At 34.2% G+C, this 71,746-nt stretch overlaps 6 protein-coding genes and 2 long non-coding RNA genes across 9 annotated transcripts in view; 4 read left to right on the forward strand and 4 right to left on the reverse strand.

The window, feature by feature from the left end:
- Positions 1-1,857: 1,857 nt before the first annotated feature.
- Positions 1,858-2,855, forward strand: LOC132600211 (phytosulfokines-like). The gene is made up of 2 exons (XM_060313300.1): positions 1,858-2,084; positions 2,574-2,855. Exons 1-2 carry the CDS (start codon positions 1,968-1,970, stop codon positions 2,700-2,702), a joined length of 246 nt encoding a protein of 81 aa, XP_060169283.1. The 5' UTR covers positions 1,858-1,967; the 3' UTR covers positions 2,703-2,855.
- Positions 2,856-6,768: 3,913 nt separating this feature from the next.
- Positions 6,769-11,472, forward strand: LOC132598922 (uncharacterized). Of its 2 annotated transcripts, XM_060312072.1 has the most exons (9): positions 6,769-7,110; positions 7,709-7,782; positions 8,571-8,713; positions 8,777-8,823; positions 8,911-9,019; positions 9,118-9,179; positions 9,334-9,448; positions 10,536-10,699; positions 11,201-11,472. In XM_060312072.1, the coding sequence occupies exons 1-8, from the start codon at positions 6,949-6,951 to the stop codon at positions 10,685-10,687; spliced, it is 864 nt and encodes a 287-aa protein (XP_060168055.1). In that variant the 5' UTR covers positions 6,769-6,948; the 3' UTR covers positions 10,688-10,699; positions 11,201-11,472. The 2 variants fall into 2 exon arrangements, with proteins under 2 accessions (XP_060168055.1, XP_060168056.1); XM_060312073.1 differs by lacking the exons at positions 6,769-7,110; positions 7,709-7,782 and adding an exon at positions 7,789-8,016 and having other exon boundaries at positions 8,576-8,713.
- On the reverse strand, positions 10,179-11,299 carry LOC132598924 (uncharacterized). Its single transcript, XR_009566729.1, has 2 exons — positions 11,163-11,299; positions 10,179-10,837 (listed from the first exon to the last, which is right to left on the reverse strand). It is a non-coding gene; the product is annotated as an uncharacterized LOC132598924 (long non-coding RNA).
- A 4,902-nt stretch (positions 11,473-16,374) lies between the features above and the next one.
- LOC132600212 (uncharacterized) lies at positions 16,375-17,484 on the forward strand. The gene has a single exon (XM_060313301.1). It carries the CDS (start codon positions 16,544-16,546, stop codon positions 16,736-16,738), a length of 195 nt encoding a protein of 64 aa, XP_060169284.1. The 5' UTR covers positions 16,375-16,543; the 3' UTR covers positions 16,739-17,484.
- Positions 17,485-17,820: 336 nt separating this feature from the next.
- Positions 17,821-20,667, reverse strand: LOC132598923 (uncharacterized). Its single transcript, XR_009566728.1, has 3 exons — positions 20,423-20,667; positions 19,506-19,558; positions 17,821-18,603 (listed from the first exon to the last, which is right to left on the reverse strand). It is a non-coding gene; the product is annotated as an uncharacterized LOC132598923 (long non-coding RNA).
- A 27,837-nt stretch (positions 20,668-48,504) lies between these two features.
- Positions 48,505-56,799, forward strand: LOC132598925 (magnesium transporter MRS2-3). Its single transcript, XM_060312075.1, has 6 exons — positions 48,505-49,053; positions 51,415-51,651; positions 51,802-51,930; positions 52,580-52,740; positions 53,852-54,098; positions 56,363-56,799. Exons 1-6 carry the CDS (start codon positions 48,619-48,621, stop codon positions 56,648-56,650), a joined length of 1,497 nt encoding a protein of 498 aa, XP_060168058.1. The 5' UTR covers positions 48,505-48,618; the 3' UTR covers positions 56,651-56,799.
- Positions 56,800-60,466: 3,667 nt separating this feature from the next.
- On the reverse strand, positions 60,467-61,875 carry LOC132600213 (protein SOB FIVE-LIKE 5-like). The gene is made up of 4 exons (XM_060313303.1): positions 61,219-61,875; positions 61,048-61,131; positions 60,872-60,948; positions 60,467-60,764 (listed from the first exon to the last, which is right to left on the reverse strand). Exons 1-4 carry the CDS (start codon positions 61,612-61,614, stop codon positions 60,737-60,739), a joined length of 585 nt encoding a protein of 194 aa, XP_060169286.1. The 5' UTR covers positions 61,615-61,875; the 3' UTR covers positions 60,467-60,736.
- A 6,456-nt stretch (positions 61,876-68,331) lies between these two features.
- Positions 68,332-71,746, reverse strand: part of LOC132598926 (nucleobase-ascorbate transporter 4-like) — a 5,313-nt gene continuing 1,898 nt past the window's right edge. Inside the window, exons 6-14 of the mRNA XM_060312076.1 lie at positions 71,079-71,138; positions 70,533-70,717; positions 70,084-70,180; positions 69,769-69,855; positions 69,610-69,668; positions 69,272-69,363; positions 69,045-69,122; positions 68,757-68,917; positions 68,332-68,634 (exon numbers count right to left, since the gene is read on the reverse strand). Of these exons, the coding sequence (XP_060168059.1) occupies positions 68,416-68,634; positions 68,757-68,917; positions 69,045-69,122; positions 69,272-69,363; positions 69,610-69,668; positions 69,769-69,855; positions 70,084-70,180; positions 70,533-70,717; positions 71,079-71,138 (1,038 nt within the window). The 3' untranslated portion in view covers positions 68,332-68,415. The remainder of the gene's footprint in view (positions 68,635-68,756; positions 68,918-69,044; positions 69,123-69,271; positions 69,364-69,609; positions 69,669-69,768; positions 69,856-70,083; positions 70,181-70,532; positions 70,718-71,078; positions 71,139-71,746) is intronic.

The following is a 71,746-nucleotide window of genomic DNA, read 5'->3' on the forward strand; positions in this document are numbered from 1 at the left end:
TAGAATGCTAACATCCAGCATACAGCAATAATGATCGGGACGTATTTCTTGGTGCAACACAGCTAATATAGATCTACATCATCGATTTGAATTCTATATTATTGAATACTTGTAAAAGCAAAATACGTACATTCTTATATTAAATAGTAGATCTAAACACATAATTAAAAAAAATCTAATTAGTATTATAAATTTTAAAGTTGAATTTATAGAATTTAAATTTTGAATTCGATTTTGTGTGATCACAAATACAATCATACTTGATTTGATGAAATTGTTTAATCTTAAAGGAGATCGATCTTCTATAATTTCGCACTCGAGAGATTATTTATTGGTTTCCTCCTTTTCTTTCATTAGCTCTTCGTGGGAGGGATACAATTTAGATCCGGTTTCAGAAACTCCTATTGATGGAGTCGTTTGACATGACCTTAATGTCTGGCGTATCACATCCTGAAATTGTAGAAAGCAAATCTTGACCCACCATGCATCGATATAAAAAAATGTAGATATTTTTCATTAGAAGGGGAGGGAACGTACGTAAGCTACCACCCAACTTTAATTTTGTAAAATGTGTGACTCCTTGGGCAGGTGGTGGATAGGCGCATGGCAGAATTAATCATCACAGAGTGATGATGATATAATATATGTGCATCGTGGAGCGTGTTTAATTTAGACTTAAATTACTACTCCATCAACACTCATGCAGTCCTTTCCATATATAGAAAATCAAATCATTTAGATATATGCAATGTTGAATGTGGTCTCGTTGGTTCCCTCTCACCACCCATGACCCATGTTGCCCGTTCCCTACCTCATCTTCTCTGCTGCATCATCTGTCTTCAATTAACCACTTCATGTTTAGTAACTTTTCGCAAGGATAGCAGATAGATAGTATCTCTTCATTCTTCAGTTAATTTTTCTAATTCAAACTCTCTAATTATAAAATATATCTTTTTAATTGAGAGCAATTTTTTAATGAATCTTACGCGGTATGAATTCATATTAATTAAGATTCAATGTGAATTATACACACAAGATGGAAACAAAAAAAATAAAAAATCTTTTTAACATCCTAATTATATAGCTCAACATACAAGATTCTCAATTTTATGATATTTATCCAATATATAGTAATCATCAAAGTAGAGATATCTGAAGTTCATATAAGAGCAAAGTTTAGTGAGATTTTATCAAATGAGTAAAATGGACACTTCATGTTAGTCCATTTTACTTGTCATATTTCTCTTTTACACATTTTTTAATAAAATATTAATTAAAAAGATAATTTGACTAAATTACACTTGTTTATTTTTACGAACTCAATTTAATACTATTCTTTCTTTCATCTCATTAATCTCTCTCTGTATTTATTAAAATATGGGTAAAGATGGGAAAAAAACAAATTATATCTTAATATTTTATATGACAAATATTTTGAACCAAATACTTTTTGATAATCAAGACAATAAAATGGAGTGGAAGGAGTAACACTTATTTTTCAACCATAAATAAATAAATTAAGTCTTCGTTATCTGGAAAGAGAGAGAAGCTTAATTTAACGGAGACCAAAAAATTGACGTAGACCAAATGTCGGGTTGTGGAAGAGGTCAACTCCGTGCTTCATTCTTCGTTGACGATATCTATTTTTTTTTAATAGCAAATTAGCAATGCAATACATTAGTCTCCAAATACATTACCACACGTCCATTACTTTCTCTAGAAGTCTTCATGAAATATCCACAAAACGTTGGCCACCCTTTTTCTTAGCTTTTCGTCATCCTTCCGTAGTTTTCTCTTTTACCAAAAAAGAAAATCATAGATAATTATGGAAATTTATATTTTAGATATTGCTAAACTTATTATACTAAACAGCTCTTTAAATACAGCACACTTGTCCCTGTTTCCTTGTTTCCCAACTCTATAAATCCATTGTTCTCCAAAAATCACTTCCAGACGAAGAAAAAAACATGGCTAAGCTTAGCACATTTTGCATGATAGCATTCCTCCTTCTCACACTAACTTGCGCTGCTTCCCGTCCGATGAGTACGCCTTATCACGACGTTACTCCGATGGAGCATAGTAAGGTATGTGTATTGGATTATTTATTATCTTCTAATCCCCATGTTTCAAATTTTTGTTAGCTTCTACGAAGGAGGTTTAAAAAACATTCTCATCCATTGGGAAATTCTGTTGTACAATTAGGTTATAACAATAATTTATTTTTATATATAAATAAATGATTGAATCTTCCTAAACGTAAGGGAAGCTTTTAATTAGTGTAATGACAGAGCTGGTTCAAAAGAAAAGTTAGACCATAATTTCAAATTTTAGATATTAGCATTATTACAAAAAAAAATTGAATTCCCTAGATTTAAATTTATGATTCCGCCACTAAATTTACATTTAAATTTTCACGGCTTAGAGCCGTGGAAGCATCTACTAATGCATCAGGGTATGCTGTCTATAGAGCAGCCCTTGGTGCGGTCCTTTCCCGAACCCTTGCTCACGTGGTATGCTTTTGTGCACTGGATTTCCCTTTTAACTGATTCCGTTGCTTGTGATTATTAATGCAGTATAAGGCAGCAGGGAAAGTAGAAGTGGACGAAAGATGTGAAGGTCTTGGAGAAGAAGAATGTTTGATGAGAAGAACGTTAGAGGCTCACCTTGATTATATCTATACCCAGAGGCATAAGCAACCCTAGATTTTCGTTTCTCTTTAGTTTTCTTCATTAAATATAGTTTTATTCTTTCTTTTCTTCTTCTTCTTCTTCTTTTCTTCTCTAGTTATATATGGACATGTGATGTATTAGTTAATGACGACTCTTCGACCTGGTCCCTTGTTTCGATCTAGATCAGTTATATATGTTATTGGTATCCCATCAATCTAATTCTTACATTTTTTTGATGATGATATAAAAATAAAAATAAAAAACTGAAATTAGCTACAAACTTCGTCGTTAATCCGACGCAAAAATACTTGTAGTTGACAAAAATTTTGAATAATCCGTAGGTGAATAGAATTAACGATGGATAAGTTGTCTGTCTTAGTTCCTGTTAATTAGCAGTGATATATAATTCACAAGCTAATGTTTATTTAAATTTGAATTCGCATCGGAAAGTTTCATGTTGTTGTAAAGCTAGCGCTCTCTAACAAAAATAACTTTGTATCCACCCTAGCTCGAACCCGAGACCTCTAATTAAGGATGAAAAAGTTTGTGTTTCTATTGTTCTCTTGTTCTCTGACGTTATTAGTTTATTAATATGGAAGTGCATAATACTTTAAAACGATGCTTTCCTTTTTCTTTTTAAGTTCTATTTTTTATCTGGAGTTGAGGATTTGTGAATGTGTAAGTGAAGTGTTTTTATTTCTGTAATATTTAAGTGTTCAATACTTTTAAAAAAAGTTTCGTTACGAAAGCTTTTCTTCTTAATAATAATATGATAGTGTTAATTATGCTGTCAAGTGACGTCTACGATTTCATCATTTCTCAACGAACACCTTTTTAAAAGAAAGGTAAAGCGCGACTAATTTATAATAGGGGTCCAAGCAAAATCATTAGTATATTAAAGTTTAATTTTCCGTTTAATAATTTCTCTCTTTACAAGTTACAATTTGAAATGCATAACATTATGTGCTAATATTACAGTATTGGTTGTTTCTATATTGAATAATTAACATGCCCTGTTTGGAGTCCCGAATATAATTTGTTTTTCCCTTTTTTGGTCGTATGCCTTCTTTGTGTTCGTCTGTATATATGGCAAAGTTGGTCGACACTAACTGTAATAATTACAAATAGGGAGACAACCGAGACTCTTTATAAAACTACTCCTTTTTATTTTAATTTATAGAACAGGCGATTCGTTCTGACAACTTCAGACCAGATACACCTCTTTAAATTTATTGATTGTACAAGAAAAATCGGGCTACTTGATTGGTAAGGAATAGTTTTCGGAGAAAAAAGTTTTTGATATATAAACTCCACTTTTTGGTATTTTTATATTACTGGTTGTTTCATTACTTTTGCATACTCTAGATATTGTATTATACTCCAGTTAGGTACGGTTCAATTACTTCTTGATTACACATGCATATAAATAAATGTTTGGTGGATAATCTAGAAAGACCAACGTACGTTAATCTTAATATATTCTTGAGCGTGCTTTGAGACTGAAAACCTGAATCTACAAGGGTCAAACACCCCCACGATTCAATTTCTCAACGTAATGACGCTTGTAACATATACATTGGTTGGATTAAAGGTAGACCTAATAAAGGATTTTCTTCTCATTCGAACAGAAGGAAATCGAAGAGGCTTCCCCTATACATTACCAACTGTTTGCATTTGACATATGCCTCTTAATTAATAATCTGAGTTTAGCTTATATAATCGCAACAATAACAATTATGTTATTGGTCTCTATCAAAATCTAACTTCATAACCAAAAGTCTAAAGTTTCAAAAGTTAAAGCTCAAATTCTGATCTTCAAATTTAACGTTGAACTCTGTCAGATCCCAACTTTGGACCTGACGGTTTGAATTATCAGAATTCATAACCGCAATTTCCACTCAGATCCGCTTGTCTAAAGTTGATTATGCTGCAGCTAAACTTTAAGAACTGTATAACTTGCGGCTATTTTTTAAAGAAGGTCTAAAAGAGCATATTCTGCATTTCAGTCATATCTTTGGGCCGATTTGACCAATTAATTGGGTTAAGGCCCGATAAATTTAAACCACGCAATTGCCTTGAAAAAAGGAAATGGTAAACTATTAATCTGGAGGCTATTAGCACTCAATTGTAATTATAATATAGTTCAGGAAACAATAGCACTAATATTATCCTACCCTATATTCTGAGCATTAAATAATACAAATGGTATGTTGCAGTTGCTAGTCAGTGGTATCCTTATACTAAAATCTATTGACATGGGTCAGTAATCAATTTCTACGGTACATTTTAAATTCTTAGCAGAAATCGGGTCTTTTATCTCCACATAATCTTTTCAATGAGTTTAGAAGAATAACTTTAATATCAAGCTCATTCCTATGTCGATCCATCAATCAATTATGTCCCAGTCTCAAATTATTTGGGGGTGGACTATATTAGTCCTTAATTAGAAGCAAATTCTAGTGCATGCAATCCATCCAAATTGTATTTAATTTTCTGCTGTTGTAGGCTTGTAGCTTCCTTATAACTTTTGTACCAACTGCTTCGTCAGAAAATGAGAGAATAATTTAAATGCTGATAATTGAGGCAATCTTATAGTCATGACTAGGGTATATATGGACTGGGTTGGTTCAAATTTTTCAAATACTAAACTAAATAAATTTAGCCGGGTTTTAAAATCTATAAATCAAATCAAACCAATAAAAGACGGGTTTTTCAACCTCGGATTTTCTCGATTTTTTCGGGTTATTTTTTCGAGAAAAGTTTTCATACAAAATGTATAACTTTTACTTCAAAAATTTCTTTAGTCCTAGTAAGATACAACTATAAGGTGTTTCTTAAGAAAATAACACAAAATGTGAGGTATGTTATGACATTGTAATAAAATATTCAACAAAGAAGATAATGAAATCACATAAAATAAATATTGCTAATAAATAAGCCACAATGAAAATGATCATGATCTAAAATACTAATTCATGCTAAAATAAGTACGGCTAATAAATATTAATTACATGACAAAGAAAAAGTAAAAAAGTTATGTATTTTCATTGTTCAAATCAGTGCAAAACTAATGAATGGGCATTCAACACTACTATCATTTCTATTGTTAGAATCGAACTTCTTTTGTTAGCATTACCCTAGTATTTACTTGATTTTGGTTTGGACTTTATTTGAGTTTTATGGGCTATAAAACTTATTGGATAATTCAAAAGTCTAAGTCTGAGCTTCAAATAATATATTAAAAGACAAAAACAATGAAAAAATTAAGAAATAAATATAAATTACATTTAAATATTTTTATGTATAAAATATATCTAAAAATTGTATACATGTAATGTCGGGTTGTTTTGGTTCGATTTGATTTTTTTTTTTTTGGTTAAAACCAAGCCAAACCAATTATGGTGGGTTTTTTTTTTTGTCAATACCAAACCAAGTCAAACCAAACCACTAGTCGGATTTTTTTCTCGGTTTGACTCGAATTATCGGTTTGGTGCGGTTTGTCGGTTTTCTTTGTACACCCCTAGTCATGACTAAACTTGTCGGATGTGAAACAAATACAATAATAACAACAACAATAATTATGCCTCAGTCACGAATAAGTGTGAACTCACTCGCATTGTCTGTTTTAAGCCCGAATAAAGAAAGGTTGCGGTAATCTAATGTAAAACTTGACAATTCATGATGAATCCTCAGTGAAGGGAGTGGGTTATTTTCTTAGTAATTGGACAATTTTGATGGATTTGGGGGTTTCCATCCAAACAGAGGTGTATATGTGTGAAGTTTTTTGATGGTAGGGGTTTAATTGGCAGTATTGTGAAACCGATGATAAAGTTAGCCAATAAAAAAAGTAGAGAGTTATATTTGACCTTTTTCCCTGTAAAAAATTGTTGACAAACTTGTTAAAAGTTAAAACTAATTAGAATGTTTTTTTTTTTTCTGAAATTGTTTTTTATTATATCGTGGATAGGGGAAGGAAAAACATGAGAGGAAATTAAAATGTGAAAATTATTCACGTAGTCAATCAACTGAGCTAATAGATTAAAAATAACATTTAATAATTAAACTCAATGATTCCATTAAAAGTATCAAAGACAGCCTCTCTAACCGTCAAAAGGTTGAGGCAAGGTTTGCATAAGCTCTATCCTTTCGAGACCCAACCCGGTCGATTATATTGTTGTTGTTGATTCCATTAAACGTACAGATCATCACCAGACGCTGCAAAGATTTCAGTATTTGAGATAAGTTAGGGCCGTGCTACAGTAAGTAAAGTAGGAGCAAAATGCAAGCCCCAGTTTGGAGTCCTAGGCTAGCGAATCCGTTCAGCCGTTCATGCAAAACAGCAAACACTTTGCGGGCATTCTCATCATCATCAGCACCTTTATCTAACCAGTCTCGCGGTGGCCTTCCTCGTTTCTACTCCGAAATTCTCCCTCCTTCAAAGGCATGTTCTTTCTTTTTCATCACACTCTACTCTCACTTGTATACCCACATTCATACAGCAAATTCCTAATTAGCTAGTTTTTTTTGTTTTTTGTTTTTTCCTTCTAAGTATGGGATCTTGATTTTATTGAGAAAAGAACAGGGTTGAGTTTGTTAAACTACCATTTAAGCAGGGGGTGGAGGGAGAGTATTAGTTACAGCTTTGGTCGAACCCAATAGTATTAGGAAATTCATTAAAATATATGTAACTTTTTAGTTGTAAACCCAATAACTCTGACGACTATGGATTCGATGGCATATTCAAAACCTATAAACTCTAAATTCTGGTCCGGCCCCTTATAAGTGTCTATAAGCTGCAACCTTTCTCCTTTATTCTACTGAAAACCGGTTATCTGAAGCTCACGTTGGTAATTTCACATAAGTTGAATGAAATGAGTCTAGGAGTGGATAATGAGGATACTTATACCCGACCCCAACTAGTTTAGACTTGAGGGCTGTTGTTGTATTATTTGTACTCTGAAAGCTTTATTGTTACTCTATTCAGACTAGATGATTTAAGCGGCTCAGCTATGGTGTATTTATGGTTTTTGGGAATGCAGGATGGCGTTGTTCGTGTTAAAGGTGATGAATTCTGGCACATGACTAGGGTCTTAAGGTTGACAATTCATGATAGGTACTGCCACATGACAAATTCATTATGTGCCCGAGAAGTCGTATGCATAAAGCTAATTTTCATTGTCCACTAGTAGTATCTTTCTGTCATGGTTGGGAACTGCGAGAATGGCTTGTTCAAAAGTATTATCTGCATTGCTGTTCTTTTTGTTTTTAAATAACTGCGGTGTCCGGGCAACCTTGCGCGCACCTCGACTAATTCCACGAGATACCTGCCACCTACCTCCAGCAACAGGTACCAGGTAACTCTGTCCATCAAGGCTAGAACAGATGGAAGAAATCACATAGTGTTTTGTCTGTGTTGGGAATTGAACCTGAGACCTCATGGTGTTCAGCCCACTTCATTAATCACTGGGCCACACCCTTGGGTGCTCATTGGTGCTTTATTTTGAATAAGGAATGTGAATGTGCCTTTAATTCTCCAACGTCCTATTATTTTAGAAGCTTCTTCTACTCCCTTTCAAAATTCTCAATCTGGTTGTCCACTTTTGGTGTTTGTAATGTAGATTTCAGATCTGACAATTCTATGACGGATATGATTTTCAATAAATAGTTGTTTCATTTCCGTCCTAACATAAGCTATAAGAGTTGTAACAACAACAACATACCCAGTGTAGTGGGGATCTGGGAAGGGTAGGATGTACGCAGACCTTACCTCTACCTTTGTGGGTAGAGAGGCTGTTTCCGATAGACATAAGCCAGAAGGGTTGTCCTAGAAAGAAATTTAGTTGGTGCCTTGAACAATGGTACTGAGTTAATTTCACCTATTCATGATGTCAAATTTGCAAGGGTAGAACTATTTGATGGAAAAGGAGGATTAGTTGAAGGCTGTATACAGAACATTGATCAGACAGGATTGGATATTGTGGCTCTCGAGAATCCAAAGTCAGTATCTCCTCCTAACACACAGTGGCATGTCTATGCGGCATTTGGTGAGTATTTATGAGCACTAAGTTCCTGCCTTGCATAATGTGCACTAAGTTCCTGTAATGTAGGTACTCTCAAGGGAGGCCGAGCCGATTGGCTTGTGGAGAAATGTACAGTATGTCTGAATTGCTCATGTGAAATTGTATCTCTCGGGAAGCTTTTGGTAACCTGTTTGTTCACTCTCTTTGTCCGATGGTCTCAGGAGCTAGGAGCCTGTAGTGTGACCCCCATCTTGACGGAACGGTCTCCTTCAATATCAGGAAATCGCGTGGACAGATTACAACGTGTTAGTTTTGCTGCAGCTAAACAATGTAAGCTTTTTGACTTTGATACAGAATGTATTTTGTGGACTAATTCTCTTTGTGGGTGCTTGTGCGATGTTTTAGACATTAACAACATTTTGTTTTAGGCCAACGGCTGCATGAACTGGTTCTAAATCCTCCTATAAAAGTTGGTGGACTTTTACCTCTTGTAAGTTGGTTTTTCAGTTTCCTCCCACAAAGTAAATTTTTTTCAAGCTTTGCGAACAGCATATAGGAGGCTCTAAGACTATTTGCTCGTCTTTCTCTCTGCAGCACTTATTCATTTTTCTTTTCTTGGTTTTGTGGTGCCGCTTATGCTCTAGGTAAAAAATTCAAAGCTTTCATTTATTGCCACGGCAGAAGCTAAACCAGTTTTTAGTGCTCTAAGTTCCATCAAAAGAGAATCATCTGGACTGATGATAATTGGACCAGAAGGAGGTTAGTATCTTTTTGCAGCTTTTCCTGCTCTTCTAGTCTATGCCCAAGGTTTTGTGCCTTTATACTGATGATATTTTTGTTGGTCATAAGTCAACTTTTTGATCATCTGAAGAAGTAAATTGTCTAGGACCCCTGATGACGAGTGTTAGGAGTTCAGAAGAATTAAAATGAATTCATATGCCAGGACACTCTTAAAGAGAAAAATAGTCATTTTTGGGTAAATCACATGTAAAAGTAGGCTCGTTTTAATGTAAAGCTCCAGTTTAGACAGTTTACATGTCAAAGCTCATTTGGCCTTTTAACTTCAAAAAATGGCTCTTTTAATCCAAGAAATAGGAGAAGCCTTTGAAGCTAGCAGACAACTCATAGTGCTGATTCTATATAAATTCTTGAATGAGGGAAAGAAAAAAGTTGTATAAAGGAAGGAAGAAGAGAGACAATAATTTAAAAGAAATAAAAAAATAAAAAAAGAGATTGCCAATGCTACCCCATTACTCATCAAAAAAAGAAAAAAAGAAAAAAAGAGATTGCCAATGCTACCCCATTACTCATCAAAAAAGAAAAAAAGAGGTTGCCAATGCTACCCCATTACTCATCCTGCCTTCTAACCCTTTTGTTTCAGCAGGCCATGCAAACCCTCCTTACCCTGCAACCTCCTGCTCCCTTCTCTATTATCCACTTAGCTAGGCTAGAACAACACTTTCCCGCACTCTCCAACCCTACATCACTCTGACTCTAACCACAAACTCTATTTATCTTTCTCGCACTGCAGGAAGTACTTTGTACAATACAGAGTTTGTTTTAGTATGATTTGGCTTCACATATTGTGGTGCTTATACCTATCGCCTATAGTACACCAGTCCAATCTTGCAAGCTGAAGTGGGTTTAGACCCTCTTATTTTGTCCTCATTATCTAGAAGTAAGAGTGCTCAAGAACGGTTAACAACAATTATAATAAAGAAATTGGAACCAAAAACAAAGAAAAGCTTGTGGACACTAGACAATCTTACATACAGTATTCAGATATAGATAATTTATACTTATGTTTTCTGCTGTGTATGATTATTGTGAACACACTCCATTATAGACTTCACAGAGGGAGAGTTAAACGTGATTCTGGAGGCTGGGGCAACTGCTGTTGGTCTTGGACCACATCGTCTACGAGTTGAAACTGCTACAGTGGCTCTTTTGTCAGCATTAATGTTGTGGTGTGACAATCAGGAGATATTCAAGGTCTAGTAACACTGGCAGGCAAGTATTGTTTGTGCTGCTTTGAAATCTTAGTGATTCGGTCAAATTCAGCTTGATGGTCTTGTTTGAAAGGGTTCAATAAGTTTTTGAGTTAGGATTTCATTCATTCTTTGTGGATCCAATCATCTTTAGCTTACACTGAAAAAGGACAAAGAAAAAAGTTTAATAGATGTAGGCTGTCAAGATTTCTATCAGTGTACGGTTATGGTTCCTTTTTTCACATGACTGTATACCTATGACACCAAAATTTTAGAGAGAAACATGAAAAGGGAAGAGCAGTATGCTAACTATGGTGAATCTTTCTCATCTTTGCTGCATGAAAAAAGACAAAAATGTTGTTACAGGATTTCTGATTTAGTGCTTCGGTTACCGAGAATTAAGTTTTTTCCTCCTCCCCACTTTTGATAAACCTCTGATTATTGCTAAAGAGGCTGAGTTGCATAACAAAGTTACATGCTCTCACCAGTTTAGACACTTATGTGATGAATCGTTTTGCTTTAGGCTGTGTTCATATGCTGAGGGGTCCCAAGAAAGGTGCAAGTTAGCACTATTAAAGGAACTCAGAAGTGAAGGATCAAAAAGAAAGGATAATGATCAATCATTTGCTTAGTTGTTTCTGGCCTCATCCTCACGCCATTTGCTGAAGTCCAGAGTATCATCCTGACTTTTCTTTGTAATCCCAACTCCGGTGGTATTGAATTCCATAAAAAAAATTATTTCAACTCTTGGATAGTTTTGAAAAGTCAAATTGCTACCTGAGTGGTGAGTGATGACATTCACGTCCTCCTTTTTGAAGTTTATTTTGAGTCCGGCGCCAAAATGACACATTTTTGGGGCTTGAAGACAAAAATGGTATGTCTTCTTTTTTTTTTATATCAAAATGGGTTTTTCGTTGGTTATCCAATGAAATGTTAACCCCATTTAACGTTTCCGTCAAATATTTTTAAAAAAAATTGTATTTCGTTACATACCTGGCGAAATACATTTTTTTAAAAAAAAAAAAATCCACTTTTTCCTGTGTTTTTTTTTTTAAGTTTCCTAAAATAAAATTATGAAAATCTAAATTTTTTAGGACACAAAAAAATCAATTTTCCTGATTTAAAAGAAACCCTTTGTTTCAGATATTTCCATTTTTTTTAAAAAGCAGGTTTAAAAAATGAGATTCATTTTGCCTGATTCTAAAAAAAATCATTTTCCAAATTATTTTAAAAAAAAAAAAATTGCAAGTAATAAAATGCCATAATTTACCTATTTTTTTAAAAAAAATTAGTCAAAAGGCATAAATGAGCCAAAAAGTTGAATTGAGGGGTATTTGTAGCAAAATAGATAAATGAAGAGTATTTTTAGACCTTTTCTAATAGTTCAGGGGCATTTTTGTCATTTTCTGTTAAGACTAAAAGCGCACAACTTATAAAAACATAATGCTCCATGTAAGAGAACATATATAGTTTTAGGTCCAAACCTAAATGTAATATACTATTTTGATCCTTTTCTCGAAACCTAAACTGTAACGGGGCGGTTGAGTCCAATAACGCAGAAAAATACTACGTTAATTTTTTTTTTTTTTTTTTTTTTTGTATAAAGCAGTATTTTACTGCAGTAGTTTTGAAAACTTTAGGTTTAAGTGTTATATTTTTGTAACGTTATTTTAGTTAACTTTATATGACGAGAAAATTAGTCAACTTTATTTTCGAAAATTGAAATCACATAAGTCAAATTGACATTCACAACTACATTACTCCGGAATTTTTACGTTGAAATCTATTGCGCATCATCATATTATAAATAAAGAAAACCGAAAATTTCTCACCAATTTGGGGAAAAATTGAAATTGAATGGAAAAAAAGAAGTTTTCTAGAAAATCGGCCCAGCCAAACCGCCTTGTGGCGTTTGGCGCGGCTAGATCTCGGAAAAATATGCAAAATAAAAAAAAATAAAAAATCGCATAAAGCGGACATTCGGGCTCAAAGTTATGACTGTTTAAAGTTTCACCAATTTACAACTACTTTTTCTCCTATATTTTTTAAATACGTTTTTATCTAATTGAATTAGATTTATATTCAAAATAAAGTTATGTCTTGATTAAAAAATAAAACACTTAAATCTAAAGTTTCCAAACAAAACTTACTTCGGGCACCTTTTCAACCCCTAAAACGACGATCCGAACATTTATGTATCCTTGATGTATTGAGCATACATTATTGTACGTAGAAAAAAATATCAGGTTCTATATAAAATATTGACGTTTCGGAGTCTTGACACATGACTAATCGTTGGTCAAAGTATGACAAAAAACACTAAGTGTTGCAAAAAAAAAAAAAAAAAATATATATATATATATATATATATATATATATATATATATATATATATATATATATATATATATATATATATATATATATATATATATATATATTAAAAGATGTGCGATCTTTTTATTGAAAAAAACACTAAGTGTTCCTTAAATGTGTTATTTTTTAATGCGTAACTTTATTTCGAATATGTTGTGATCTTTTTATAAGATTTATTATACACAAAATATATACTTAATATTTACTAAATCATGCACCCGCATTGGTTTGATCCCTGATGGTTGGGATAAAAAAGAATGGCTAAACCGCCAAGTCAAGTTTATGAAAGTGACAATGTGGACATTTTTTGTTATTCATAAAGTTCACTAATGCCATCTAACTTGTTTTCATAAATTGAATTTCGAGACTTGAAATTGACATTCAAAACATCAGTACCACGAGATTACCATCTTGAAATATATTTTTTATCACTAGATTTTTACTAAAAATAAATAAAAATTGTACACCAATTTGGGAAAAAATTCAAATTGAATGGAAAAAAAGAGGTTTTAATATTGATCGAACATCCTAATTCACAACTCGAGAAAAGGATCAAAATAGTATATTACCTTTAAGTTTGGACCTAAAACTATATATGTTCTTTTACATGGAGCATTATGTTTGCATAAGCGGTGGACTTTTAGTCAACTCCTAAATATTTTGTTAAAAATTTAACAGAAAATGACAAAAATGCTCCTGAACTATTAGAAAAGGTCTAAAAATACCCTTCATTCATCTATTTTGCTACAAATACCCCTCAATTCAACTTTTTAGCTCATTTATGCTCTTTGACTAACTGTCAACACTATTTTTTTTAAATGTAAATTATGGCATTTTATTACTTGCAAATTAATTTTTTACTTATGGCAAATTAAAATGTAAATTATGGCATTTTATTACTTGCAAAAAAATAATCTAGAAAATGGTTTTTTTAGAATCAGGAAAAACGAATCTCATTTTTTAAACCCGCTTTTAAAAAAAATACTGGATTTTTTTAATTAATTAAAATATCTGAAACAATGGGTTTCTTTTAATCAGGAAAATTGTTTTTTTTGTGTCCTAAAAAATTTAGATTTTCATAATTTTATTTTAGGAAACTTTAAAAAAAAAAAAAGGAAAAAGTAAATTAAAAAACAGGAAAAAAATGAATTACATTTCGCAACTCAACTAGCGAAATACAAAAAAAAAAAAAAAACGCCAGGTATGTAACGAAATATATATTTTTTTTTTAACATTTGACGGAAACGTTAAATGGGGTTAACATTTCGTTGGATAACCAACGAAAAACCTATTTTGGTATAAAAAAAAGAAGACATACCATTTTTGTTTTCAAGCTCGAAAAACGTGCCATTTTGGCGCCGGACTCTTTTATATACATATTTCGTCTCATGTCATTTTGTTAAATACATATTTTCATATCATATCAATGTAGTAAATTTAGAGGAAGCTTCAGCTACTTTTTTTGCCATATAATTAATATAAATTAATCTTTCTCTAATTTTTGGTCTTGTGTACGTTAGGTTCTATTTAAATCCTGTCTCTGCAGTTCTGCTATAAGAATGACTGTAACTAGGGGAGGTTTATTCTCAGTGTTTAATTTAATGAAAGGAACATAATAGTGGTGAAGTGTAGATACAGTCATTAGTCGGTTACTCATGGAAAGATCTCCATTTTAATACTCCATTATTAAATCTGGAGAACTTTTGGTTGCTAGTTGTTCAATAATAAGTTTAAAAAAACAATACCACGGATGGAATGTGTTTTGCGTGCCTGACATGCGTGTTGACTTTTAATTGCATATACTCTCTCTGTCCCCGATGCATGTGATACACTTTTTTTTCAGTCTGTTTAAAAAAAATGATACATTTTTTTATTTGTCAACAATTTAACTTTAAACTTTATTTTTTACGCTTAATGAGATGATCTATAACCACACAAATATTTTTGACTTATTTTAGACCACAAGATTCAAAAATCTTTCTTTATTTTTTAAATTTTGTGTCCAGTCAAAAATCACATAAATTAGGACGGAGGGAGTAGTTGCTTTAGTGAATGGACATGTCATTTGTAGCATTTCATTATTGTGTTTGGTCTTGATTTTATGTTTAGAGACATTCACTTGCATGAAACTTTTTAGATTTGTCAAACTTAGCTTTTGTCGTTGATGATTCAATAAAGGTTCATAGCTGTTTTCAATTGAGCCCCAGTTTGAATGATTTAGCCGAGCATCATTAATATTTAGACAAGTGAACATGTGAACTTTGTTTGTTTGTTTGTTTGTTTGTGCATTGTCATGTGTGACAGGAATTAGATCAGTGTTTAGTGGATCTTGGTTTGTTAAGCCACTTGCTTCTAAGTAATTTAGCATTAATGAAATATGTAACAACATTTATACGATTTTATTAAGCATCATTCTTTGCGAATTTGTACATAGTAACATGCACTATCCAATTAGTTTGGGACTAAAATTGATCAAGTGCTGGACAAATTGTGGTTGAAATAGAGTCTCAAGAGAAAGTAGTTGTGCTGTTGGCTATTGATGATATGGTTATATATCAAATATGCGGAAATGCTCTTGGTGGAACCCGAAATTGACCGTATTGGGTCTCCCAAAGCCAATAAAAGCTTTCACAACAATTGGAAAACTATATAGCAATAAAAGTCAAATAAACTGAGATGACGTATAACCTCCATTGACTTGTCGGGTGCACATTTACTATTTAAGGGGTCGTTTGCGTTTGAAGACAAAGTTATGCTGATATTAATTATATTGGGATTAATTTTCTTGATATTATATTTTATTGATTATTTGATTTATTGTATTAAAAATAACATGCATTGCATAATTTTTAAGAAGAAGTTGATTGTTTACAAAAATAGTCAATCTCATTTAGTAGAAAAAAGAGGTTGAGCAACCTCGGATATTTTTGTCATTTTTGTTATTTTATCTAAGTCTAACTAATCCTAATATTATTATTTCAACATCTGACAGGAATAATTTATACCAATATTATTTTTATCCTAATATAACTCATCTCAAAATTAATAACTAAACAAGGGATAAGACAGTATTAAATGCTTGTCCGGCATACTCAACAACCCCTAAAGTACTATAATCCATAAACTGAGATCAGTGGCAAAGAATAGTAATAATTGAATGAAAGAGGGGCTTTTGTAGAGAAGGGGTGTGTAGTCAAGTCAAAATAGCAATGCATTAGATATTGGCACGCAAAACAGAAAGTCAAAATAGCAATGCATTAGATATTGGCACGCAAAACAGAAAGTCAAAATAGTAATGCATTATATACTGGCACGCAAACAGAAACGGAAATTCAATAACACACCCATTCACATCACAAAATCCATAAATACAGAGAGACTCATTGAAAATTCTTCCTATATGAGCAAAGTAGTGGCAACCCACTAACCCAAATATTTCGCCTCCTTTCTTTTCTTCCTCGAGAATACGGAAACTCTATTGTTACATTTAATGGCGATACAATTGGAGAATTTGGTAGAATCGATAAAATCGAAGGTGAGGAAATTGAAGAAATCGAAGAAACCGTACATCAAAATGGACAAAAGCTCGAGTGTGAGAGTGGAGATTCGCAGCAAAAAGGCACGTAAGCTCATTGACAAAACTCTACAAGCTGCTGATCATCCTGGCAAGAGTAGCCTCTCTTAGTACTTCATTAAATTAAGAGTCGTTTTGGAAAAATGAAAAGTTTCTTTGTTTGTGTATATATATATATAAATAGATGGATTAAAAAGTTGCAGAGAAAAATGGCCGTTTCTGTGTTCCGATGGTCGATGTCGGCGTTTGTGATTTGGGAACCGTTTCGGTTATTTTCTTTTTAATGATTTTCTAAGGGAAAATGTCTAAAATACACCCAAACTTTTGTCTAGATTTGCTGTAACACACCTATACTTTATGATTGTCCTATTACTCCTGAATATATTTTTAAAGTATTTTTTTTTTGGCATTTATCTGGAAAAATTAAACTAAAATCAAACTCTTAGATTCACAAGATCAAATTCTAAGAGAATCAATTGCTTTCTCCATGAAAAAATTAAGAGTGTAAGAGAGAATTCTAATTTTTTGTTTTGTTCAGAGAGTGAAATGACTTGAAAATGACTGTACTCCTTTCTTTTTTGGCATTTTGTTCAATACGTGTTTGAATTGTTATCCAGCTCACTCGATAAATGTCAAAGAAATTCCTTAAAGATATATTCGGAGTTAATAGGATCCCGTAAAGGTTAGGCGTGTTACGCCTAATTCGAGCAAAGATTGAGATGTATTTTAGACATTTTTCCGATTTCTTACCGTTAATCTGATCAGTAATTCGAGTGCTTATTAAAGTGTATTAATAGGAGTGTGACTCAGCTGGGGAATAAGAAAGGGATCAGAAACCGATCACTTATCTCTTGATATATTTTACTACTTCATTATTCCTTCATCTCTATCTTTTAATCTTTGTAATATGAATAGTTCGAATATTTCGCCGGTATAACTTTGACAACTATGATTATTTACCCTGAATTTGGATAATTAATTAAATTTGTGAGTAGGTATAAGATATGTGGTTAAGCCTTAATCTACTTGATAAAAAAAGATATATATGAATATGATATGAAGAGAGCAATAATGATCAGAGATTCGCTATAGATTTATGTGTCTACTAATATATGAGTATCACTTGATTTAACAAATTTAAGAGATTAACACAATGAATTCGGATCAAAATACGATATTGAGAGAGATTTGTATATATTTTCTTGTACAAAATGTCTTGATATGAGGAAGTCAACCCCTCAAAAGTAGAGCAATGAGCCCTATTTATAATATTGTCCCATGGGCTTCATACTGTCACGACCTAATCTCGTAGGCCGTGACTAGTGCCCGAACTGGACACTCGTGTACACACCTGTTATCTATAATCAATTCACAACCAAACATAATATGGAACCTATAAAAATGAAACGTTGTCTCGGGACTGTCACATATACATATCAAGGCAACCTGTCTCCTGAGGAGTCACAACCATCAAAAGATAACATAGTACACAAGCCGACAAGGTTGTCATAACGTATGGGAACGTCCCAACTATACATACGCAAGCCGACAAGGCTGCCACTACATATAACATCCCAAAATATGTATATACGCAAGCCGACAAGGCTGCCACTACGAATGGGAACGTCCCAACTATACATACGCAAGCCGACAAGGCTGCCACTACATATAACATCCCAAAATATGTATATACGCAAGCCGACAAGGCTGCCACTACGAATGGGAACGTCCCAAAATATAAGTCATATAGGCACAACTGAACAACATATATATACAACCCACACATATGTCTACAGACCTCTAAGAGTATCAACAGTGACATATGACGGGACAGGGTTCCCGCCGTACTCCTGGATAAACATATATGTACATCAAAAGGATCTGTACCAAAAGTCTAGGTTCCGGGACAATGGAGCACTCCAAGACAGCTGAATAGAAGTCCTAAGCTAGCGGATCACCAAAGCGAGTATCTGCACCTGGGGGCATGAAACGCAGCCCCCCGAAGAAAGGGGGATCAGTACGAGATATGTACTGAGTATATAAAGCATGAAATACAATAAGAAGGATCATAACTGAAGTAGAGGGTCCAGGAGATAAGTATAATAATCAAGAAATCACTGTACCTGTGCCTTACGGAACAAAATCATGCATATCATTATCATATACCGTACCCGGCCCATTATGGGACTCGGTGCTATAATCATATCATCATATACATATACCGTACCCAGCCCTCTAGTAAGGGACTCGGTGAATAAAGTTGTGTACACGTATACCGTACCCGTCCCTCATGGGACTCGGTGCCATAATCATATCATCGTATCATCACATCATCATATAACGTACTCGGCCCTCTAGTGAGGGACTCGGTGAATAGTGTAGTGAAACTGTGCATGATAACATACCCGGCCCGCGACTCGGTGAAAGATATAATGACAGTATGCACGAGCAGAGTAGTGAGTAACCATATGCAACTAAATCACATCTGAGACTCAATAGATAAGTAGACTAACAAACACTCGAATATCAAGGCAATAGTCATATTAAGTACTCTTTGAATGTCAATATGAACTATATCAAATAGAGCCTCAGGAATCATATGTCATGTATCAAGATAATGCGAAACAACTATTGGAAGTCAAGAACATTAACCATTATAGAGTCCTTAAGAATAGGAGCTTTTACATACCAACTACTATCCAACGTATAGAGGACTCGAGGGGCAATAGCTCAATTACCTTAGGAGTTCTAACATCAAGAAGTGAATAAGGATCATGAATCACACTCGGAACTTATGAATAGAATTACCCCAAAGCTCATATCATACGTAACTTATATCTAAGACATGCCAAAAGAAAGAAGGGACAGCTTTACATACCTTTAGCGCTTATCCGTAACACAATACGTATACGCTGCCCAAAGTGTCTCAACCTATATTAAGACGTCAAGAACCATGATTAAGCTACGAGAAAGTTCAAAACGTATTCCAACGTTAGTAGCACATTTCTAGAAAATTAGATGACGTTTCCTTTATATTTAACCAACTACACAATAACCAGGTCAACATCAATAACCACACGTTCAAGTACTATGTTGAGACTAATCAAGATAAGATCCGAGAACACTCCGAATAGTCCACATGACATCCCAATCAGCCCACATATTAAAACATTCGATAGAAATCTACATATGATTACAACATATTCATTTTATTCTTAATAACCTATAGCCATAATACTTCATCAAAACGATTCCATAACAACCCAACCATTATAGCAATACAATGTATAAATCTCAACTATACTTAATCTGCCCATTCAACGAAGTTAACAATACGCCCAAAACAGCCCCTAATTAACAACATAGAGATGTCCGATAATCTTACGAACATCTACGAATACACCAAGCAAACCATATACGCTTCTTATCCGTTATTTCATACACTCCTTTTATCTCAATTCGTGAATCATACCAGCAAACACATGACAACAACATCGATTATTCGTATATGACAACAACATCACTTATTCAACAAATTCTTTAAAACAGCCCACAAAATAAATACAACTTCAACTTTAACCATTTAATTCCTTCATTCCTAACACATAATCCATGTCAACAACAACCACAATACTAATTAAAATTACTTCACCATTTCCAAATAAAACAGTCCCCTACACGGCCTAAACACATCTCAACATTAACATACATAATTTCTTATGTCCAATTCACATTTACCAAATTATAACAAGTCCAAACCAACTCTAAAACATGTAGAGAAGGATTAGATCTTACCTTAATAACTTGACTCCTTAATTTGCTGAAATTGGTGAATTAAAATGGCAAGTATTCTTGTTGCTCCAAAGGATTAAATTCACGTTACTATGGCCTTCAATTGAGTGGAACACCTTAGAAAATTAGTGTTTGATATCAACTTTGTGAGCTTGCTCTAGCTCAGCCATGGCCGTGAGTTTCATGGCTTGGACTCTCTCTCTCTCTCTCTCTCTCTCTCTCTCTCTCTAGTTGAGAGCTCCTCTCTCTAAATCGGATTTACGAATGATGAAATGAATCCACTTGGTCATCAAATGGATCTTTATATGCTGCCTATGAAGTGGACACATGTCCCACTATGGTATGGACCAATCAGATTTGGCCATGCTATAGTGGGGTCCATTTTGCACCACTCACCCTTAATTAATCTTAATTAATTATTAATCTCCACTTAATAATCTAATCATGGTTAATTAATCCCTAATCTCCACTAATATTTCCATACTAAATAAAATTCATAAGCAACGTCCAACGGCCACGATCAAACGGACTAACGGCTACGATCAAACGGACTAACGGCCACGATCAAACGGAGGAACGGCCATGATCAACTTGGCTATGGGAAAATCAGACCAAACAATGTTCTTCCCTTTCCTCGGTTCAAGCACTCCTCCGATCCAGAAAGTAAATCTCCATACCCGTGTTGATCTCTTTCTTCCCTCGGTCACCAGTCTCACCGGTCTAACATATATTCGATTTTTACCGTATACAATGATTTAATTTGAATCCTGACCTCTTATGATTTTTATTTCACTTTATTAACTACTACCTTTGTTACCTTTGTTTCAATTTATGTGTTACACTCAAAGAAGAAAACAAATTATCGTGATTTATTCATATGTCCTTTAAATATTTTAAATTGTTAATTATTGTAACTTATAATATTTTTCATTTAGTTTCTAAATATATAAATTATTTATAAAAAATCTTAAAGATTGTATGTCCGAATTCACGGTTAAAATAAAAAAAATTGACTCTTAAAATTCGAATTGCATTACATAAATTGGGACAGAGAGAGTATTAAGCTACACTTATTAGATATAGGGGGATTTACGATTTGAAGCTTATGATTGCTATAGTGATTTTCAAGTTGATATATATAACTGTAATTGGATTTACATAATCAAATATTTATAGATATTTAGTGAAATTTGTAATATATACGGACTCTGGACAAAAATTATTGGTTCTCGTAAATCCATAGTCAACAATTTGGGTCCGCCTATGTGTTGGGTGTATTTCATACTCCCTCCGAATTAAAAAGAGTGTCCACTTGGTTTTGTTTTTTTTTTTTTTGGTTAAAAGAGTGTCCACTTATCAAATCAAGAAAGAATTAATCTTATTTTTTCAGATTTGCCCCTATTAAGTGTTATGTGATAAAATCTGAACACCTATTTTATTAAAGGTAATTTAGTCAAATTACCTATTTTTGTTTAGGGTGTAAAAATGACTAAGTGGACACTTTTTTTGTCCGGACGGAGTATAGGATAGGAAAATGTTTATAGTGTAATAAGCTGCATTTCTGCGACATAGTGACCCCAAAAAATTCGTCTCAGGTGTTTACGGTCTTAAATGGAGTTCATTATTGCATGACTAATAGTGTTGGTTCGTTCTTGGATCAGAGCAGTTAAGAGAGCATCACAATAAGTTTGTGATATGTTCAGCAAATGGTAGGTCTCTGTATAACGTAAGCCACGTGTAAGGATATCCGTCAATACTTTGAATAGATATACAATTGGTTTTAACTTGCGTAGTTGTAGTTTGACAAATTACAACTGAATTTATGAAAGCGTTTGTTTGTGCAATTTTTTCTATAAACGTGAAGTTACGACTTTTGAAGACGGCGTTGTCAGAGTAGAGGTCAAACTACGTTATCTCTTCATTTTCAAACTACACCCTTTTGATATATATAACGGACAAATAAAAATGAATGGAGGAAGTATTTTTCAATCTTTGGTTTTGACGAAATTAATTAAGCCACTTGAAGTCCATTTGCTTGTACATGAATGAATTGCTTCAAATGGCTGAAGAAGGAAAACTTGGGGTCTTTTTATATCTCTTAATTCAGTTAGGATTAGATTTTTACGTAACTTCATTGCCACCTTTTTGGAGTAAAGGAAGTGGAAAACGTCTAAAATATACTGATGTAGGACTAGAGAATAAATTAGCAACAAGGAGTAATAAAAATCACACGCATATGAACTTTAGCAAGGTACAATCTAAATTTAGTTTTTTGGTGGAATACGTGGCACTTTAAATTTTAGAGTCCGGAGCCAAAATGGCATATTTTTACAGCAATTAGACCAAAATAGGCTGTCTTTTTTTTTTTATACCCAAATGGGTATTTCGTTGATCATTCAACGAAATACCCCAGTTACTGTTCATAGCAGCAACTCTTTTTTTTTTTTTTTTTTTTTGCTATTTCGTGGATTGTTCCACGAAATAGCTTTTTTTGCATTTCGTGGAACAATCCACGAAATAGCTTTTTTTTTTTTTTTTTTTTTAATTTCGTGAAAAAAATGATTTTTTTTTTACATATCATGACACAATCCACGAAATAGATGTTTTTTTATTTTATTTCGTGAATAAAAAAAGAAATAGGAAATTATAATTTTTTTTTTGTTTTTGCATTTCGTGTATTAAAAAACGAAATAGGATAAATTTTTTTCTAATTTCGTTCGTATAAAAAGGAAATTGGAAAAAATATTTCGTGTATTAATGAAGGAAATTAATTTGTTTTTTTATTTTTTTTGCATTTCGTAATCTAATGAACGAAATAGGTTTTTTTTTTTTTTTTGTATTTAGTGAATAAAAAAACGAAATAGGAAATTATATACATATATATATATATATATTTTGCATTTCGTGTATTAAAAAACGAAATAGGAAAATAAAAAATAGGAATATATATATATATATATATATTTCATTCATGTACCAATGAAATAGGATGAGTATATATATATTTTTGTGTTTCATTTATAAAAACATTTATATATTCACGAAATAAAAAAAAATCTTATTTCGTTTTTTAATAAACGAAAAAAAAAAATAGTTGTAAAGTCAAGACATAACTTTATTTTAAATATAAATATAATTCTAAAAAATATAGGGAGAAAAACTAGTTGTAAAGTCGTCAAACTTTAGATGGTCATAACTTTGCGCTCGGACGTCCGATTTACGCGATTTTTTTTTTGATTTTGGGTATTTTTCCGAGATCTATGCACACAAACAGCCGGAAGGCGGTTTGGCCGAGCCGATTTTTAAAAAAACGCCTTTTATCACATTCAATTTTAATTTTTTCCCAAATTGGCATAAAATTTTCAGTTTTATTTACTTATAAGATGATGATACGCAATAGATTTCAACGTAAAAATCCAGGGATAATGTATCTGTCAATGTCAATTTCACTTCTGCGGTTTCAATTTTTGAAAATAAAGCTGACTAATTTTCTCGATATATAAAGTTGACTAAAATAACCTTACAGTTAAACACTAAGTTTTTTGAAAAATATATTTTAAAAAAATTAAAAAATGGCTTTTAATCAATTTGGAATATATATATATATATATAAGATCAATTTCAAAAATATATAAAAAAACTGTTTTTTTTTTATATTTCGTGGATTGTTCCACGAAATGCAAAATAAAAAATAAAAAAAAACAATTTTAAATTAAAAAATAAAACAGTTTCGTTAATATAAATAAAACTGTTTTTTTTTTTTTTTTTTTTTTGCATTTCGTGGAACAATCCACGAAATATGTTTTTTTTTTTATTTTTTTTATTTTGCATTTCGTGGAACAATCCACGAAATATTTCATTGGTACATGAATGAAATATATATATATATATATATATATATATATATATATATATATATATATATATATATATATATATATATATATATATATATTCCTATTTCATTTTTATATAAACGAAATGAAAATAAAATTATTTTCCTATTTCGTTTTTTAATACACGAAATGCAAAATATATATATATATATATGTATATAATTTCCTATTTCGTTTTTTTATTCACTAAATACAAAAAAAAAACCTATTTCGTTCATTAGATTACGAAATGCAAAAAAAATAAAAAAACAAATCAATTTCCTTCATTAATACACGAAATATTTTTTCCAATTTCCTTTTTATACGAACGAAATTAGAAAAAAATTTATCCTATTTCGTTTTTTAATACACGAAATGCAAAAACAAAAAAAAAATTATAATTTCCTATTTCTTTTTTTATTCACGAAATAAAATAAAAAAACATCTATTTCGTGGATTGTGTCATGATATGTAAAAAAAAAATCATTTTTTTCACGAAATTAAAAAAAAAAAAAAAAAAAAAAGCTATTTCGTGGATTGTTCCACGAAATGCAAAAAAAAATTAAAAAAAAAAGCTATTTCGTGGAACAATCCACGAAATAGCAAAAAAAAAAAAAAAAAAAAAAAAAAAAGAGTTGCTGCTATGAACAGTAACTGGGGTATTTCGTTGATCATTCAACGAAATACCCATTTGGGTATAAAAAAAAAAGACAGCCTATTTTGGTCTAATTGCTGTAAAAATATGCCATTTTGGCTCCGGACTCTTAAATTTTACAACAATTTGTCATTGAGTACCTTAACTGAAATTTGTACCTACTAGATTTTTTTTTTTTGGTTTCCCACGGTCCGGTACTCACATTAGAGTCCGACTATATCCGGATTCGAGTCGTGTAGGGCCCCATTCGGGAGAAACGATTCCTACTAAGATTTTTTTCACACCTAGAACTCGAATCCGAGACCTCTGACCTATTAGATGTTATACTTATTAATGTGTTAATTATCTTTTCGCGACCAGATGAAGCAAATGTTACCCTCTCTACATTATATCCTCCGTTTTAATTTATGTTCATTAATTTTATTTTTAATATGTTTTTAAAAAATAATTAATTTTGATATTTAATACTCTAACATGTTATGTTTAAGGCTACAAGTCTACAAGATACTCAAAAGGTATTTTAGTAGATTAGATGCATTTTTTTAAAATTACAAATTCAAAATCCTTCTTATATATATATATATATAATTGCAGGATAAAGGCTCGGTGACGTGGCGCTCTAAAAAACTAGAAATCATATTTATCTATTTTTTCCTTTTTTTGAATTATTTCCGTATTATTTTGCTTTCTCTTAAAAAGCCTAAAAGTTTCGGCAGAAAACGTAAACGTGCGCCTCATAGAATAAGCGCCTGTTCGGCAACATAAACGTACACTTCATAGAAGAAGCGCCTGTTCGGCAACATGATCAAAACAAGAAACTTATTGAAGATTCCAAAAATATCTTCCAAAAGAAAAAACCTGAACCCACAATTCGCGTTTACTAACTTTATACATAGCAGAAACCCAAAAGTATTCGCCTTGTTTCTTAATCACTAGACGCAGACTTTCTCTAAGGCCATCTCAATGCAACCGGTACATACATTATGCTATTGCATTTACTACATTTACATAAGCCTGTCAACCGGTTCCGGTTTACCGGTTTGAAAGCCCAAACCGGAACCGGTCCAGTTCAAACAGCCCAAAACCCCCTTTTTTTTTTCTTCGTATAGTATATATATATTATAGTATTTATTAGTATATTGTAGGTATATTTACATATGTTACATAAGTTTATAAGTAAAGTTTAAATATTTACTGACTAACATGCTAACAGCAAGTCAGCAATATAGCATATACGTGTATATACTTGAAAAATAACTAAAATATATTAAGAATATACTTATAATATATAGTATACATATAAGTATAGTATACATATAATATATATTTAAGTTATACTTATATGTATACTATATATTATAAGTATATTCCAAATATATTTTATGTATACTATATATTCTTAATATATATTATATGTATACTTAATATATATTATATGTATACTATACTTATATGTATACTATAAGTATAACTTAAACATATATATATTTAAGTTATACTTATATGTATATAAGTATACTATATATTATAAGTATATTTCAAATATATTTTATGTATACTTAATATATATTTCTCTTTTTAAAAGACCAATTGCCTTTGTATTATTAGAAGCATTATCTAAAGCAATACAAAGTGTTTTTCTATAAATATTAAAAAATCTCATTATAGTAGACATTGAATCCGCAAAAAAATTTCCATCGCGACGACCTTTTCCTTCATCATATAAAAAAGCTATAATTCTTTTTTGCATAACTCAATTGTCATCAACCCAATGACATGTAATAGCAAAAAAATCTAACTTGTTAAGACTAAGACCCAAATCAGCGGTAAGAGAAACATTACAATTTAAAGAATTAAATACATGGCGCAAATAAAATCTATATTTTTTAAACAAATCTATAACATCAGCTCTACAAGTACTTCTAAGAATGCCCTCAAATAACGGATTATAACAACGTTGAATGTAAGTAACAAACCCCAAACCCGAGGGAAAGGAAAATGGTAAACAATCATAAGCTACCATTTTAGCTATTTCTACACGCTCTTTTTTCTTGTCATACTTAAAATTTCTACCAGTTCGTGGATCTATCGTCATTTGAATACCCCCTACATTTGAACCCGTTTGCTCTCCCCAAACTTTCATATGTTTAAGTCTTATATGATTATTTAGTGTACCCGTTCCACCATCCTTACTAGTTCCTTACTTAAAAGCAAATACTTGTCCACATATGGTATATTTAGCTGTTTGGCTTTCCTTATCTTTAGTCATAAATTTCCAAATTTTAGCGGTTGGCTTACGTATGTGATTGTAGGCGGTTTGTCTTGTGTATGTGATTGTGCAGGACATGTATCTCCTATGGGATTTCCGGGGGGTTGTGTTTCATCATCATCATCAATTTCATTAAAAGTGTCGGTAAAATGTTCTTGCATTGCCTCATGACGTAAAAGTGAATTATTTCCACCAACATCAATACCTAAATTAGGTGTTTCTTCCACAAATGTTTCCTCATTAAGCCCACCCCTAACAATACCACTATTACTACCGGCACCACGTCTAAATCTCTTTGCCATTATTAAATAGAATTAATTTAAATCACAATCAAATAAATCACAAGAAAATAAATTGCAACAAATTAAATTGCTAGAATTAAATTGCGAAAAATAAAGATAGAGTTGGAACGAAAGTATCAAATTGCCGGATTAATTTCCAACAAAGTGAAGGCGGCTAGAATTGCAAATCCACCAAAGCTACTTCGGATTGTTGCAAAACCACCAACTCCACCAACAATATTATAATTGTAAAATTAATAATTGAAACTAGAATAAGACTATAATATTTATTTGAGAGAAATTTAAAGTGGCTAATTATTGCAAAGTAACTATAATTGAGAGATTGAGATTTGAGAGAAAGAGAAGAGTGAATTGGTGTGGATTAAAATGAAAATGAAGAAGTGTTTATATAGGGTTGGAGAATGGGTTAAAGTGTTAAAAAAAAAGTTTGGGGGGTTGGGGGGAATTAATTTATGGCCGTTTGGCAATGACCATTTTTGCAAATGGACCGTTGCCAACGGTCCAATAACGTCCATAAGGCCAGCACCGCAACGACTATATTTTTTTTTTTTTTTTTAATTTCATCGGTTTAACCAGTCCGGTTCCGGTTTCAAAAAAATCGGAACCGGATCGGTAAGAAATAAACGGTTAACCGGTCCGGTTACCGGTTTGAACCGGTTAAACCGGACCGGTTGACACGTTTACTTTTACATTATTTTATTACGGATAAGTGAATTCATATGCCATGTAATTTGACACGTCATTGTTAACACCGAATGGCTGCTTGTACTATCACAAGGTTTCTAACAAGGAAATGCTCCACAAGGAGATCGGTTATAAAGTTGGACTTACCTAGTTTTATATAATTTTGTGCACAATTAAATTAATCCGCATAAAAATGAAATGGAAGGAGTATCAAAATTGACTGCTACACTACACGCATTTATAAGAAACAGCCCTTCTCAGAATTTAACAACATTAAAACCTGAAAGAAAACAAAGATACGAGTGGGCAATGTCATCAATAGGTAACCATCAACTACAAATTTCAGAGCGGCATTAATTTCTGGATGGTTCTAATTCTGACTTCCACCAGCTAATCGATTGAGTCGTCAAGAATCCAAATGAATCAATGTACCCATCCATAATGCTTGATTTAATAGGGCGTTGATTGGGTCAGTATATGGAGTTACCTTTTACTCAATCAGTCTCAATTTATATGATACACTTTTCTTTTTAGTCTGTCCAAAAAAACAAAAAACAAAAAAGATACATTTCTATATTTAAAAGTTAGTTAACTTGAAACTTTCTTTTTACCAGTTATTTAACTTGAAACTTTCTTTTTACCCTTAATGAAATGCTTTACAGCCACACAAATATATATGACTTGTCTTAGACCACAAGTTTTAAAAATCTTTATTTCTTTCTTAAAGTTCGTGCTGAGTCAAATTATATCACATAAATTGAGACGGAGGGAATATTACATTTCTAGACTTCTCACTAGCCATGCACTTGCTAACGTAGGTACTCCCTCCGGATTAAAAAAAAGTCCACTTAGGTATTTACACACTCCTTAAGAAAATATTAATTCCTAGATAAAAATAGGTAATTTGACTAAACTATTGCTAATTAAATATGTATTGAGACTTAATCACATAACACTTAATAGAAGCAAATCTAGAAAAATAAGGTTAATTTTATTTTTTTAATTTGATAAGTGGACACTCTTTTTAACTCAAGAAAAGAAAAAACTAAGGAACACTCTTTTTGACCCAGGAACACTCTTTTTGACCCAAGAAAAAAAAAACTAAGTGTGCACTCTTTTTGATCACGAGGGAGTAACAATTTTGAGCCATTAATATGTAGTAATGGATTTAAGTTACTAGCAAGTTAATTATCTATTGATGTGTATCATCATTAGAATTGAAAAAAAAAAAAGAAAAAAAGGCAGCCAGGTGCACTAAGCTCCTGCCATGTGCAAGGTTCGGGGATCTCATCACAATTTTGAAATTATATGTTCATTTTTTTTTTTGTACTTTTAGTAAATTTTCATATGTATATATACTCCGAATAAAAAAAGATTGGGATCAATTGAATCCATTGATTATATGTTACATTTTCCACTGCTGCTAATTTTATTAGACAATTGATACAAAATTTAATGACTGACGACAAAAGAAGATTAGTGATTTCAATGGCTCAGACTTGAAATTTTGAAAGAAAGAAAGGTACTACTTAATTAAAAATCCAGCGGGGACATTAGACATGCCCATTCCCTCGTGGATGAACCCAATTCTAGAAAAAGGAAAGTAAAAAACAAGAAGCCGGACTTCTTCGAAGCTCAATTCTAGAAGAAGAAGAAGAAAAAAAAAAAAAAAGGAAAAAATCAGATAGACTTGAGATTTGAAATTCCTTGTACCATATGACTCTTTGAGCTTAGGTGCGCTGAGTTCACATGAACCCATGCTCCAATCAGGAGCAGACTCACGTATAGTGCTTCGAGTGCTCGAGCACCTATTAACCCGGACTCAAACTATATATTTATATAGAAATTTCTTAAAATTTGAATATATTGGCTGAATAGCACCAACTATACAAAAACTGTGGTACGTGCTTTAGTTTAGAGTCTGAGTTTAAGGTGCTTAGTTGGCAAAACGCATAGGTTGGATTCCTGTTAACACAGTTTTTTAAGAACTCCTGTCTTCTTTTCTTTCTTTTGACTTTTCCAGTTTTCCTTCATTTTCTTCTCCCTTCTCTTCTTCTTTTTATTTTATTTTTTACTTTCTTTGTTTGCTTTTTCATTTAGTTTTTAACTATTTTATCCTGTATTGTTTTTGTGTTCGAAAAATTTTGCACTTATATTTTATGATTGGTAGCAACTTCACGTTAAAGGAACGTCAGCACCCACGACCTTAAAATCCTGAATCCGCCACTGGCTCCTACCTATAGATACGCCCTGATTTTCTTATAAATGACCTAAATATATAAATATTTATTATACCATTAGTGCATAGAACTTGAATTCATAAAATAATTTGTTAACCATGTTAAACTTGGACGAGTTAGAGTAGGCGATCATGTATTTACTATCAAGCAAATATATGTGTAACCCAAATTTATAAGTTGAATTAGCTTGCACTAGCTGCATCAGTCACCTAAATCAATCCATCAAAGACTCTTGTCAAAAATAAAATAAAAGACAAACAAGTTTTTAAAGGTTGGAAACTATCAATTTGATGTGTAATTCATCAATTTTAGTAATTCAATCATACAACGTAACCTTGAGTTTACGAACAAAAAAAAAGGTTTTGAGTTGAACTAGTTGAGTCATAATTCATTTGTAAGTCCATCTTGATTCATATGAACTTTGATTGAGTCAATCCATTCTAACATGTTCAAATTTGATCCAACATACTTATTTAACATCTCCACCACCTTATACTTTTTAGGCCGTAGTGGCGAGTCTAGAGAAATAGTGGAGGTTAGATTGGTTTTAGCCCTTTTGGTGAAAATATATTTACATCTCGTAGTAAATCAAATGGTAAGCTCGACGGTAAATGCATACTAAATTTGATTTGTTCATCAGTATAGCTGTTATATATCAAAGTTTTACTTTCTGATCAATAATGAATTGTAATTATGTTGTTACCTCCACTGATATAGAGCCTGTTTGGATGGGCTTGTGCCTATAAGCTGTTTGCAGCTTATAAGCTAAAAAAAAATAAGTTGGGGTAGTCTAACTTATTTTTTTTGGCTTATAAGTTGTTTTCAGCTTATAAGCTGCTTTAGATAAGCTAAGTCAAATGGGCCCAATTATTTTTTTGAGCTTATTTTAAGCACAAAATGACTTTAAGCTGGCCAGCCAAACACTTAAAAAAACTGAAAACAGCTTATAAACAACTTATAAGCGACTTATAAGCCTGGGTTCATATAATACTCACTAGCCATAATAAATTGGACTAACCCAATGTGATGCACCACTATCCCATCTTGGACTACTGATACAGGTAAAATTTACAAAAAATAGCAATTTTGTCTTTAAAATTGACAAAAATAACTATTATGGATTTTTAAATTTTATACATGAAATTATAGACATTATCACGGTCATGAAGTTTCACATGGGGAGTTTAAAACTTCATAATAATAACTATTTCTTGAAGATGGGATTAAAAAGTGGTCAATGGGTGCTATTTTTATGGGCCCTTTTGTGAAACAGTAATGGGCCCAATTGGTGACAGTGTGTAATGGGCTGAGCTAAACCCTATCCTCCTTTTTCTGGGTCATCGCACAAAGGTCGCTATTTTGGGGTAGATTAATTTTTATCCTTTCAGCACCCTTCACGCCGCATAATCTTAGATTTCGCTCGGCATAACTTAGATTATATCATAGAAGTTATGCCGGACACGATAAAACTTTCAAACTCCACAAATTCAGGTCTTATGCCGAGCGAACTTAATTCCTACATAATTTATGTCGAGCGAAGCAAAAGTTCAGTTTATGAAGACAAAATTATAGAACTTATGCCGAGTGAAGCAGGCCTAAATATTTTATTAAAATGAGTAGCAGAGGTAAGAATTAAAGGCCACAGTTATGAGGGATAAAAATTAAAGACCAGTGCGTTTGGAGGAAAATCCTTGCAAAAACTTCCCTTTTTTTCTTTTTTAGTTTCGTTGTTCTAAATTCTAATCAAAACAAGTAAGGGATTTGTCATTTTTGTATTCCTTGAGGCTTCAACTAGTACTGAAATAGAATACTGTCCGGCTTTGCCTTCGTACCACAACCTGGTTCTAGTAAAGTACATCGTAACTTTTTTTACTTAGTTTTTTCAAAACAGTGCAATAAATGAGAACAATGATTTAAGATAGGGCCATCTTATATAGTATATCTAAAGCTCAAGCATGCATCCATCTTCAGCTCTACCAACAGCATATAAATTCTACATACAGTATATATATCCCAAAGCTTCTGATCATTTCGATTCACTCCTCAGCCTTAAAAAATGAGAACCAAATCCAAGAATAAGCAGAACAAGGTGGTCCTATTTATTAATGCACCCTTTAAATTTTTTGTCGTAGCCGTCAAGGAATTCTATACGAACAACATGCTTGATAGTGCTAGCAGCATTGTCAGCTTTACAATTCCTCATCAATTCCCTCAGCTGCCCAGGAAATTGATCAGCACCAGTGCCCTGCCCAGCGGTGAAGATTATTCGAGGCGTTGCATTTGACCTGCAGTTAATTATTTCATGCAAGAATTTTGAGGTTGATCTTCCAAATAATACTTTGCTAGGAAGAAAAGCCTTGTGGTCTGTCCAAGATTTAGAATTGTCAAGAGCAAGACTTTGTCCTGATGAGTAGATTAACGAATAAGTTCTTTTTCCTATGTTCATTTCATTTTTTTTTGTTATGACGGCCAACATGATGATTTGCAAAGTATATGACAAACATATATATATATATATAATAGTGATAATATATAACATCCGATATTGACTTAGCGATGTTTTGTGAATCTTAAGTTGATAACAGATTTTAAGTTTTAATTTCTTGTAAGGATTTTAATTTGTTGTGCTATATATCATCAGGCGTAGAAATTATGTATACGGAAGAGTCAAGACAACAGGTTGTATTTGTATCACAGGCATGAGTATGTTGATGTGATCACCAGAATAATGTCGTTGTTGCAACACTACAAAGTAGTTAAAGCAGTCGCTCAGTGAATTTGTTTTCTGTTATTTTTCTTTGTGTTTAATTTTCTAATTCACAATATATTAGTTAAAACAGGTCAATTGAATATGTCTGGAAGCTTTTGTTTTCAGTTTATACAAATCGGCAAATACACTAGGTGTTCTGATTCCGAAAGAAAATAAAAAGTTACGGTATCCTTGCTAGGACTTATGAGTATAAATAATGTTAGAAAATATAGTTTGAAGACTATGAGTTTGTTAAGATAGTTTGCTATGTCAAACTGGGAATTCAAGTACTCTCCCATATCTGTGGTGAAAGAGTCTTTTGTTGGCCTTAAAAGTCCTTGTCACTTTGCGTACCTTCGTAAAGTGCATACTCCTAAGTGTGTGTGAGTAATATTATATAATATGTGTGAAAGACTTAGACATGGGTGTGGATTGGGTCGGATTCTAAATTAGATATTTTATTTTTATTTCTGTAACAAAAAATTACTTTATTTAATTTAAAATTAAAATCCAAATGAACAGATGTGTATGTTCGTGAAATAACGTGTCTTTTCTAAAAGGGTACGATGATTGCCTATATAAACAAGAATTCTCAACGAAATAGTATAGAAAAATCTGCAAGTATATTTTGGTTTTGTTATATCCTGAAGAGAATCGTTTGTATTTTCCCAAAATCTGAATACGAGCGATAACTCTTTAAGGATAGTCGAATGCCTCAAAGCCGTTCTTTATTTTATTTTCTGTTAATTTTTCTTTAATGAGTTAGTTGGTGACAAGAAGGAAATCATTGTGTTACGCAATTACTGGCACTGCAAAAAGGCTTAAAATTGACCTTGGAATATACGTGTATGTTGCTTCATTTAAATAATAATAATAATAATAATAATAATAATAATAATATCGCTTAAGACCTTTGTATATTACTATAGAAAAATATTTATTAGGATTTAGGAGATGTTGCTTTCATGATTTCATCCATTCTTAAGAAATGGTACGAAGAAATGTTTATTTGCACAAAATTTAAAAAAAAAAAAAAAAAAAAAACCCTGTGTGAGCAAGGACTAGACATATGAAAGAAGAAGAAAAAAAAAAAAGGGGGGGGGGGGGGTGGGGGGGAATTGTTGACATTACTGCTAATTTCACAACTATTTCGCCATTGATGAACAAGGAAGAAGAGAAAAGAGCAAATGATCATTTTCCCACAAGTTCTGGTTTTGAATTTGATACAAACAAGAAGGGTAAAGTTGATCCTGGGGACCAGTGAAGCTCATACGTGGAAGCATCTAAAGGAAACAAGTGAAGATTATTCTAGAACAACACATGTGCACATCATGTGCCATTCTTTTATTTTTGCATCTATTTTCATTTGTCAGATTGTAAATAATGATTATTTCCCATGGTCAGTATTTAGCTAGACAAATAGAATAGGGACAACTGTGAATAGTTTGTTAGGAATTCTCTTTAGCTAGACAAATAAAATAGGGACAGCTGTGAATAGTTTGTTAGGAATTCTTATCCTTTGTTTTGTATAAATTGTGCACAGTTTCATCGAATGGAATACAGAGAAAATTGTTCCAATATTGCTTTCTTCTTTTAATCTCCACATGGTATCAAAGCAGGAATAAATTTTTCTGTTCTTCATTCTCTTTTTCTCCCTTCACTTGCCTTCTTTTCCTCTTTCTTTCCATCTCAGTTATGGTAGATCCAACTGAGAACACTGCTGCTGTTGCTGCTGTTCAAACTATGAAGGAACAAGCTATCGACTCCAATCACCCCTATTACCTCCATCCATCAGATGCACCAGGTCTGACTCTTGTGGTTTCACCCTTTAATGGAAAGGGATATGGAGGATGGAGGAGATCCATGTTAATAGCATTGTCTGCGAAAAATAAGACAGGTTTTATTGATGGCTCTCTTCCTGAACCAACAGCAGATTCATCCTCACTCAAGTCATGGACCAGGTGCAACCATATGGTTCTCTCTTGGTTGCTAAATTCTCTTTCTAAGGACATAGGTGAGAGTGTCCTTTACTCAGAAAATGCCAAACTTCTTTGGGACGATTTGGAATCTAGGTATGGACAAGCCAATGGAGCTAAACTTTTTCAACTGCAAAAAGATTTAAATACTTTAGTTCAGGGTAACATGAGTGTAACCAGTTATTTCAACAAACTAAAGTGTATTTGGGATGAACTTGATGCAATGAATACATTCTCCTCTTGTGTTTGTGATTGTAAGTGTGGTGGAAAAACTAAGACTAATAAGGCACAAGACGATGAAAGACTATTGCAATTTTTAATGGGTTTGAATGAATCATATCTGGGAGTGAGGAGAAATATTTTGATGACCACTCCTCTCCCATCTATTGGCCATGCCTACTCACTTGTTGTTCAGGATGAAAAGCAAGCTGAGATCCAACACACTCCACCCTATCCAACTGATTCTGCTTCTTTCATAGCTGCTGGACAAAGTTATCAAAACAACAGGATTAACACAGGTGACAACAAAGGACAGAGGGGGTTTTATGACAACAAAAGAAATTCACTTGTGTGTACCTATTGCAAGAGGCCCCGTCATAGTGTAGAAAAATGCTATAGGTTGCATGGATATCCAGCAGACTTTAAGTTCACCAAGAAGAAGCAATTTCAGGTGCCTGTTAGCGGAAATGCAGTTTTAACCAATGAACAACAAGCAGGAAAGGGAATCCTACAAAATCCAATTGCACAACTGATGCAGCTACTGCAACAAGTTAGTTTTGACCAGCACGGTTCAACTACTACTGATGGGAAAATCAATGCTAATTGTGCTGGTATTTCTTATTCTCACAATTGCACAGCTCCAATTAAACACCTAGATGAATTTTCTTGGATTCTGGACAGTGGAGCAACAGAACATATGTGTTATAACAAGTCTATGTTGCATCATTTAAGGCCATTATCAGTACCTCTAATGGTCAATCTTCCTAATTCTTTTAGAGTAAAAGTAACTCATATAGGAACTGTCACTCTTCTTCCTACTCTTGTTTTAAATCAAGTCTTGTATGTGCCTTCATTTAAGTTTAATCTTCTCTCAGTTCAAAAATTTTGCAAACAGTTTAGATGTTCACTCATTTTCTCTCCTGATGTTTGCATGTTACAGGGCCCTTCACTGAGGAGCCCTCTGGAAATTGGTGAAGCAAAGAAAGGCTTATACATTTTCCAGTCCAGTCCACTTACTTCTAGTTCTCAGCAGCCTACAAGCCAAGTTACTAGCAGTCTTCTTTCAGTTTCTAATATCAATAGTCCTGATGTTGTTCCAGGCTTAGCTAGCAGCCTTATTTCAATTTCTAATGTTGCTTGTCCTGAGGTTGTTTCAGGCTTAGTTTCTAATGTAAAACCTGATGTTGTTCCAGGTTCTTTGTCTAGTACTTCTGTTAAATCTAGTGAAGTAGCTACTGTTTTAGCTTCTAATTCTACAGTTCCTGATGTAACCACAAAGTTATGGCATTATAGGTTGGGCCATTTGCCTCTTTATAATATGAAAAACATAAGTTCAATTCCTATCAATGTGTGTTCTCAGTTTTCTACTCCTTGTTCTGTTTGTCCTTTGGCTAGACAGCATAAATTGCCCTTTCCCACCAGCTCAATTTCTACTACTCATATATTTGAATTAATACATATTGATACTTGGGGTCCTTACTCAACCCCAACCTATAATGGGTTCAAGTATTTTCTTACAATTGTTGATGATTATAGTAGAGGGACCTGGACATATCTTTTATCTACTAAGTCCAATGCATTTGATGTTCTAAAGTCCTTCTTAGCTATGGTGGAAAGACACTTTGATACAAAAGTCAAGACCATAAGATCGGATAATGCATTTGAATTGGGAACGGGGACAACACAATCTCAATTTCTTTCATCTCAAGGAATCATGCATCAAACCACTTGTGTTGAAACACCCCAACAAAATGGAGTGGTGGAGCGTAAACACAAGCATTTATTAGAAACTTCAAGGGCTCTCTTATTTCAATCTCATTTACCCATTGCCTATTGGGGAGAATGTGTATTGACAGCTACTTATTTGATCAATAGGTTCCCCTCTAAGGTCATTGGTTTCAAGACTCCCTATGAGAAATTGTTTGGGACAGCACCTAGTTACCAGAACCTTAGGTGTTTTGGATGTCTAACCTATGCTTCTACTTCAACTGTCAACAGAGCTAAGTTTTCTCCAAGGGCTGAGGCATGTGCTTTCATTGGGTATCCTCATGGAAAGAAAGGATACAAGTTACTAAGTCTTTCAACCAAAAGGGTGTTTGTTTCTAGAAATGTTATTTTTCATGAAACTCAATATCCCTTTACTTCTACCTCTCTCACACCTAGTTCCACTTCCTATTTTCCTTCTCCTCCTAATATAATACCTGATTTTTCTACCCCTCTTCTACCATCCTCCTCCAGATGGTTTTTCTTCCTCGGATCATCCTGATCCCAACAGTCCTGCACCCTCATTGTCCCCACACCATCCAGTTTCCCCTGTTATTCCTCCACCTGACCTTTCTACTCAGTCTCAACCTTTGAGACAGTCTAGTCGATCCCACAAAACCCCCGGTTACTTAACGGACTATATTTGCAGTATGGTTAATTTTACTGATGTTACTACACCATGTTTTGATTCTATCCTATCCCCACAATCCTTTTCTTTTTCTGCCTTATCTTCACCAAATCAACAGTTACTTAATTCTCTTCCGCTTGTTCAAGAACCTACCAATTATAATCAGGCAGCCTTGCATCCTGGTTGGCAGCAGGCTATGACCCCAAGAATATGAAGCTCTTGTACTTAATGGGACTTGGGAAATTGTTGATTTACCTGATGGTCACAAGGCTTTACCTTGCAAATGGGTGTACAAAGTTAAACATCGTTCCGATGGTTCTATTGAAAGGCTTAAGGCTCGCTTAGTTGTTCGGGGTGATATTCAAAGGGAAGGCATCGATTTCACAGAAACCTATTCCCCAGTGGTCAAGATGACAACAATTCGATGTCTCCTTGCAGTCGCTGTCAAGAAAGGGTGGGTACTATACCAATTGGATGTCAATAACGCTTTCTTACATGGAGATCTCGAGGAGGAGGTCTACATGAAGTTCCCTGCTGGATTCACCCCACCTACCTCCAACAAGGTTTGTCGGCTTCGCAAATCTCTTTATGGATTGCGTCAAGCCTCACGTCAATGGTATGCTAAACTACAGGCTGCTTTGAGTTTTAAAGGGTACTCTCATTCCTCCAATGATCATTCATTATTTTTTAAGAGATCAAGATCCTCTGTTTCTATCCTCGCAGTCTATGTGGACGATATAGTTTTGACGGGAAATGACATCAATGAACTCAATTCTTTAAAGCTATTTCTTGATACAGAATTTCGCATTAAGGATTTGGGGGACTTACATTTTTTCCTGGGCATGGAAGTCCTCCGTGAAGATCAGGGCTTGATTTTATGCCAAAGAAAATTCACCATTGAACTACTTAGTGAATTTGGGGCCTTGGATCTTCTACCTGTCAATTCCCCTCTTGATTCCGCTGCCAAGCTTTATGCTGATGTTGGTCTTCCCATCTCCGACCCTACTTTGTATCGTCGCCTCGTTGGAAAACTCAACTACTTAACTCATACGAGACCAGACCTCGCCTTCACCGTTCAGCATTTGAGTCAATTTATGCAACACCCACGACAACCCCACATGGATGCTGCTTTTCGGGTATTGCGATATTTGCTCCAAAACCCAAACTTGGGCCTTTATATGTCCTCTTCCCCCTCTTTTCAAATACTTGCCTTTTGTGACTCTGATTGGGGTCGTTGTCCGGATTCTCGTCGATCTGTCTCTGGTTTCTACATCTCTCTTGGTTCTTCCCCAATTTGTTGGAAATCGAAGAAGCAAACATCTGTTTCGTTGAGCTCGGCTGAGGCCGAATATCGTTCAATGCGACGAGTTGTCGCAGAAATTACTTGGTTGGTGCGTTTGCTCGACGATCTTACTGTCCCTGTTGCACTCCCAGTTCCTTTACACTCAGATTCTCAAGCCGCGATTCACATCGCAAAGAACCCAGTCTTCCACGAACGAACGAAGCATGTCGACATTGATTGTCACTTCGTTCGCCAACAGTTTCTTGCCGGTCTCATATCCCTCTCCTTCGTTCCATCGGCTTCTCAATTGGCGGATTTATTTACCAAATCTCTTCCCGGACCTCTTCATCATTCCATTTTGGGCAAGTTGGGAGTACTCACCGCACCCTCCAACTTGAGGGGGGTGTTGACATTACTGCTAATTTCACAACTATTTCGCCATTGATGAACAAGGAAGAAGAGAAAAGAGCAAATGATCATTTTCCCACAAGTTCTGGTTTTGAATTTGATACAAACAAGAAGGGTAAAGTTGATCCTGGGGACCAGTGAAGCTCATACGTGGAAGCATCTAAAGGAAACAAGTGAAGATTATTCTAGAACAACACATGTGCACATCATGTGCCATTCTTTTATTTTTGCATCTATTTTCATTTGTCAGATTGTAAATAATGATTATTTCCCATGGTCAGTATTTAGCTAGACAAATAGAATAGGGACAGCTGTGAATAGTTTGTTAGGAATTCTCTTTAGCTAGACAAATAAAATAGGGACAGCTGTGAATAGTTTGTTAGGAATTCTTATCCTTTGTTTTGTATAAATTGTGCACAGTTTCATCGAATGGAATACAGAGAAAATTGTTCCAATCTTGCTTTCTTCTTTTAATCTCCACAGGAATAGACATAAAACTATATATAAACGAAAATTTTGGAAAAGCTGAAAAAATTGACAAGGTTTCTATATCAAAAAATTTGTATTATCAATTTAATTTGGTTCCACTATTTCGAAAATTAGATTGATTTAGTTTATTTTTATTCATTTCTAAATAAAAATCGGACCAAATTGAATTACGAACAACCCCAATCAAGTCCGATTTATTCCAATTTGAGCATTTATTACTGTTGGCCGACTTAAAAGTAATTTTTAGGTGTGAAAGAATGAATCGTTTAAAAAAAAAAAAAAAAAAAAAGACCCCCGAGCGTCAGTCATCTGTTTTTTGCCGATGACTCATTTATCTTTTGTTCAGTTAACCATCAAAATGCAGTATGTGTAGCTGATATTCTAAGAAAAAATGAACGAAGTTCTGGCCAAATGGTTAATCTTGACAAATCTGCTATATGTTTTAGTAAAAATGTGAGGGAGGAGGAGAAAAATAAGATACTATCGTTGCTGGGACAACGACAAATGAATGAGATAGGTATATATTTAGGACTGCCTGCTAGAGTTTATTAAGGAGAGAGTCAAGACAAAAATAAAAGGATGGAAGGGTAAGTTCTTAAGTACTGCAGTCTGCAGGAAAAGAGGTTATGCTGAAGTCTGTACTAGCAGCGATCCCTACGTATGCATTATCTTGTTACCAACTCTCTGATAATTTTTGATGGGGACAAACAGAGGATAAAAAAAAGATGCATTTTGAGAAATGGGAAAGGTTGTGTGATTCTAAATCAAGAGGAGGGTTAGGATTTTAGAGATCTAAAAGCTTTTAATATGGCTATATTGGCTAAACAAGCTTGGTGAATTTTATTGCAACCCGATTCTTTACTAGCGAGAGTTCTTAAAAGCAAATATTTTCCAGACTCTACTTTTCTTAAAGCCTCTACATCATCTACTGGATCATGGGTGTGGAAGAGCATTTTGTGGGGAAGAGATCTTTTGAATAAAGGATTAAGGTGGAGAATTTATGGTGGGAAGAATATCAATGCTTGGATTGATCCTTGAATACCAAATAATAAAGGTTTTACTCCAAAGAGTATTCATGGGCATAGAAACTTAGATTTAATGGTTTCAGATTTAATCGACGAAGATAAGCACAGATGGAAAATACAAGAGCTAAATTTGACCTTTGAAGCTGAAGATGTAGAAGCTATATTATCTATCCCAATATCTACAACAGGTTCAAATGATAGATTAATTTGGCACCATACAAAAACAGGAAACTATGAAGTTAAATCAGGTTACTACTTAGCAAAGAATTTGGTGGGTAAGACAATGAAAAATTCAGAAACTCGAATTGTCACTCTTTTCCTAAAAGCTTTTTGGGATTCTCCGTGGAAGTTAGGAATTAAAAATAAGCTTAAACCTTTTTTAAGAAAATGTGTGATTAACTTTTTACCCGTCAATAGTAATTTAGCAAAAAGACTAAAGAATGTGGATAGTATATGTAAAGTTTGTGGCCTTGGACATGAAGATATAGAACATATGTTATTCAAATGTCCTCGGTCTCAACTTGTGTGGAAGCATTGTCCAATTAATTGGTCTGGTATTGAAAATATAATCGATTTTTCTGTCTAGTAGTATGAATTGCTCTTAAATACTAAAGTCTTTTCCTGAATCTATAGAATTGTTAAATTTGAGCATTAATATTATGTGGCAAATTTAGAAAGGTAGGAATGCATGGGTGTTTAATCAGGAAAGGTTAGAATCAAGAGATATTGTTTCTAAGTCTCTCTTTGAGTATGAAGAATATAAAAATTTAGCAACTACAAGTCTATCTTCTGGCTCCTTAATAGAAAATTAGCATGTGCTTAAACTAACAAATCTTCAAGATGGTGTTTTATTGTTTGCAGATGCAGGATTGCAGACCAATAGTCGGAGGGCAAGTATTGATTTTGCGGCTTTGAATAGCCTTAGGAAACTGCTTCATGCCCATGGATCCCCAATCCAATATGTGGGGAAAGCCATGACCGCTGAAGCAATTGCAATTAGAAATGCTCTTGAACATGCTAACAGTAAGGGATGGAAATGGTCAAGATTTTGTCTAATGCTAAAAATGTCGTTGATATGATCCAGAAACGAGTGGCTACCTCGTAGGAGATAGAAGTGATGCGTGAAGACAACTGGAAGCTATCAAGCTTCTTTGATCATATCGATTTTATATATATCCCAAGATGTTGGAACAAAATAGCTCATAATTTAGTTAGTTTTTCTATTTCTTCACTGAAGGAGATCTCTTGGGAGATGTTTTTCCCAAGCTGGATTGTACATGATGATAAGGCTATGTTTGAATTATGTAATCCGTTGATGCAGTAATACAAAATGGTTAGTTACGATGAAAAAAAAAAAAAGGATCTGCCTATTGATTTGGTATTTTGTCATACATGTTTGTTCACTTATAATTATTGTAGGGTTAATAGTTTTTTTCATAATTCAATTATTGATAATTTTTAATAGTAGTCCTTGTTATATCTGATTAAGTATATTTGACTTTCGATTAATTGAACGCTTTTGATCTATTTGCGGTTGAATATTCACAAATTTACTATTATTACCAATTAGTTCACTATTTAATTACTCACGTGTCATGTTAAGTTGTATAATTATCTCATATTTACCAACAGTATAGTTCTAAAAATAATTGAAATATAATGTTATTCTTACATAAAAGATTCTACGTAAATATGCTTTATGAAATGTAGGAATTAATGGAGAAAACGATGATGATGAACAGAGAAGACATCGATGATGATGTCGATGATGAAGAACATCGATGATGTCGATGATGAAGAACATCGATGATGTCGATGATGAAGAACAGCCGTGTTCAAAAGAAAATTAATGGGCTGCTGTGATATGAAATGGGCTGCTACAATTAATGGGTTGCTGTAGTGATTTGGTGTATTGGGTTGTTTAAACTATGGGCTCAACATTCAGCAGACCAAAGATATGGCCCAATACCTTGATAAATAAATATTACCCATGTAATAAATTAATCTTGTTGAACAAGAACAAGTCACTATCAAATTTACATAGAAAGGAATCAAAGTTAGTTAAGAAGTAGCCAATAGGACTTAGACAAAATTGTATAGGAATTAAACTTTACTTTTATTCTTATTTAGGATACATGTACAAATAGGTGCCCCTTCTTTTGAGGAATACACACAGAAGTTTCAAATCATCTTCCATTACATTTTGTACATGGTATCAGAGCAGTAAGCTCGATCCAGTCTAAATATCAACATAGATCATATTTTCTGTCTCTTCTTCTGTGAAGACAAATGCCTCAATCACCACTAACTGTTGCTGAAGCAACCAGCACTGAAAAAGCAGTCACATATGATGCCAATCACCCTTACCATCTCAATAATTCAGATTCACCAGGAATGACACTAGTTAATAGTGTGTTTGATGGTAGAGGATACCCGGGATGGAGGAGATCTATCCTCTTATCTCTCTCAGCCAAGAAGAAGCTTGGTTTCATCAATGGAACTTGCAAATCTCCAGATCTGAACTCTGGAGAATATGAACAATGGTCATGTGTCAATGATATGGTCATTACTTGGATCACAAATGCATTGACAAAAGACATTGCAGACAGTGTTATACACTCTAAGACAGCACAGGAACTGTGGGAAAGTCTAGAGCAAAGGTTTGGGAGGTCAAATGGTGCTAAACTCTATCACTTACAAAAAGAAATAACAAGTCTGGTTCAAGGTAATGATGATGTTGCTAAGTATTTCACCAAACTCAAGAAATTATGGGATGAATTAAATGCTATTCATGTCATTGTATGTTGCTCATGTCCTTGTGTATGTGAGGGTAAAGCAAAACTAACAAAATCTCTGCAGGATCAAAGACTAATTCAGTTTTTGATGGGATTAAATGACATTTATACACAGGCAAGAGGGAATATTCTGTGATGAATCCCTTGCCTAGTATGGATCTTGCATACTCACTACTTTTGCAAGATGAAAACCAGAGAGAAGTGTATGCAAATGCACACTCAACATCTGATTCTGCATCTTTTATGGCTGCTGGATTAAGTCAACAGCCCCATGCTCAGTTGCTTACTGATTTTGCAGCTTTCATGGCATCAGGGAATGGGAAACATGTTCAGAAATTCAAGAACCATTCATTCAAAGGAGGAAACACATCACAGAGGTTTAACAATTCTGCTCAGAGGTTTGTTAAGCCACAACAAAGGTTTAAAGGAAAGAAGAAGTATAACCCAAATGTTAACTGCACCTATTATGGAAAAACAGGACACACACAGGATGATTGTTACAGGTTGCATGGTTTCCCACCTGATTTTGAGTTCACTATCTCCAAAGACTATCAAGGGACAATCAAGGCAAATGCAGCAGTGACACATGAGGAGGAAGAAAGCATGGGTGGATACAACAATGATATCAACAGTAATCTAGCACAACAATACACCAAGAAAGAAATTAAGGAAATGATGCATTTATACAAACAAACAAAACTGGGGCAATCAGGAAATCCAAGCATAAATGCTAATGCTGTGGCTGGTACCATTCTTAAATACTCTAATTCAGTTTTTAGCAGTCTCAAGTCAAGCACCTGGATAATTGATTCAGGAGCATCAGAACACATGTGTTCTAATCCTAATTCATTCATGTTTCTCATTCCTCTTCCTGTACCTTTGAACATTAATTTACCTAACTCTTTCAAGGTAAGTGTTACTCATACAGGAAGCATTCCTATTCTGCCAGGTCTTATTTTAGAAAAGGTTCTCCATGTTCCAGAATTTCAGTATAACTTATTATCTGTGCATAAGTTATGTGTTCAAATCAAGTGTGATGCAATATTTACATGTAGTAAGTGTCTCTTGCAGGACCATTCAATGAGGAGTCCTCAAGTTTTTGGTGAAGTGAGAGAAGGACTATATCTACTGGAACCTACTGATTCTAAGTCTAGGTGTTTGTTTAGTGCAAATGTTCTTTCAATTCCAAAAGGAAGAAATTCCAATTCAGAGTCTGTTCCTATTTCTGCACATGTTAAAGCTGCTTCTGATGAAAAACTTTGGCATACAAGGTTGGGACATCTCCCATTTTCAGCAATGAAGCATTTACATTTCCTTCATTGTGATTCCATTTCTGATTTTATCTGTGATGTGTGTCCTAAAGCTAAACAAACCAAGCTTCCATTTCCTGTGAGTAGTATCAAAACAAAAGGAATATTTGAACTTATTCACATTGATACATGGGGACCATACAAATCAACTACTTACAATGGGTTTAAATATTTCCTAACTATTGTGGATGATTTTAGTAGAGGAACTTGGACATTTTTATTAAGCACCAAGAGTAATGCTTTTCCCATTCTCAAAAGTTTTCTTTCTATGGTTGAAAGACAGTTCCATGTGAAGGTGAAGATGATAAGATCTGATAATGCCCTAGAATTAGGAAAGGGAACACAAGAGGCAGCTTATCTTGCTTCAGAGGGCATCATTCATCAAATGTCTTGTGTAGGGACCCCTCAACAGAATGGCATTGTTGAAAGGAAACACATACATCTCTTAGAAATTGCAAGAGGTCTGATGTTTCAATCCAACATGCCTGTTACTTACTGGGGGGAGTGTATTCTAACAGCTACATACATTATTAACAGATTGCCTTCTAGTGTTCTCAAAGGGAAAACTCCTTATGAAATCATTTTCAAACAATTGCCAGATTATTCTCATCTAAGGAATTTTGGGTGTTTGTGTTATGCCTCTACTCTAACTCAGGGAAGGAGTAAGTTTGATCACAGGGCAAAGGCTTGTGTATTGCTAGGATATCCTTTAACCCAAAAAGGATACAAGTTATTAGAATTAGATACCAAGAAAGTTGTGGTATCTAGAGATGTCAAATTTCATGAGCATAATTACCCTTTTGCTGTTTCTACTGCATCTAAGCTACCTATTTTTTCAGATCATTCATCACATATTTTTTTTGGACACCACTTCTTCACTATTTGATATAACTAATCCTGATGCAACACATGATCAGTCTCCTTCTAGTTCTTCCAGTTCGCTGACAAATACACCTAATTCTTCCCTATTTTCTCATTCCCCTTCTGATCATTCCGATCCCACTACATGTCCTATCTCTCCTCCTATCTCTACTGATTTAACCCATGCTATTAACTCTCAACTTGAACCAGAACCCAGAAGGTCATCAAACAAAGGAACTCTTTCTTCCTATCTTAATGAATATCTTTGTAACACTATTTTTCTTAGTAATGTTACAGAGTCCTGTTTTGCTACTCCTACTACACCCACCATTCTATCTTTCAATGCCCTTTCTAAGCCAAATCAACTCATTTTAGAATATGTTTCTACACTTAAAGAACCTACCAGTTTTAATCAGGCTTGTCATCATCCTGGATGGATGAAGGCCATGGAAGATGAACTAGAGGCACTACAATCCAATCAAACTTGGGATTTAGTTTCTTTACCCCCAGGAAGAAAAGCTCTTCCTTGTAAATGGGTATATAAAGTCAAACAACATGCAGATGGTGCTATAGAGAGGTTAAAGGCTAGACTAGTCATAAGAGGGGATATACAGACTGAGGGAGTAGATTTCAATGAGACCTTTTCTCCAGTAGTTAAAATGACTACAATCAGATGTTTGCTAGCTATTGCAGTAAAGAAAGGTTGGGATGTGTCACAATTTGATGTGAATAATGCCTTCTTGCAAGGTGATTTGCAAGAAGAAGTATACATGAAATTTCCTTCAGGTTTAGATCCCCCTACTCCTGGTTTGGTGTGCAGACTTAGAAAGTCTCTATATGGTTTGAAACAAGCTTCCAGGCAGTGGTATGCCAAGCTTGCTGGTGCATTAACATTTAAGGGATACACAGCCTCACTCAATGATTACTCTCTTTTCTTTAAACATACAAGATCTTTGGTTTCTATTGTTGCGGTATATGTTGATGGCATACTTATTACTGGCAACAATCATCAGGAAATTAAGAATCTTAAGGTGTTTCTTCATTCAGAATTCAAGATTAAGGACCTTGGTCTCATCCACTATTTCTTGGGAATGGAAATTTTAAGGGAAGATCATGGTATGATTATCAGTCAGAAAAAGTATACCTTGGACCTCCTGGATGAATTTGATGTTTCCCACCTTGCCTCTGTCTCTTCTCCAATGGATCCATCAGCAAAACTATCTGCAACAACAGGAGAAATATTATCAGATCCCACCATCTATAGACATCTTGTTGGAAAATTGAATTATTTGACTCATACTAGGTCGGATTTATCTTTTGCTGTTTTGACACTGAGTCAATTTATGCAAACGCCTACTATGAATCATTTTAATGCTGGATTGCGAGTGTTACGTTACCTTAAGAAGTACCCCTGTCATGGGATTCTTCTCAATGCTTCACCGACCTTTTCTTTATCTGCCTTTTGTGACGCCGATTGGGCGACTTGCCGTGACACTCGTCGTTCTGTAAGTGGGTTCTTCATTAGCTTGGGTGGATCACCTATTTCTTGGAAATCCAAGAAACAAGCTTCCGTCTTTTTATCCTCCGCCGAAGCTGAATACCGCTCTATGCGGCGATTGGTTGCGGAATTGACCTGGATGACTCGTTTGCTCTCAGATTTGTCGATTTCTTCTCTGATTCCGGTGCCTGTACATTCTGACAGCAAGACGGCTATCGACATTGCTCGGAATCCCGTATTTCATGAAAGAACGAAACACGTTGAACTAGATTGCCATTTTGTCCGGCAACAGTATCTCTCCGGCTTGATCTCACTTTCTTTTGTGCCATCAAAGAGCCAACTTGCCGATATTTTTACAAAATCTCTTGCTGGCCCATCGCATCATCATCTTCTTCGCAAGTTGGGAGTCACTACGATCCCCTCCAACTTGAAGGGGGGTGTAGGAATTAATGGAGAAAACGACGATGATGAACAGAGAAGACATCGATGATGATGTCGATGATGAAGAACATCGATGATGTCGATGATGAAGAACAGCCGTGTTCAAAAGAAAATTAATGGGCTGCTGTGATATGAAATGGGCTGCTACAATTAATGGGTTGCTGTAGTGATTTGGTGTATTGGGTTGTTTAAACTATGGGCTCAACATTCAGCAGACCAAAGATATGGCCCAATACCTTGATAAATAAATATTACCCATGTAATAAATTAATCTTGTTGAACAAAAATAAGTCACTATCAAATTTACATAGAAAGGAATCAAAGTTAGTTAAGAAGTAGCCAATAGGACTTACACAAAATTGTATAGGAATTAAACTTTACTTTTATTCTTATTTAGGATACATGTACAAATAGGTGCCGCTTCTTTTGAGGAATACACACAGAAGTTTCAAATCATCTTCCATTACATTTTGTACATGAAATAATACAAAGATTAAACTGAAAATTATCAATTATCAAGCGGTGAAAAGTGCTGTTATTCCTTATCATAATTAGATTACATCAATCTTGTCATTATCAATGCTGTATATCATCTATATTGGAAGTAAAATGTCAAAAAAATAAAACGACAAAAGAAAAGAAGTCAAATTCCTGGAGTTAGTTATTTTGATGACGTAGCAGCATCAAATACACAAATAATTCACCAATTTCATTTTTGTCTCGTCAATTATGAGAGGCCTAACACCACCACCGCCAAAATTCACCGTTCCATCACCGGACGATGACGTGGCGGATCTACTCCGCCCTAACACCGCCGCCATCCCTGGCGGCGTAGTAGGGTTACGTAAGAAAGCGACAGGTGTACGGTCATGGCTATTGTTAGATTCAACTGGACAAACCCAAGTTGTCGAAGCTGGTAAACATGCAATTATGAGACGAACTGGGCTTCCGGCCCGTGATCTTCGTATATTGGACCCACTTTTGTCTTATCCATCTACTGTATTGGGCCGTGAAAGGGCTATTGTTATTAATTTGGAACATATTAAGGCTATTATTACTGCTCAAGAGGTACTTTTGCTTAATGCTAGAGATCCTTCTGTTGCTCCGTTTGTTGAAGAGCTTCAACGGAGAATTTTGCGTCATCATCAAGCTACTAAGTCTCAGGTTATTTTATCAATTTCTTATGCTTAGCTTATAAAGAAAATGATAGGCACGGAGTTTAAGAAAGACATAGAAGACTATTGAAACTTGTGGTCCAGAATAAGTCTTAGATATTTGTGTGACTGTAAATTAAATATAAAAAACGACATTCTTTTTGGGGACAGATAAAAAGGGGAAGTGTGTCACGTAAATTGGAACAGAGTGAGTAATTTTTGTATGCATTAGTACCTGAGTAAGGGGGAAAGGATATATAAGAATCATATAACCAACCGCGGTAGAATGTATGGATAGTAATTTAGAAGGAGATTGTTGCTGCTATTTTGTTTGAGGCTATGGTCTATCATAGTTGAAGGGCTCGCGATTGGAAATTGTTTAAAGGATTAACTGTACATACTGAGATGGTGGTGACTCAAATCAAGAAAGAGTTAGTTGATAGGTTAGCTTTACTTTACTTGTACAAGAAATTACATAGATGTAGAGGGATTGTGCAAAGAATACAAATGTAACTAGTTTTTCTTCTGTTTGAGGCCTAAGCTTATTTCACCCTTCCTAGAAGGTGGTTAATGTTTACAGTGTTACGAAAAAACAGAAGTATGGATAGTTATTATCTGAAAATTTTGATTCTAATGGTTTTGTACTCAACAGAGGGGTTGGATATAGAAGATTCATATAACCAATTCAAATTAGAATGTTTTTTTTTGTTTGATGCTTGGGGGTGTTTAATCAATAATATTTGTCACACTTCTTAGTCTCTAGTTGATGATATTGTAACATGTCTAATCTTAGCTTTTATACTACAGTAGTAGTTTGTACATTACTAGTGTTACTGCTGTAAGTTTCTTGCATATTATATATTCTGGGAAATGATCAATCTTTTATGCTCTAGTACCTGAGTAAGAGCCCATTTGGATTGGCTTATAAGTTGCTGAAAATAGCTTATAAGCTGTTTTCAGCTTTTTTGAGTGTTTGGCTGGCCAGCTTATAAGCCATTTTGTGCTTAAAATAAGCCCAAAAAAATAAGTTGGGGTAGCCCAACTTATTTTTTTTGCCTTATAAGCTGCTTTTTTTAAGCTAAGCCAAACGGGCCCTAAAGCGGAAGAATCATATAATCAACCCTAATAAATTGTATGGATAGTGGTTATCTGAAAATTTGGGATTCTAATGCTTTTGTACCTAACAGAGGGGAGTGGATATAGAAGATCCAGGTAACTAATCCAACTTAGGGTGTGTTCGGTACGAAGGAAAATGTTCTCTTGCAAAACCAGTTGGTTGTTTATTTAGTTTCTAGTGTTCGATAAGTATATGTAATCTAGAAAAACACTATGGGGGTGGGATGGCGTGGGGTGGGGGGGATGGTCAAGGCGTGGGAGTTGGGTGGGTGGAGAAGAGATAATGAACCCGGAATGTTACTTATGGAATTTGTTTTTCCTACTTACATGAGGGAAGTCATTTCGCTCATTTTTAAGGAACTTGTTTTCCTACAAAAATATTTTCCAAAGCATTTTGACCAACGGAACATGGGAAAATTGGAAAATGTTTTCCTCCATAACGAACACACCCTGAGAATGTTTTTTTTTTTCCTTCCATTTTGATTCTTGGGGGTGTTTAATCTTTAATATTTGTTACTCTTCTTAGTCTTTACTTGATGATATTGTAATATGTAGAATCTTAGCTTTTATACTACTAGTTGTTTGTACATTACTAGTGCTACTGTTGCAGGTTTCTTGGATCTCTATTCAGAATTTCTGGTTTTCTAGTTTCATGATTGTAACTGACTATTGTAGTGTTGTAAAAGAAGTTGCATTATACTCCATTCTATGGAATGTATGTATACCTTTTTTTTCATGATGTAGTGTTTGGGACTGCTTACACGCACCTTAACTAATCCACTGACAGTCTATTACCGCTTACAAGCTATGTTGCTCGGAATCTTCAAAAATGTTGCCGCACCCGTGTCGGATCTGACACACACCCTGCTGCATTTTAGAAATGTCCGAGCAACATAGCTTACAAGCACATAGGCCGGGTAAACCTGAGTGGGATTCTTGGGATCTCTAGGTTGTTACACTTATTGCCTCAAGCCTTCAACTACTCAATCATCCCCTTAGGAACCATATGTATTAGGACCATCTAAATAGAAACTTCAAGTGTAACCCTTTTGCCTTCTCATTTTATTTCATGATAGACTTCTTTTTACAACTTCAGGTTTAATGCTTAAAATTTTAGATTTTATGACCTATCTCAGTTCGAATAAATTATTGTGCTCAAACTATAACTTTGTGCTTATATCTGCTTTGATCCGTGAGGGGGGACTAGGCAGTGTGATTTTAACTGATCTGATAAAATGTGATAATTGTGTATTAGGAAGCTGGAGGGGGTTGCGATAATGCAGACTGGACAAATCTGTATGATCTGGAAGAGCCACAATCTGAAGCAGTTTCACCTCCAAACTTTTCTGCAAGCTTCCGAGCAAATAATGAGAACAAGGCTGATGGGAAGCAGCAAACTGGTGAGAATCGAGACGGGCCGAAGCTTCTCCCATTTGAGTTTGTTGCTTTGGAGGCATGTCTGGAGGCTGCTTGCAGTTGCTTGGATAATGAGGTGAAGAATAATTCTATTGCTTTACTCAAATGTTCTAAACACTATTGCATGTCTTAATAGCTCTGTTTGAGTTGGTTACTTTTCCACTGTCGTTATTGGTCATTTTTGCTTTCTTTCTGGTCTTTGTTTATGTGGTTCTATTTCAAGCAGGCAAGGACACTGGAGCAAGAAGCTCATCCTGCTTTAGATAAGCTGACATCAAAGATTAGTACTCTCAACTTGGAACGAGTTCGTCAAATCAAAAGTCGCTTGGTTGCTATTACAGGACGTGTTCAGAAGGTACGTGGTGGATAAAATTTCTGCATTTCTCGGTAGACAAGCAGTCTTGCTTGACTATTACTGAATAATCCACGAGAAACCTGGCAGTGGAGTCAAAAACTTGATATGCTAGCTTTGTCTGTATATTTTATGCTCTTGACATTTAAACGATCTATTCAGTCTTACAACAACAACAACAACATACCCAGTGTAATCCCACAAGGATCTATTCAGTCTTATTCTTCTATAATTCCACAAGAACCTCAAGGCATGGAAATTTGCATGGTAAATGACATTTAAGGAATGCCATTCAATTGAAATTTATCTCTGTGTATATTTCTTTAGGAAGGCTGATACTGCTGTTAGAAGGTCAACATGCATTAATCTAGTATTCTAGCAAGTGTTAGCACTTCCCAGCTGTTAGAATGGTTCAGTTTTGAGGTAATGCTGTTATAGTCTGCAGATTACTTATAGATCAAAGCCTCAATATTGATCTCTAGCATCACTCTTAAGAGAATTCTCTCATTTGCTGATTTCACAATATTAAGGAAACGCTGTGTTTTTTTTTTTTTTTTTTTTTTTTGTTTTAATATCGTCGAGCACTTTGGTAGACAAAGGATTACAAAATGAACTACTGTATTCCTTTTTTCTGAGTGGTTGCTCTGAGTAGGTCAGAGATGAACTGGAGCATCTACTAGATGATGATGAAGATATGGCCGAGATGTATTTGACTGACAAGCTGATGGAACAACTTGAGAATTCTTCTGTTTCCTCTGTAACTGGCCAAGATGGCATTGATGAGGAAGTTATTCAGCCGAACATGGATGATAGGTATGTTATATATTGCTGATACTTTGATGTCTTATCCTTTCCTTTTTTGTTTCAGAATATCCTCTTTATTGGTTAATTAGAAAGATCTTCCGCAGTCTGTCACCAACATGTTGAGCCTAAGCAGTATAATTTCAAAACTGTTTTTGGAAAACGGCAGTCACATTTGTAGATAACTAAATGCATTTGGGAGAGACCAGGATGTCCGTTCATGACATATTATCCAAAGAGTGCTACTTTATCCACATCTTCACTGCCATTCAAAAAGTGAACAAGTAAAAGTAACCTTGACAGATGATAAAAGATCTTCGGAGCAGCTGAAATCTCAAATATTCACCACAATTGGATCTCCAGTCTGCAGTTCTTGTCCCTGCTTCGTTTTACTTCTAGAGCTTTAGCGCAATTGTATGAATAACTGAGTAAGAAAATCTTTTGAGCTCCAATAGAGTCAATACCTTGATCCTCACAAAATCTTGAGTTGCATTACTCTTTATAGTTGATCTGATGTGCCAGCCAAAAAAAAAAAAAATAGAGTATGTCCACATGATGGTGTTAATGGTGCTTCCACCTGATGAGATACTATTGGTCCTTTATTTTCTAAAAAATGAAAAGAGATACTATTGGTTCTATACTGTGCTTGTATTTCTCTTTCTTCTGAAAGAAAGAGAAATACAAGCAAGAGAAATACAAGCACAGTATAGAACCAATAGTATCTCTTTTCATTTTTTAGAAAATAAAGGACCAATAGTATCTCATCAGGTGCCGTTTCATCATCTATAGTTGACCACATTGAGCTTGTGAAGCAATGTGTCATGTCTTCTCCCTGAATGAGTGTCCTTGCAGCATATTACTGCCTTATACTTCTCTATGGAGTCCTTCTATCAAACCGAATGGGTCTGGAAAAATTGGACTAGTGTGGAGGACTTTCTTGACTGTCAAAACAATGCTATTACGATAAATTTCTGTTCTAATCTGGTCCAATACTGAGACAACTTCTGATCAATGTTATTTAAAAGCATTAAAAAAAAACCTCTTTCCCGTCCCTGAGAGGTGTTGATGATGTCAATCAGCATTTCTATGTTATTCCTAAACTTCAATCTATTTGATATGTCAGGGTTCCTGTGGAAATCTCAATGGACGCAAATGCAGGTTCCACCAGTTACGATACCGACATTCCACATATTGACAATCAGCAGGAACGTTTGTTTGGTGGTCCTAATGCTCTTAGCCGAGGTAGTCGTGGGACACATACTAGTACGACTCGAAGTGCCATAAGCAAACATCTTGATGTGGAGGAGCTTGAAATGCTCTTAGAAGCATACTTTGTTCAAATTGATGGTACATTGAATAAACTGAACACTGTGAGTGACCTTCCCAGACACTTAAATTACTTTCATGAGTATATAAATCATTAGTATAGGCTTCAAGGCATTTATACTCCTTACTTTTTGTTTTATATGAATTAATGCTTTACACCAAGTAATTTGACCACCTCTTGTAAAAATTATCTATTGTCATATTTTGGAAATGTTACCTTGTTGTTTCTAGCTAACAATGATAACCGGGTGCTTTATTGATGCAATAAATGTTCATCTTGATGCTTGTCCTTCTTTCGGAAAGGTGCATGAAACTCATTGCATCAATGAAGCACCCGATTTACTTAGGTAAAGACTCCCTTAGAGACTATCTGATTTATCACATTGAGACTTCATAAAACTCAACTACCATGTTATTAGATGTGCCTTTGTACGAGTATATTATGTAAATATACGTAAATCCGACTACTTTCATCAAAAGCCTATCTGTTGATTGTATGGAATTTTTATTTAGCTGTTGTGAGCTTTGTTTCCACTTTATATTTCATTTTTCTCTATAAACTCACTTTTTTAATGAAGTAAGTAGAGAATTTAGATAAATATATGATTCTTTATGCCTCAGCAATCATCAATGCTAACTGGAATATCATGGTTTTGACCGAAAGTTCACCAAAAAAAAAAAAAAAAAGGGAAGAAGCAATAATCTTCCCTAAAATTTGTACAAAAGAGTTCTCCTTCTATTCAGAGACTCTTCGATTACATTTCCCTTCGAATTGTCCAAATGAGTGTTGAAGGGACTATTCCCCCAAGCCCTGTTTCTCCTTTTTCTAATGATTACGATTAAGGACATAAGGACGTAGAGAAAAATTGAAGGTACAATTGTTATTTCTGTTCTATTTGCTGTACTTATGATCTCATAACAGAAAATCGAGATCGTAGAAAAAGGCTAGCTTTGTCACATAAAAAGTTAGAAGTAGGGAGGTTCATGTAATTCTGGGTCCTGGCAATTGGGACGCTTTTGTAATTAGAGGGAGACTTGTGTAATCACCTTTAAATAAAAAGAACCAAACTAGGATGTTCATGGCAATAGTTGATTGGCATGCCACCGGAATGATATTTTTTCAGAGAAAAAAGAAGTGAAGGATTTTGGAGGATAGGATGGGAGGAGATAGTAAGAAGGCTTTGAAGTTGAAGAAACCTCCTACAGAACCACCTAAGGCTAGACAGCTATGCAAATGCGTAGATACAAAACTTATATCTGCATTATCCAAAAAGAATTTCCTGATCATATAAATAAACTAATGATGTCAACCGATCATCTCATATTATTTTTGAGTATTTACCAATCATCTCATATTCAACTTGGATTATTGGTAATTAGCTCCAAAATTAATTAGTTTAGCGCATGGTAAAAGAGAAAATAAGGTTCAGTTCCCAAAGTCAATGGTAAATTGAGGAATGGAGAGGGAAGTATAACTGGAACAAACAGTGGGGCCACCAAGATTTAGAAAGATGAGAGTCCAGTGCAAATCAACTACATTCATTTATAAGGAATGATGCTACATTAATATTGAGGAAGAATGACCGAGACAGAATGATGGTGTTAGCCAAGCTTTAGAAGGATGTCAGTTTAACCTTATCAACAACATACCCAGTTGAATCCCACAATGTGGAGTTCAGTTTAACCTTATCATAAAAAAGAATGATGAGAGTCCACTGCAAATCAACTATTGGTTTATCGAGAAGGATGTCCGAGGAGATGGGTAATAATATTTGTTTCTTTTTTTCTTTTTGTTGTTGGAAAAGGGTAACAACCTATATCTGTTGCTTTTTATTTTTCTTTAATTCTCTTTGAAGAAGACCATCAGGCGCACCATTTCAGAATAATTATGCATCACTACTTCACATATGTATTATACAACCTAGATGATGCACCGACATTCTTCTATTTGTCATCTCTTGATATTGCCGTATCCTAGTTTGACTTTCTCTACAAGCTTACCCCTTGCTCAGTTAATTTTTCCGACTTTTCAAAGTTCGGATTCTAGACGAGAACTCCCATTAATATTGCATGTGGTATTATTTTGATTGCGAATAATTACATTGATTTTGAAATAGCATTATCAGAGATGAAGTTTGACTACACAAGTATTTGGACATGTACTATTGTATAATGTCTCTGGTTTTGCATTATCCAGATTTAATGTCAACTACTACTTTGTAGCTACATAGGTGACACTGTTATGCTGGACTTTAGTTTGTGACATTGTTGTGATATATCTTTTTTGCATCTGTTTTAATTTCTTCAGCTACGCGAGTATGTGGATGACACAGAAGACTATATCAACATCATGCTGGATGACAAGCAGAACCATCTTTTGCAAATGGGAGTCATGTTAACAACGGCAACTCTTGTGGTAAGCGCCTTTGTGGTTGTGGCTGGAATTTTCGGTATGAATATTGACATTGAGCTGTTTGACGATAAAAAAGCTGGGATGCCGGAATTTCTATGGACAATTGGTGGTGGTGCCACTGGCACTCTCTTCTTATATGTGATTGCAATTGCTTGGGGTAAGCACAAGCAATTGTTGGAGTGAATAGAGAGAATTGTGAACATATTGACATTGAGTTAAATTTGCCATATTTTACAAGTATCACTGGTTCTCCGCAAATAAATATTCAACTTGAAAATGTATATAGCTCAAGCATATTGGACGAATGGTTTTAAATGATTAAATTTTCTATAGCTTGTGGAATTGTTTTATGGGTAAGCACATTGTTCCAATTTGACAAGCCTCATTAGCTTTACCTAACATTTTGTAAGTCTATGACAGCCTGAAAAGGAAAAAGATGAGCACCATATCTGAGGCCAAGTCCCTTTCTCCACTTTTCTTTTGAATGGTGGTCACTTTTCTTTTCACCAGACATCTGAAACTTGAGCTTATAAAGTTCATAATGATCATCGGATATTGACTGGTGAAGAAAAACTGGTAAGAAGTTGTAGATAAATTGTTTGGTGAAATCCAATGCTGCTTGTTTACATGAAAGATAGCAGAGTTGGCAGTGAGAGTTAATTAAAGGCCAAGTCCACTATAGACTGGATATGTTCTGGATTCACTTCACCTTTTTTCCTCTACTGAAATCTGAAACGATCTGATCTGTCTTTTCTGGTGGTCCTCTTTCAACTTATGTCATGATCTCGTAACTGCCTTCCAATTTATGATGCTAATGCCAGCTGTTTCTAATTGATATATCTAAGAAATATGTTGTACATCAACATAATTCTTCCTACTCCATGATGTCTGTGTCCAAATAATACATGCAAAAATGTAAAAAAAAACTTGGACCATCTCTTCTCCTCTTCTTTGTAATTTTCCTACAACAAAAACTACTGTGTGAGTTTGCTCACATTGCTGGAAATTACTGTGTGAGCGATCGTGCTCACGTTGCCGGTCCCAAGTTCTGATAAAGGAGGAGGATTGCGGGTAAAAATTTACCCGCACTCGGTGCGTACACCAAACCAATGAATGCATGGCATGTGTTTGTATATATACTTATAGCGCTCAACCATGTTTAATTAAACATGCACTCACACCTATTTAAATTAGGCGGTAATGATAGTATTTTGTGTTGAATTGGTGGCTCACTCAAGGAAAGCCAGCATAAAATTAACAAATTCATGATGAATCTTCTTTGTAAATTTACTAAAATAAAAAAGGGCCGTTTGCACGTTTGGCCCTATTTTGTGCTGGTCTTTAATTTTTTGGTCCCTCAAGTCAAAGAACTTTTTCGCGAAGCATAAGTTTTATCTCATAACTTATGCCCGGCGCCCTTAAAGAACTTATGCCCCGCTAGACATAAGTTCAATTTTGAATGACAAATTAAAGACCAGCCGAAAACCGTGCCTTTTCTTCTAAAAATGATGGAATTGGACAAACAAAATTCAACTTCCATTTTGGATCAAACTGTAGAAAACTCATGGGCAACTTGAGTGAAAACAGTAAAGTTTTGCAGGAGATAGATCCATGCCCTGTTACAGCCAACTTAAGTTACCAGCTTTTGTATTTTTGTGTGTATGGTATAGTGGTACGGGTTGTGAATCTAAGGCTGAATCCCAAAGTACAGTTTTGTGCATGTTCACTCTCACTGATATACAACACATGCCTGTGGGCCTGACCAAAAGTGAAAAATGGCAGAAAGATAAGGGGCCTAAAATGCCATTTACGGTTTTTCTTGGGAGATGAAGACTGAAGAGTGTTGTCATGAGAATTGGGAACAATCCAAGATGAAAATTAAATTCAGGACCATCAAGTTTATGTGTAAAAAATTTAATATTAGGAACTTGTGTGCTTTTTAGAAGAATTGAATTCTAAGGCTTTATTTTGATGGTAGTTGGTGGGACAAAAATGTTTTGCACCATACTTTCTTGATTCCTATCTACCGTAATTCGACTTAATGAACCAAAAAACCTAATCATCTCCTTTTTGTATCCATGTTTGTTTTGTCTTTAGTTCCTATTCATTATCTTTTGCCATTTTTTTTGTCTTCTTTTCTTTTGGGGAATTGTAATGAATATTTAGTATACAATTAGTGAAATCGAACATTGATCTTGTCTATGCCAAATATTAATCATTTTATCCATGGAGCAGAATGTGAATTCACTATTTTCTTACTGTTTACATTCACTATTTGCTGATAACAGGAGTACGGAAATTGGAAAAGAAACCAAAAAAACAGATGTTGGACTGAAGTATTCTTATATCCAACTTCTTGAAAGAGGAAAGGATACTAGGAGTCATAGAATTATAATGAAATATACGATCAACCAATATTTATCGGATTTGAAATGAAGCATATTGCTTTTACGCACGCATAATCCAAAGATGCGACACAACCTTAAGGTTGTGTTGTATGAAGCTTACCCTAACACCAACATTAGTGGTTGATTTCATTGCTTGAATCCGTGACATATAAATCATACGGAGATAACTTTACCATCCCTCTAAAGTTCTAAATGGAGTTCTTGATACAAATATGAACAAATGGTCTAATGGGATAAGAATTTTTAGAACATTTGAAAGAATTCGTCTCAAACTAGAAGAGCCGTTTCCATACGGTGTTTAATCGATTACGTATTATTCAATATTCGATTGATTGAATATAACATTACTCCTTTATTTAATTTTTTACTTTCTTGTACTTGAAAGATCATTTTATTCTGAGAAATAGAATTTGAGTTGGAAAAGTCGCAAAGAATAAGGAAATGAAGGAAAAGGCATATAACTGTGCATGACATCTAGTCCGACGACAACTTCCCAGCAGATAGAATTGAGGGAGTAAACATACTAAGTCCATAATTTTTTTTTTATATAAATCAATTGAATATTGAAGATGCTTCCAAATTAGATAAAGAGGGCACTATTAAATTAAACATGGCATGTAGCACTGGGTCGGGAAGATCTCAAGCAGGATCTCTGCACTTGAATAAAGGATCATAAGCTTACATATATGAAATATTCCAAATATTAATTTTGGCATTTTCCTCCTCATCTCTGTACGGCTTTTCTCTTACTACCCTTCATCCTTATAACATTTTCATTATCAACCTATGCTCGATTGTTATATGCCGTGTTACAAACGTTCATTACTTAGACAATTCATTTCACGAGAAATTCTCACGTTAAAACCTAGAGATCGATAATGCAAAATATATGAGATCTCTATAGGGTCATTTTTACTATTCAAATAGTAACGAGTGGTTATCTTGTACAACTTCCTCTCACTTTTGTTTATTCATCTCTTCCAAGTACGGACATAATAAATCTTTGATTCACTATGAGAACATTTCCAGAATTATGAGAATGTACTCTTGTCTGGACACTAAGAGACAAATAAGGTCTTGTCTACATTATAAGCCAATCCTTTTCCAAGACTTGGTCAGCTTGTACTGGACACAATGCTTTTCAATATGAATATCAACAAATCTTACCTAATCAGATATTATTATTATTAGTAGTAGTATAAAAAGTTCTTATGATCACATCTTCTAGCTACTTAGTTGTCCTATTTTTTCCATTGAAAGTCAAGCAAATCAATAGAAAACAAAATTTGGGATATAATTTAGAACTAAATTTGCTTGGCTTGATTGACTATGATTATTTGTCCCTATTATCTCTCCAGAAGTCTTGATTTGATTGAGAATTGATGACATGTCCAAATTAATAATCCATCATAAATGGCCAGTCAACAGAGCAATAAGATTTCACAATGAAGAGATTTTTAGGTAGGAAACTATTTACTCTCTCAATAACACCTATCCCCCGATGTGAATTCGAATTAATTATGTTAGTGATTTTCATATACCAAAAGTTATACTGGTAAAGTAAAAACTGCACACAAGCTGGCTCAACATAAACTAAAAAATGCTAAAACGTAGCTACTATTCATTGATAGCAAGATAATTAGAGGAAATGAATTCCCATTTTTTCTCTTAAAGCTGTTTCCCAATGACAACAGCTAAAAGAAAACAGAAAAAAGAACAGGAAAAGTAAAGGAACAAGAATCACTTTAGAGATCCAATTCCTTTTGCTTGGACAAATTTAACTCCTTCCCACTTTCTAAACATTCACTTGGCAGCACATAGCATCACCATTTAAAAAAAAAAAAAAAAACACTGGTAGTACTTATCCCCACCTCTTCTCTTCAAACCATCTGTTCAACAGAAGAAAAAAAAATGTTAGTTGAATCATCAAAATAATTTATTGGTAGTGAAAAAAGATAGCACAAAAAAAAAAAAAAAAAGTAACAAAGAACTTAACTGGTTTTCTTGCAATTTGTTTCCAGGCAGCAGAGATGACTGGAAATAACCATAGTGTTCCTGGTATGCAGATCTCCCCTGCATTAAAATAAATATTAATATTTCTTTTGAAGATTTTAGTAGAAAATGTTAATCAAAATATCATTTAGAAATACATGCACAAATTGCTTTAAGTACCTGAAAGTGTGTTGTAGAGTAACCTTGTGAAAAATCCAATACATTTTCCACTGACTTTGTGTTCTTGGTGGTATTAAAATTGTTCTGTAACAAGCAATGGTAAAAAGTGTCACATTCTTAAATTAATGGAAGACATAAATGTGTGTTTGGCCAAAAAACCAAGAAACTTACATTGGAGAAATCGAAGATAGGTGAGCTAGCTGTATCATCCAGTACAGAAAGTTGTTGTTGTTGTTGTTGTTGTTTTCCCTTAGCTTTCTGCCTCTTTGAATTGCTTTTTGGATTACTAATGTGTGCATAATTATTGCAACCATTAATAATGTTGTGTCCATATTCTTCTTCTTGATGAAAATGTGGAGGTCCTGAAGATGCATCAGAAACCATTGACAAATCTTCTTCTTCATCCTCCTCTTCTAGTTTTTGCTTTAAACTTTTTTCATCTTCACCATTGACAAAGTTGTTGCCTTTACTACAAGAAGGTAAGTAAGAATTTTCTAAGTATGAGGTCCAACCAGACTCACATCCACTACTGCATTCTGAATCAGCTCCCAACATTCCATAATCCATTTGGTTTTTGTATGTCTAAAAATTCAAGAAAACCAAATGGGAAGCTCTTTTTTTTTTTTTTTTTTTTTGGGAATGATGAGCGAAGCACTACACAACTATTGTTAGTGAGTAGTGACACCCCTTCTTGTTGCTAAATAGTCCAAGAAATATGTGACACGGTACCCTCTTAGCTCTATCTATTTAGTCCTTTACAAAAGTGTGGGGTTTTCAAGAGGAAAAGGCCCAAATAAGAGTGGAGCTAGGAAAAGACCAAAGGAGCAGTGTTTTGTGTTCAGGCACTCCATTCTCCTATCTATACGAATGAATCACAAAATGACAGTTGGTCATTGACAAAGAGGTCTAGACGGATCCAAAATTTAAATGTTATGGATTTAATATTTAAGATTCTTGTATCACTAAATTCATTGTACTTTTAAGATTATGATTTTTGATGTTTAGTGATTCTTTTCGCATATATATATCTATGTTCTGTATTACGATTAAACCTCATAACACATTATCTGTTTTGAGTCTAGACATGCGCAAGTTTTGCCTTCGGTTCTGAACACCAAGCCCCAAAAGCACATCTACCATATGAACTTGAGTTATGCCTTATAAATCTCCTCACATTTCTATCTCATTTTTATATGAATTCACCCAAGGTATTATATGCGACTCATCTTCAGAAGTTTGCTTTCGGCGTCACACTCCGTATAAAAAATGATGGGTTCAACTGATCCATCTGTCTCTATAGGGATAGAAGGTTTGTTTGGGGTTTGGGTGGGGAGTGGGGGTGGGGGTTAAGTAAATATGGGTGTATTTGTAAGGGAGAAAAAGAAGAAATTGATGGAATGGATGGGAACGGAGCCACAACGTTATCACATGCTGGACAGCGAGGCACTCAGTACGTTCTTTAACACAAGAGGGTACGTACACTCTTCAATCTTTCTCCACTTCCTCAGTATTTGGACTATACTCCTAAGCAAATAGAGTAAACAGTTACTCCACTATACTAATATCATTGAAAGCTAATTAATCATTTTGGGCTACATATCTCATTTCTTCTGAAACACGTTTGGTTGAAGTTGTAAGGTTAGATAGTGTATTCTTGAAACATTTATCCTAAGTGTGTACTGCATTAAGGGTCATTATTTTGCAAAAATATCAGGCAGTGGCGAAGCTAGAAGTTGTAATATGGAGATTCACAACTTTCAAAATTGCAACCTAAAGTAAGTTAAAAGGATTCAACAATACATTTTTACCCCATTTGTCAGTAAAAATTTTCAACGAAAGGGATTCAATTGAACCCCTGGCTCTGCCATTGATGTCTGCGGTGTTCCGACTCAAGCAACGAATATGAATGTGTTGAATGTTTTAGAGTCACACTATATATATATATATATATATGTATGAGTGCACCCACTGACTTAAAATACTGAATTTACATATGAATAGAGTGAGAGTTCAATATCAAGAAACGTACATTCTTAATAAAAATGAATAATGTCGATCGTTGATAATTTTGTCTGCAACCAGTTATTGGGCCAGGTGTGGCCAAGGAGAGATTATTGTTGAATAACATCAGTAATTATTGAGACCTATAAGATTGATTGAGAAAGGTAGTACTTATTTTTTGGATTGTATTAAGTAGTACCTACTTGCAAAAAATGGTGTTTCCAAACGCACTAGCACAACCATAAGTAGAGATATTTCTTGGGCCATTATGCCATATGTTAGGTCAGAAATATCTTGTACTTATCTGTAATGGTCTTTAGGATGAATCTATAGGAATTTTGGATCCAATGGAGAAGAGCGTTAGATTAGAGGGAAAATGGGATAGGATCAAGAAACTTAATTAGCAATCAGTTTAGTCAGCGAATCCAGTCAAAATTAAGATACAACATTTGACTAGTTTTTCCAAAAATGTATCGTGCTCTTTTGCCAGAAAAAGTAATAAAATTTGTAATACTTAGTTTTAAAATAGCAAGTGGGACTTGAATCTAGTGTCTATTTAGTACTATAAAAAAAATTAATGTGTTAAAATGGCCATATGCTCAGACAAGAATCTGACGTGGAATGCTTGAGACATCAGATTATGTCTGTTAACTTGGTTTTATCTCCAAGACAACTCTATGTTTGCACTTTAGTACTATATAGTATTAACTGAAACTTAATTTATACTCTTAGACTGAAGACCGAAGATGGTTCAAAGGACTTACTTAATCACAGACGCGGAATCATTATTTAAATTCTATGGGGTTTAAATATTAAGATTTTGTCATTGAATTCTTAATATTTTAAAAGTTATGGGTTCATATCTACCACCTGTTGCAATTTTAGTAAATTTTGCATATAAATTTACACTTTACATTGAAATACTGACTTCAGATAAACTAGATACCATAACATTGGATTCGCCCTGGCTTATTAAATTTAGTTTAGTAATAACAGTGTATGTGAATTCTTAGTGAAATCATTTGTTGTGTTGATATAAGGATAAGTTTCTCTCTCAGTGATTCGACTGCGTATTTTGTTAAAGTTTCACATGCTCTCTTTAGACATTTTGACTGTGTTATTATCAAAGAATTCACATGATCTCAATTTTATTTTTACACGAACTCACACACACATGTATGCACGTGTGCATATGACCAATTTGGGAGCTTACAACAGATATACACACATGTATGAACGTGCGCACACACTTCAATCTTTAATCTCGGCTTGTTTAAATATACTGTTAAGTTGAGTGTGCTCTCTGTTACTTATTCCAATGTTCACTTGTTGCTAATTATTCTCGTCCCTCTATTTCAAATTTTGGAGAAAAAAATCACTTCATTTATAAAATAGAATTATTATTTTAACAAAAGGTATGAACCAACAAAAAGGTTTTAGGTTTTTCTCCACCAATCTTTTAGGCCACACACCTATTTTCTCTCCATTCCATTTTAGTAGATAATACTTTATGCAAAAGAATTCACTAGTTAAAAAAAAAAAAAAAAAAGGGATATGATCATTTTGTAATATCAATGAAATGAAAAAAAACTTAAAAGGAAGAAGAAGACACATGAAAGATATATAGGGAATGATGCAAAGTAGCAGGCACATGAGCAGAACAATTTAGAATTCTCACATGAAATACTGATAATATTTAGTGCAGGTAGCGAGCAGTGTACTTGACCAACGTGAGCAACTGTGGTGCTGCTTATGCTTATGTGGTGGCCTCTGCTTATTAGCTTGAAGATTCAGTTTCTTGGTCTTAGTCAAAGATTAAACTCTCACACCAACACTGTCCCAAAATCATGTGCTCTTCCTCTTGGATCACTCGTCAACATTAAGACTAAACCTTGAACACAAATTAAAAAAAGAAATTAAATTTTATGTACCGGTTTTGTAAAAGATGTTTTAAAGAATTAGGTCAGTAGTTGTTAGGTTATTATAGGTAAATTTCTACGATGATATGATGGTAACCTGGTATAACAATTGTCACGCCTCAGTCTCATACAAGTTCGGGCTAGCTGTATGAATTCTTATTAACCATGGTTCTCTATTTAAATTCATCTTAGGTCATGAGTGTAGCACATCCTAACAATATTTGTATCAGGAGGATGCTTAGTGAAATTGGTTGATTTTACGTTAGTTGTCAGCCTATTGCAATCCTTCTTCTTTATCTGAACTTGGAATCGACAATATCAACAAGCTCTCAGCCTCTCACAGGTTTAAAATGCAACTTGGTGAAAAATAGTACATAATTGAGATGATGCCACATATAAACTATATTGATAGTATGAATACTCAAAAATTAAGATATCTTTTTTAAGTGAAAGGGTCTAAGATTAAAGAAGAAGAAGAAGAATTAAAGAGAAGTGTTTAACTAAAAAGGGTGTGATTTACACAAGTAGAAGTAGCAGGTGCAAGTAGCCAAAACACATTGAAGATGAAATAAAGGGCAGGGGGCAGAGGGGCATTCATTAGAAAGGTGCCAATACCCTGTGTCCAATCCAGCTCATATATGGGCTCTAATATTTATCATTTGACATATGTTGTTTTTATTATATATACTTGGATCCCATACATTTCAGCCATTCTTTCAATTAAGCCCTTTCTCAACCTACCATGTTAATTAAATGTATTTTGTTTTATAGTACTACGTCAATCATTTGATATGTGGGGTTGGGAGGAGGTCAAATCAAAAGATCATTGACCTTTGTCGTTAATCATTCTAGTCTAGCAATTATAAAGAGAAAAACTTGTATTCTAGTCCTTTTTTTGTTTTAATTCGTCTGAAAAGTCTTTTTAGGGTTTAGATCCTTGACGCCTATGTTTAAATCATTCTAGCAATTACGAATAGAAAACTAGACTATCATTCACAAAATATTTTTAAAAAATTCAAAACAAAAATTAATTTCGTTTAAAAGGCGAGAGGGTCGATACAAATGAAAATTGATAGTAAGTTGTCGACATGACATTGAACTAAAAAGAGTTACATATGAAAAGTTTGTTAAGCAGTGGATCGAAAAAGGTTAAATTTGCTCTTGTTTGAATTGAAAAAAGTTATATTATCATATTGGAATAAATAATCTAAACTGCCTTGCTTAAGAATCTTTAATGACCCGTTGCCAAAACTCTTCTTATGCTTGGAAAAAAAAAAAAAAAAGACGAATTCAATTTCTTATTGACATATAATAAATTTATAGAATTGACAAAAAGATGTGGTTGTCCGCTATTCAATAATTGGTTCATAATCTTTTATGCACCATTAAAATGAGAGAGTAATATTATTAAAATAATGAAAAGAAATTCGAGGATTAGCTGCCGCCACGTGGAGGGAAAAGTGGGATCCAAAAACATAATGCAAAATGTGATCTTACAAGATCTGTGTAGATGTAACAAGTTGTCGTTTAGTGGGAGTACTCCGTACGGACACAGCTCTGGGCTTTTCATTCCATTAAGGGCAAATAGGTAGACTTTTTTTTTGTAAAGACACGAAAATATCTTTTTGATTTGCAATCACTCAAAGCCCACCCCACGTTTTTTGTCGACCCTTCCTTTTTCTTTACTTTTTATTTTTGTTAAGGAAATAATGCTTTTCTTTTTTGAATAATGCCTTGATATTTTTGTCTTCTTATCCACAATTAACAATCTAACATATTCTATCATTACAAAAATTGATAAATTCTTATTTTCCTATGATTTTATTGACAAAACACTTTCTACGTTGTTTTTTCTTAAAAGAAAAAAAGTGGAGTTCGAAGTACAACTGTTACAACATGTAATTTTAAATGTGAATTGTATTTCGTATTTTTCCTGATCAAAATTTACATAGTAAGAAATTGGATAAAACATAATAATCACAATTTTTTAAATTATTCTATCACTACAAAATTTAAAAAAATCTTATTTTCCTATACTGTTATCGACAAATTATTTTCTTCGTTTTTTTTTTTTTGTTTTGTTTTTAAAGAGAGGAGTTCGAAGTACGACTGCTACAACACGTAATTTTTAGTGTCAATTTAGGTAATTATTTCTTATTTTTCCTAATGTAAACTTTACATAGTAAGAAATTGGATTAAACATAAAATATAATAATCACAATTTTTAACTAAACTTTTTTAAAAAGCTATAGTTCAAAGAAGGAAATGTCTGAGACCCCAACAGTAACTGTCACATAAAATGGGCCAGATGAGGCACTACTTTTTTAACACTTTTTTTATTGTGAGATTATTTACTATTATAAATTGGAGATAATCTCAGGCTCTTTGCAATCTTATAAACGTGCTATCTGATATTCTTTTTCTTTAATTTTTTTTGGTGTGGATTGTCCGTGTTGGACGCTGTTGAAACGGAGGTTAATCATTTTAAGAACAAATTGAAAAAAAAAAGACAAAAGAGAATGCTTTTTTTTTTTGGTTTCGCGGATTGACCTTCATTTTGGGGTGTTCTTTAATTTTTGACGTTCAAATTGGTGGTCTTTAAGTTTTGTCTTTCGCCTAATACCGAGGTTGTGGATTCGAACCCCAACTTAGTTAAAAAAAAAAATTACAAGGAAGAATTTCCCAAATCTGTCCATGCAAATTCTGCCTATTTGTAAAATTCTGCCTGAAGGACAAAAGTTAAAGACCACCATATTGAGGGACGAAAATTAAAGACCACCCCCAGCGAAGGCCAATCCTGCAAATTGCCCAAGAGAATGGACTTGGATGTGAAGCCCACTTGTTCGCATGTAAAGGCTGGCCCAGCTCCGAGTCCAATAGTCCACCACTTCTAATCAAGCCCAATTTTATCTATTGTTCAGTTCCAGACTTCCAGGCTCCAGCACAAGTCTTGTCATTTCTGATTTCTCAATGTATGTATATATATGTAATATGTATATGTATATATGTGTGTATCCATTTCACAAATTGAAGGAGTAGAGAATATACACAACAGAATTGGAGCCCTGAAGGCCGTTTATGTTTTTAAAACTCATGACACTACAGTTCGAACTGTAACTAACAACGACAATGGTTGGAAGCATTACAACAAACTGGAACCATCAAATTAGCAAATTTAACAATTCATATGATTATAATTTATATACATGCATGCAGTCTTTAAATCAGTTCAAAATTATATGTATTCTGCTTGAAATAGAAGCATATTATCTAATTAAAGCACCATATAATAATACATCAAGCTAATCAACTCACCCTTTTACTAAAATAATATCAATAAGTAGTTATCAACAATATCAGTGGATTAGACAAATCAAATGCCACACTTCGTTCATTTCTTCTTTGTTCCGAATATTTCCACAAATTTCTCATTCTTAACATCAGTGTGTCATACTGAAGGAAAGTACTTGGAGAGGCCATAAGGGAGAGAGTAAAACTCTTCACTTCGGGGATCTCGGTGAAAGTACTTGAACTTAGCCCACCAATGCCTTCCACTGTCTATCCTGGTTAAGGGATGCCCGCGCGCGAGAGTGTTGTCTAAGAAGTAAGCTATAATTCCTGCCACTGTGGCATGGGACGTGAAGATCACTTGCATAATCCGGTCAATCTGCACATAAAATAAAGGGTAGATAAGTTATTATTCAATCCTGTGATGCAAGAAATGTCGTCTTATCGAATGGAAATGCTGTTAAAGGGGAGTAAATTATGACTTTTGGTTTATGTACTAACCGTGGCTGAGCCAGATTGAACAGGACTGCGACCAGTGGTTATGACAGAACCATTGAAGTATTGTGGCACGGAAAGGCCCATGTAGATCGAGAAACCTAATATAAACTTAGTCCTATAGCTGTTCAGGTTGCAGAATTGTAGTAAATCAAAACCAGCAGCAGCTGCCTCATCCAATAAACACCAACATAAGTGAAATAGTTTTTTTTACAGTAAAGGAAACTGGACTCAAAACTATTGGCAGATGGAAAGAAGAAATTGCATGTTCTTAACATAAGAGAAATCACTTACACATGAGGCCAAACAGGACGCAATATAAAGCTCCAATTATAGGCAGAGGTATTGAAGCAAGAATAGCTCCGACTTTTCCTGTTTGTGATCAAAGAGAGGGAAGCCATCAGTCTCAAAATTCATAAATAGACTGCAATGACTTGGCAGAAGAAATAGAATCATTAGTTTCAAAACAATAAACACACAAGCAACTACCAAGATCAGCTCTGTAATACTATGAGTCTCACCTAACACAGAAAAGAAAAGCATAAACACTGCAGAGATTTGAATTACTCTTCTGCTTCCAGCTCGTGTCAATGCTAAAAGACCTACATTTTCACTTCATAGTTCAAATGAGAAAAGCATTAGCAACGCATGGTCAGTGAAGAGGTACCTGCAGATGGCTTGGAGATATCTAGAGATGACATCATTACTGGAAAATGTAAACTATCGTAATACACTTCACAACTTAGCCTTGTTTTTTTCCCTAACCTTGCTCATGTCCTTGATTTTGAATTTAGTATGAAGTACAGAACAGAATAAACATCCTAGGTTAAGCTTTTCCTAAGGCGGATAGATGTATTACACTGATACAGTAGATCCGCAAGGAGTTCCCCATAGGCCATTGAGCAACATACCTATTCCCTGGACAACAACAAAAACAAAATTGAGTTCCACAGAGAATTATGGATCAAAAGAAAGAATCCGTTGTTAGTGAGAATGTCAATAAGGTAAATGTACTTACCAGCCATCCAGCACCACGGCTCAGAATGGAAGCTGGGCAAAATGTTGCACTTCCATATCTCGCAGCTGCAATAAATCCTCCAGTAGACTGTCAAAACAGATTGGGAAAATGTTCATCAGAAGGATAATATCAACATGAATGATTAAGTTCAACCTAAAAAGTACACAATGTTAGTCGCTTAAAGCTTCAGTAATTATGGATTAGCATCTCACAGCTTACAGTATAGTCATAAAACAGTTCTTGGAATTAAGATATTAAATTTTCAAGATAGGTTTTACTAAATATTAGACTAAACATTGGCATCAAGATATAAACCTCAACGTGAGAAACGAAAACTGCAGCCGTCATCAGAAAGATTTGTCCAGCATCAACATTGGGAGTACCCCATTGCAATGGGTAAGGAAATCTTATCCTGCATTTCCAAATATGAGTTCCTGAGAACAGAAGCAGAAAAAAGGAACCCACCTAACATTGGAAATTGTAAGACCACATATTCTTTAACATCCAGACTTTGTCACTTTATTTACGTCTACAGTCGGTTTACCTTTTTTTGTAATAGTTAAAAGCCAAAAGAGTGTTGAAACATGTATCATTTAAAGGAACAATAGAAATGTCAAACTCAATTGAAGCAGATATTCCAAAAGAAAAAGCAATCACTAAACGATTCTGTTGAAGTACAAAACTATCCATGTTTTAACAAGTTTAATGAATGAATAATTAAGAGAAGGGACTATATAGAAGTGCAAATGTTAGTGTAAACACACCATGAAGCTCCACCAACGAGCCCAGAGCGATCAACTCGGCAACTGAACTGAGTCTGTAGGGGTTTGTTCTTGTATGCACCTGCTACTGTGAGAAGGGCTGCAAATGCCCACACTATTCCAACGGATAACAGGACAGCGAATCGCTCAAATATGGGTAGCTTTAATTTCCACATATGGGGAATGAACTGCACAGACATTAATTAATACATATTAAGGGACCAAAAACAAAACAAAAAAACTAATATCACCACAAATGATCTCCGCATCCATTCGTCTACTGCTTAATCTTTATGTAGTGGAACTAAGTAAAGAATCACAAGCAATCCTACTAGCACTTTTATTTGCTTTTCTTTATCCATTCAGCATTTGATTCTCCAAATCATGATGCAACTTTTCCCATTAAAAGATAGTAGTGAACCCGAATGAATACAATAAAGTAAAAGACATTTATATCAGGTCTCAGTGATTACAAACATTAATAGAACAATAGGTGCATATAATACATGCATCTCAAGACTGAGTTAGATAACTATTAATAAGGCTTACTTGTGACAACAATATAAGTAGCATTAACTCTTGAAGTCCAATCTCAACACATTCTCCCAGCTGCCATCAATCAACGGAAATAAATTAAAACTCAGTAAACCCATTTAAGAAAGGAAACAAAAATGATACTGATTAATGGAACTAAAGATATGAATAGGGCCAACTTTAGGCTTCTGTGTCTGGATAATTCGAAGAAGTGATAAGCTAGATTTATGGAAGCGGATGCAGGATTTGATGCTTATGGGTTTCAACCCATTTCAAATTAAAAAATATAAAGAGACAAAATAAAAACTACAGGTGACCAAGAATTCGAACCCTTTGACCAAAAGAAACAAAGCTTTAAGAGTTCCTTCTTTGCCACTAGACCAATAACACACTTTATTAACAAATTCCCAAATCGTGTTTCTTAGATATGTACGGAACTTTTGAATACAAATATAGGATCTGCACATACATGGGGGTTCCGAGAACCCCCATATGATATGCTACATCCGTCCCTACCAAAGTGAATTACTTTAAGTACTGTAAAGTGATGAATTCAAACTTTTCAGTGTTAGGATGAATGTTTTCTCAAATGCTATAGAAGCTGCATCAGACAATTCTCATAGTAGCTGCCTATATAGAAGATACTCCTTCAGTTTCATTTATATAGCTATGTTTAATTGGAC

This window comes from Lycium barbarum, chromosome 6 (assembly GCF_019175385.1).
Source record: "Lycium barbarum isolate Lr01 chromosome 6, ASM1917538v2, whole genome shotgun sequence".
Classification (NCBI taxonomy): Eukaryota; Viridiplantae; Streptophyta; class Magnoliopsida; order Solanales; family Solanaceae; genus Lycium; species Lycium barbarum.

Excerpts from the sequence above, each read along its gene's own strand:
- LOC132600211 (XM_060313300.1), top strand. The coding sequence starts at position 1,968 with ATGGCTAAGCTTAGCACATTTTGCATGATAGCATTCCTCCTTCTCACA. Across the intron at positions 2,085-2,573 it reads CTCCGATGGAGCATAGTAAG|TATAAGGCAGCAGGGAAAGT; the intron begins GTATGTGTATTG and ends TTATTAATGCAG.
- LOC132598922 (XM_060312072.1), top strand. The coding sequence starts at position 6,949 with ATGCAAGCCCCAGTTTGGAGTCCTAGGCTAGCGAATCCGTTCAGCCGT. Across the intron at positions 7,783-8,570 it reads AGGTTGACAATTCATGATAG|GGTAGAACTATTTGATGGAA; the intron begins GTACTGCCACAT and ends CAAATTTGCAAG. Across the intron at positions 9,180-9,333 it reads TTGGTGGACTTTTACCTCTT|GTAAAAAATTCAAAGCTTTC; the intron begins GTAAGTTGGTTT and ends CTTATGCTCTAG.
- LOC132600212 (XM_060313301.1), top strand. The coding sequence starts at position 16,544 with ATGGCGATACAATTGGAGAATTTGGTAGAATCGATAAAATCGAAGGTG.
- LOC132598925 (XM_060312075.1), top strand. The coding sequence starts at position 48,619 with ATGAGAGGCCTAACACCACCACCGCCAAAATTCACCGTTCCATCACCG. Across the intron at positions 51,931-52,579 it reads TTACAGGACGTGTTCAGAAG|GTCAGAGATGAACTGGAGCA; the intron begins GTACGTGGTGGA and ends TGCTCTGAGTAG. Across the intron at positions 52,741-53,851 it reads CAGCCGAACATGGATGATAG|GGTTCCTGTGGAAATCTCAA; the intron begins GTATGTTATATA and ends TTGATATGTCAG.
- LOC132600213 (XM_060313303.1), bottom strand. The coding sequence starts at position 61,614 with ATGGATTATGGAATGTTGGGAGCTGATTCAGAATGCAGTAGTGGATGT. Across the intron at positions 61,132-61,218 it reads CTATCTTCGATTTCTCCAAT|AACAATTTTAATACCACCAA; the intron begins GTAAGTTTCTTG and ends TGCTTGTTACAG. Across the intron at positions 60,765-60,871 it reads AACAAATTGCAAGAAAACCA|ATGGTTTGAAGAGAAGAGGT; the intron begins GTTAAGTTCTTT and ends TCTGTTGAACAG.